Genomic DNA, 71138 nt, shown 5'->3' with positions numbered 1-71138 from the left:
TAGTACCAAGAGAGGTGCCAACTAGGATAGCTGTTGGTGTGGCAAGACCTAGGGCACACGGGCAGGAAACCACCTGTATCAAAAGGAATAAAAAAAAGAAAACAGAAGAAACTTTTCATTATAATCTAACTCATGAAAATTTTCACTATATATCTACAAACCATTTAGTCTATATAAAAAACTCAGATCATACAATGGAAAGGAGAAAGTTACTTTGACTTACCAAAACGTCCACTGCAAGTTTCATGCTCAAAAGCAATGGATCACCATCTGGTCCAGCAATATCGTTGAGCAGAACATCTGGGAATGCTTGACTTCCAACATAGTACCTAAGACACGAATATAAAGCTCAACAAGTGGAATTGAAAAAACAAAATGGGGAACCATAGGTCATCTTCTTCTTTTTCTTTCTTTTCCTTGATATACAAATTACATTGTAAAGTATATACATCTTAGCAACTAAAGCTTCGAATCTCAAAGAAGAAAATGCATACGCCCTAATCCATGTCTCCCATTCAGAACCAAAGAACATATTGAGATTGAAAAATTAGAAATTATTCATAAGTTTTAAATCATAACTACTTTTGTTTTTAAGATATGAACACAAAACTGCCAGGTGAACATGGAAATAGAATGAAGACCTACCAAAATGCAAATGTTGCGGCTGACAAAGTCATTACACTGTATACAAATGGCCCAGCTATTTTATCAGCCAACCGTTGTATTGGTGCTTCATGGCCTTGAGCATCTTCAACCTGAAAATTAAAATGTGGAGTATTGTAACACGGTACAAGCTACAGCATTTGCAAACTATTCTATTCTTGTATACATAAATTTTCAAATGTAGAAAGTCTACTAGAATCAATCCATTCAATGTTTTGTTGTTCAATAGGACTTCATAAATCTCAGTCACCATTTGCATATGTATGATTTGACTACTTACACAATACAAAGAAACGCAATAAGGTCTGAGGTGGGATAGGATTTCTTACTTACAAAATTTTGTACGCATTGTTTTCTTTTCCATCATCAAATGAGTAGAAAATATAAGGTACTCGCTTAGTATGTGTAAGGGTGGTATGGTAACTTAGAAAGGAACAAATTGTGAATTCTTTGGCAAAATATCTGTGAGTTAACTACTTCCAAAGGAAAAAGAAAGTTGTCCTTGATTTACAGATGCAAATACCACTCATTAATCATTATTAGCTTGCATATACTCAAAAAGTCACCGTAAGATGATCAGAAAAATGTAGGTTCACTTCCATCACATTTACATGCTAGACTTTAGTGTCATCAATGAAAGTAGATCACTAACCATGCGGACAATCTTGGATATTGTGGAGTTGGTCCCGGTTGAGGTTGCTTCAATTCTTAAAGGACCATCCTGGAATTCATAAACAATTTCCACTCTTTAAACTTGGCAAAAATATATAAATCAAATTATATATAACTCCTGGGAAAAGATAAAAACTCTTCTTTCATGGAATTTGAATGTAGACTAGCCTCTCCTAAAGCCTAGCAAAGAAAATTGCATGCCACAGTACAATTTTGAACAATCACCCTAATATTTTAGATGTCTCACAACAAAACCAAAATTGGAATGATTATCACTGTTTTCAAATTAAAGCACTTGTGGCTGTATCAGAATTTTATTTGCTTAAATTAGGAAGAAAGAGAACCACGGACATAAAACAACTTATCAAAATTATATTGCACTCTCCAGGATCAAGACAACATAATCATACCCAGTTTATGGTTCCAGCAGATACAGAAAGACCTTCTTCCTTAAATACAGGAAGTGATTCTCCAGTAAGCATGGATTCATCCACAACACTTCTTCCAGCAAGCACCGTTCCCTGTGCAAACAGTAAACAGTGAACAGAAAGCCAATGTCAATAATTTTTTGGTTTCATAAACATAACAATAGTATGGAAAATATATTATTTTCTTAACTGTGAGCATAAAGCTAAATGTGAGCATTCGGACCAACTTTAACAACAATTTCACAAGTATTGCTTACTTCCAAGTTCCCACAATCTATGGCTCACATCATTGATGGCTTAAAGTAACAAATGAAAATATTAATAACAATAAGTAGAAAGTCCATGACTCAAACTTCTTACATCTACGGGAATGGTTTCCCCAGGCAGAACCAATACCGAGTCTCCAACACGAACATCATCAGTTGGGACTTCAACACAAATTGAATCAGAGCAAAGTACATTTTTGGTGGAGGGCTCACTTCCTGAAGAAGTAATTACAAGCCTTGACTGAGTGGATATTAGTGACTGCAAAAATAGCAGGAACAAGCAAACAAATTATTGAGTGACCTGTAACCATAAATTCATCTGCATAATTCACATGTTCGAATCACGGACATGAAAAAGATTAACTTACTAATAGTTCATTCATATCACTTGATGCTTTGATTCTTGCTCTCTCTTCAAGAGAACGTCCTAGGAGAACAAAACCAAGAAGCATGACCTGCATGCTAAAAAAAGGAGTTTATGTGAGAAATGCACCATTAACCCAAAAGACCAAAGTTGCATCTGCTAAATTATGACGGTAAATAAGAGTGAGGCAATCTCATTGACTCAAATGTTTTTAAAATTTTTTTGTTTAGTCTTTCAAACAAAATAATATTTACAATGATAATGCTTGCATGAGAAGAACTGACTTAATTTCTTTCATCATGTCAGACAAGCCAATATTTGATAGGGTGGTTATAAATAAGCCTAGTCAGCCATAAAAGTATTAATGAATTTCTAATATATTATTTTTCTCAAGAGAAAATGGAAAAAGAGAATTCAAAAAAATCACCGGCTCATCAAAGAATGTTGCATTCCACTGGAGCTCGGGATAAAGAAGGGACACCTGCAGCAGCATAGAATTGACGAATAAAACACTAAAGCCAAAAACAAAATAACACAAACAAAGAAATGAAAACAAAAACTCCTTATCATATTCCCTACCGCACTAATGAAAAATGCAGCCAAAGATCCAAATCCCACGAGAGAATTCATGTTCGGGGACCCCTTCCATAATGCCCTTAGACCATCAAAAAGCAGGTCTGAAATGTAATTTAAATTACTTAGATCACAAAGCATATTAGGATTGGTTTTAAGATCATCTAATCATTGTGCTGGAAAGAATGTATCAAAATAGATAAAAATAACCATTTACAAATCTATTTAAATAAAGAACATAAAAGTATAAATATATTTAAACAAGATAAAGCACGTTGAACATATCCAAACGAATCGATAAACCATTCAATGATTATATTCATATCATTGATCATTCCATTAAAAGCATGTTACTAATGAAATAGGCATTGGGGTAAGACCAACATAGGAAAAGGAGTCCAACAAACCTCGTCCAGGTCCCAACAAAGCGCCCAAAGCCAAACCACCCTTCAGATAGGAATTGTGAAGAAGCTCGAAAAACGATCCTGACCCAACAAAGATCAGACAAAGAAAACTTTAACAGATTAGTAATTGGCCATATGCACTGTAGTGAACTTTTGGTTTATTTTATTTCCCCTATTTCTTCTGAAAAGAATGTAAGCTACTAAACAAGCAAATGGGTATTCACATTTAGGAAGTAACTTAATCTCCCAGATTATAATAGCTTTAACTTGCAAAGCTAATTACGAGTCTAACTTTATTTGCAAAACAACCATTATTCATGGTCCTTCAACCGACCATAAATTTACACCGAGTGATATTGGCTCGAAATCAGTGAAGTTATTTTTGCTAAATTTCAAACTTTCATAGTGTTATTTTAGCAAATTACCCGCCATTTAAGGTACTAAACCAGTCATATGTTGAAAAAGATATAAAGAAAACAAGATAAACAAGAACACCATTACCATGGGCTACATGAATTCCAAGCGAATGTAATATGTGCGAGCCGTGCGAGCCGCAGCACAAGGCCACTAAAGTCCAAGCAAAAGCCACCCGATTCCGACTCCGAACAAGCATTTCATCCTTCTTCTTCAACATCTCCTTCCACTTCCTCACATTCTCCGCCACTCCCATTCCCGATTCCCTCCTCTTCGACGAGAATCCACACTCCGTCAACCTCCTCGCCAAGCTCTCCGCCACACTCCCAGCCTCCACCGCAACCTCCGCTTTCAGCTTGATCGCCGCCGTCTCAGTCAACATGTTGACCGCAACCGAGTCGACTCGTTCGTCCGACGAAAGCAACGACCTAACTCGGGATACGCAACCTCCGCACATCATCCCGGACACATCGAGCAGAACCGACGTCTCACCAGAAGGTTCTTGAACGGACACGGCATTCTCAATCTCAACTGGCGTCTGCGCTTGAAGCGAGCTAGAGATAATACCAAAGGCAGGCTTTCCGGTCGCCGGAGGAAAACGAAGCCGTCGATTGAGGTTAAACTCTTTGCGCCGCCGTTGAGGGAGGTGGTGAGGGCCGAAGGCGAAAAATCGATCGACATTGGCGACTTTGTTACTGAGACCAAAGCTATGCTTTGGCTGAGGCAAAGAATGAAGTGTCAGCAAATTAGTAGCCATGGAAAGAGAGATTCGGACATGGAAGTTTCAGATAGAGAGAGAGAGAGAATTAGAGCAAAAGGATAAAACGGTCAACGAATTTTGTGGACATGAATCTCGTCGGAGAAGAAGAGCAGAGAATAATTAAAAATTAAAATAAATAAATAAAATAAAATATAGACACGAAAAAAACATGTGGCAGGTAGTGTTAAAAATTAAATTATCGTCACCCACTGTACACAATTCAATTAATTATAGGATTGGGACTATAACACACTCTTACTATGAGAGAAAAATATTTCACAATTATGGAATTGTGTGGTTACATTCAACAATACAGTTTACTCTATTCATCATTAATTGATTTTGAGATAGAAATTCATAATTCCTACTATGCACCATTTTCCATATTCTAATATGGTATTAAGAGTCAATGAAAACTCTAACGAGTATGTATCCGATCCAAATCCAAAACCGGTCAAAAAAAGAGCCAAGAGAGTCACTTATGATTCGGTGATAGTGAGCCAAAAAAAGAGTGAAAGAGCCACTTCTGATCGAGTCATCCAAGATTGGTGACCAAAAATAGCCACCATCTTGAGGGAGATGTTAGAGAAAAATATCTCACATGGAAAATGTATGGATACATTCAACAATACATAAGAGCATGTGTTACTCCACTCATCACCAATTGGTTTTAAGATGAAACTTCATGCTTCTTACCATGCACCACTTTCCACATTCTAACTGTTACTTTCCAAAGAAAAAAAGTTATAATATATGTTTTTTTAAGGATTTATACATTTTTAGACTCTGATTTGTCTAATTATTTGTTTGGATTTGTGTGTTTAACAAATGATTTTTTGGACTATGTATTTTGTGAATAGTTCAAATAGAACCCTAAACTCGATTTTGGTTAAATTTTTTTTAACTAAAATTACAAATAATTCATCAAACTAACAATTTAAAACAAAAACAAAATTATTTTGCCTAACAACTATGTTGTTATATTCAATTTATCATTTATTAAAATTGGGTTTATGGGTCTATTTGAACCATTTTACAAACACACAGGGTCCAAACAAGAATTTGTCAAAACACAAGGTCCAAATAGGTGTTGCGGATTTTTACTACTGCGCAAGTATACGCAATCGAATAAACAAGTAATAATAGTGGAAATATATTATCGTTCCGTCAGGGAATTGATCTAATAATTACCAATAGCAAACTTTTATTTCTATTTGACTAACGAGATTTTAATGACAATTAACAATGAACAATAAACTAAGAAAGCACAATTTAATTAACGAAATTTAATATAAGCGAAAGATTAGAGTATTCTAATTTCATCACCCTTCAATTCTATTCAATCAATAATACAACTAATATGTTTCTTTGATCTATGGTTATAGCAAGTTTACTAATGACAATTCTATTCTCTCTCAAGATATAAAATATTCAGTTTACCTGTGAATTTTCTACATGTCTGTGATAAATTCGACACATAAACCGCATTAAGAACAAAAACCTAATTGCTACACAAACCAATTTGATACTTTCGTTCTAAATTGAAATCTATGTCTATTGTCTAAAGCTATTCCAATTCTCACTTTTCAGATATTGAATTAAAACCAATAATCATGCAACAGATGGCCAATCAATTACAAGCATTAAACATAAGAACAATAGATAACCATAAATTCAAATAATCATAGAAATTGCATTAAAGACGAATAGAATATCCAGTGACTACATTAAAATACTCTAAATACAAATTTAGTTCATAATATTAAACTTCATCATCCAATCTAAAATTCAAAAACATAAAAATAAACACAAACAAAATAAACGCGGATTCTTCTCTGTTTCTTTCTCTTTGCCGTCAGAATGCCCCCCTCTCTTTTCCTTTCAGATCTTCTTTTTATAAAAATCCAAAAACCTACGAATTTCCATGAAAATTTCCAAAAATGCCCTCGTGCCGATATATCGCCCAAGACAGGCGATATATCGCCTGACGAATGTTCTCGATAAAAACGCAAGTTTCTGATGTCGTTTCTGCAAAGCCAAAACTTAGAATTCCTCCTTATGCCGATATATCGCCCAAGACAGGCGATATATCGCCTGTACCATATTTCTACATATTGGCCAATTTTCGGCTACTAAAACAGACATTTAACCAAATTCTCGAACAAATCAAAATTATAATGACAAACTGCACAAGTTCACCAAACAGGTTAAATAGAAACATTCTCTTGAGAAAAACAACCAAATCAATATGAAAATGTTATAAATAAACGTACATTTTGTACGCTTATCAATAGGTAATGGGAAAAAACACAAGGTCTAAAAATGTATAAAACCTATTTTTGATGACATTGTCTTTTGTAAAATAAATTAACTAGGGTCCTATATCTGATTTTGATCAAAAACATTTTGAACTAAAATTGTAAATAATTTATTAAAGTAACAACTCATAAGAGAAGGACAACCATTCTGACTAATAATTATATTGTTATATTCAATTTTGTGTTCATCAAAATCAGGTTTATGGATCTATTTGAATCATTTTACAAAACGCATGTTCCAAAAAGTAATTTATCAAAACATAGGATCCAAACAGGTAATGAGACAAAATACATAGTCCAAAAAGGTATAAACAAAAAAATGAATGATTTTTCATAGACTGAGACGCAATTTCCTCGTTGGATATACAATAACTAATTGAGTATTGTTAAGGGGTACCAGTAGTGCCCAGCACTACAAAGAGCTGACATATTGTTATTTGTATATTTCAATATCGGATCTAACACATTTCAATTTAATAAGTATTATAACGTATCGCAAATCAATCATAGGGTACCACCTCATGTGGTGTTTGACACTTTAAGGTGCCAAATATCAATTCTCTGACTAATTATGATCCCACAACATACATAGAGACTAATATAGAATATTAAAACATTTATAAGTCTAAGCTTTGCTCATGAAATAGACCACTAAATTTTTCTAACCATATGTAAATTGGCAAAAGTCATATTGCCAAAGTGCAACTACCATACCATTAAAGACACTAGATACAAAACACCACCACGTATAGTGATTTACAATTGCCCTAAAGAAGAAAAAAATAACTAAACAATGAAAATTAAAACTAAATCTAGAACAGTAACAAAAACATAACACAAATCCCAACTTGAAGGATAACTAAGCCACCTTAAGAACCTAACCCACCACGAAACAAACCCTGCAGGACAAGCCCTAACAGCCCCCAAACATCCCACCAGGGATCGAAGAGAGCAACAAACCCCAGATCCCATCCACCACACCCCAGGCTAAGGAAAGCCACCCGCAGAAGGAGCCCTGCCCCCCGAAACTTGCAAAAACCAAAGGTCCTCGCTACAACTATACACACTGCCAACAAAAAAAGACCCATGCACCAACAACCTTGCCACCTTCCATCTCCAGCCACCAAGCTCGATACTAACTGACTTGAGGATAAGAACATTGACATTGATACCACCCCATCATTGGATTGGAGCAAACCCACCAAGAAGGAGAAATGCCATCCTCTCCCGGTCGAGGCACAACTTGAGTTAGCAACACCACCTAGCCAATAAAGAAAACTTAAGGAAACCCAAAAGGCCTCAAGTGGCTTAGAGTTGAAAACCCTAGAAAGGAAAACTGGGTTTTGAAAAATGGAGATTACACTAATTTTATAACTATGAAAGTTTACATTTCAAACAAAAATATGTTTATATATATTTTGACAAAAATAAGATGTATATGATAGTGTCATCTAAAAAAATTCTATATTAGTGAATTATTACTACTTACATATTCAAACTTTAATAATTATCCTAAATACTAAATTATTATGTAAAACAAATTTAGATAAATATTTTATTTCATCTTAAACTTGTCCAAATTGAGGCTAAATTTTGTTATAATTATTCAATATAAAAATTATTTCAATGTAATATAATACTTTACTTCTATTGTGTTTGCTATATTTATGTAATTTTTTTTTAATCTTATTACAATTACTAATTCCATTTATGAACAAACAAGGAAGTCGAGACTATTGACGATATAAATTATAAAAACCAATTTAAAAATAGATTGAAAAACCTTTTTAGTAAATATAAAATATTTTTTGAATAATTAATGAAAATAGATGTCATTTTAATATCTCTTATCACTATTTCTTTTTATAATTATTTGCAAGTTAGCTTTCAAGACATGCTCTTAGTATTTTTTTTATGGTATATTGTAGGTTACTTTACTAAAGAAAAAAAAATTGTATAATTTAGAGAGGAATTCTCCGGAGTTGAAAACTAGGTTTAAAACAAGTTGTTACACGTGTGACTAATTTTTTTATACACGTGGAAGGTAAAATGTTTAAACCTTATTTTCGGTACTGTAATTATTTGGAACTTTCTAAAAATTTACAAGATACTCTAAATAATTACAATGTACACAATCATAAAAAAAAAAATTCATCGAAAATACTTTCTAAGACAAAAAATACTAAGAGGTGCACCAATGTACTTTTTTACGGGAACACCCAAGAATTTGACTAATTTACATATATATAAAAAATAAAAAAAATCTTAAATGACTCCTAATTTAATAGTTTTGTTTAAAAATAAAAAAGGTTTATATTTTTTTTAACCTTGTGTTTTGTCTCATTACCTGTTTGGACCCTGTATTTTGACAAATTACTTTTTGGACCATATGTTTTGTAAAATGATTAAAATAGAACCCTAAACTCAATTTTAATGAAGAAAAGATTAAATATAACAACACAGTTTTTAAGCAGAATGATTTTATTTTTATTCTGAATTGTTAGTTTGGTAAATTATTTGTAATTTTAGTTGAGAAAATATTGACCAAAATCGAGTTTAGGGTTCTATTTTAACCATTTTACAAAACATAGGGTCCAAAAAGTAATTTGTCAAAACACAGGATCCAAACAGTCAATGGAAAAAAACACAAGGTCCAAAAAAGTATAAACCCAAATAAAAAATAGAGCTAAACAAATTTATGGGTGTGAAGGTTGTAGTGACTTTGATGACCGGCAGTTGAAGTTAGCAAAGCTCTGGAGAAGGAGAGGCTCTTATTATATATTTGGGGTGTGGTGTTACGTACTCAGATTGAACTAACCAAATCTCAGATTATCAAATCAAATTTGGTGGCTCATCCTCATTCTATAGTGTCTATCTAACATTAATTTTATTTATTTATTTAATTTTTTTTTTGGGGATAAGACGATTAATTCATGGTGAATATTAAATTATATTTTTATGAATAATATGACCTATATATATGGATAATAGAAGATTAGTTAGATTTGGTTGAAGATTTCTCCCAAATTAATTATTATATAATTCATAGTATTTGACTCCAACTTATTTAGCCCCAAATTATAAGTAAATTTTAGCGTCTTATTTATTTATTTATTTATTTTAGACTAGATGGTATTATTATAAAAATTTAATGGTATAATAGCATGCTTAATCAATTCATGTACTATTTTATAAACAAGATTTTATATTTTTTTGGACTCTGTGTTTTGTCTTATTATTTATTTAGATCTTGTATTTTGATAAATTACTTTTTGGACCCTATGTTTTGTAAAATAATTAAAATAGAACCCTAAACTCAATTTTGATGAAGAAAATTTTGAATATAACAACACAATTTTTAAGCATAATGATTTTATTTTTATTCTGAATTGTTACCTTAGTAAATTATTTGTGATTTTAGTTGAGAAAACATTGACCAAAATCGGGTTTAGGGTTCTATTTTAACAATTTTACAAAACATAGGGTCCAGAAAGTAATTTGTCAAAACACAGGGTCCAAACAAGTAATGGGAAAAAATACAGGTTCCAAAAAAATATAAACCCTATAAAACAATACAAGTAACATGTCAAGAAAATGTTTTGAAAATTTAGACAATAAAACTTAAGGAAGACTTTTAAGTGAATGGTTACCATACATCACTAAACAATATTTTGATAAGAAATTATTATAATAATGATGAAAATAAATAAATAAAATATATAAAATTAATAATTTTAAATTTTTTAGATTAATTAAGCAAAAAACATTAATTGAAAAAATAATGGTCACATTAATTATTCCTATTAATTCCAAAATGATTTTTTCTCGTGAAATAGAAAAAATTAATGAATCAATAATAAAAAAAGAATGAAGAATTAATATTAAATATGATTTTTTTATTATTTAATTAATAAATATGTGTCTGACATGTAATCAGGTAATTTTTTAAAAATTTGAAAAATTAAAAAATATAAATTATTAATATTAATCTAATTATTAATATTAAAGTAAGTATACATAATTATTAACTATTAAAAGAAGTCTTAAAACTTAACTATCATAAAAAGAAACAATGGAAATATACGGAATTGATCCCAACTCAGTCTCGCAAAAAAAATGTAGTAACCACTTGAAAATTAAACTAGATTTAAAATGGTAAAAGACCAAGTTTTCAATCCCGTCCGCTAAAATCGTCAAACCACTTAATAAAGTTTTTTACATAATGTATGCACTTGGATAATAATTTGATTAAATTTTAAATAATTTATAATATATTCTTTAAGTATTAAACATTTTTGGTATTAAAAATAATTTATATATCTATTTATTATAATGCTATAGCTTTAAGTTATTGAAATGTGGTATTAAATAACTTTTATAAATATATATATATATATAATGGTAAAATATTTAAAGTTATTTCAAAGTTTCTAATTATTACTTTTTAAAATAAAAAAGAGTTAAGCTTCTTATTGATCACAATCCAAAACTCAAAGTGATGGCAATATGGTTCACTGTTGCGCAGAACAGGTGGATCGTGATGAAGACGTTTGGCATTGTGTAGAATTTCAACGACTATGTTTCGTCCTCTCCAACGATCTTGAAGTTGATCCAAGATGGATCGTGCTCTAATAGAAGGTAAGAACTCATCTGAGTGTTTTGTTTTGGCAAGAGCGCAATTGTAATTATTGCTAGTAATTGGATGAAGAAGCTCGATCGAAAGATTGAAACACCATGTGCAACCTGTTAAGGAGTTAGTTAGTTAGATAATACTTAAGGTTGTTAATCTTTTTCTTTGTTGTTACTTAAACAACCTTTTGTTTCTTTGCTGTTATTGATTAGTTTTCTCTATTATGTTAAACTCTAACTAACTCATTGTATATAAGGGGCTGGTTCTCTTTAATCAGTAGAGATCAATATACAGATTTTCTTCATTTGATATTCTTTAATTTCTCTGAAACCTAATATGGTACCAGAGCCATTTTTTTGAACCCTACTATTCTTCTTGATCCTTTTTCTCCTTCTTTTCTTGATGGCTCAAGCTTCGAGTACCTCCAACAATGGTGGTTCTTCTTCCCAACTCATGTAATATTCCTTTTAATAATAAAAAGACTTCATATTTGTGTAATGCTTGTTGTCTTGGCAAACACCACAAACTCCATTTCCCATTTCTACTACTATGTACACTACTCCATTACAACTATTGCATTCGGATCTATGGGGTCCTGCTCCAGTTGTATCCTCTAATGGTTATCGGTACTACATTAGCTTTGTTGATGCCTTCTTTAGGCACACTTGGATTTACTTACTCAGAACCAAAGATGAGGCTTTCTCAACTTTTCTTAAGTTTAAAGCACAAGTAGAATTACAACTTGGTTTCTGTTAACTGTGATTTTAGCCAACGACGTAAGGACGTCAAATACGACAAGCCTTCAAGAGAATTATAAACGACAACAGACAGTTTTTATCAATGAAAGTAAATAACACGAGATTTTATAGTGGTTCAGCCCCGATAATCGGTAATAGCCTAATCCACTTAGAGATTTTATTACTGTATTCACACTCAAGATCAGATGAACCAGTGTCAACTGAGTTTCTTCAGTGCAAATATTCCAGAATACAAAAAAGGGTTCTCTCAGGAAAAACAGACTTTCTCTCTCTAGAACACAGATTAACTCTCAATTTGCCAAAAGTCCTTTTACGATCCTCCCAACCCTCTATTTATAGACCTGGGATTCTTAACTGATATCCCCTTTAGATAGGGATATTTTATTATTCACCTTATATTTATATTACAAAATAAATGTTTGAAATACAACTGATCCTAAATTCGAGTGAGGAGTGAGAGATTCCCGGATGCTTAGACCAATTCTCACTGAAATCGTTTCGGGAAGTTTGACGTAGTCTCACATGCATGTTGATTACTCCTTCAAGCTTTTCGTGGGTCAAAGGTGGTATGTGCATGGCTCTCCTCGGACCAAAGGTCATGTAAGTTTAGCTCTCCTCGGACCAAGGTGGTCCGAGGCCACTTCCTTTGCTCCTTACCTCGGGCAAGTCCGAGGTATACTCCTTCATTGTGTCCGATCGGACACAATGGTTTTCTCCTTGGCTTAAGGTGGTTCGAACCACCCTCTTTGGCATCTCACCTCGGTCAAGCCCGGGCCCATTTCCTTCAATCAAGGTCCGATCGGACCTTGTACTCTCCTCCTCGGACCAAGGTGGTCCGAGCCATCTCTTCATGCCATCTCCTCGGACCAAAATGGTCCAAAGGCTCCTCTCCCATGGGCATGTCCGATCGGACATGTTGCCCTTCTCCTCGGACCAAGGTGGTCCGAGCCTCTCTCTTTCAACCAAGGTCCAATCGGACCTTGTACTCTTCTCCTCGGACCAAGGTGGTCCGAGCCTACTTTCCTCCTCCTTCTCACTTCGTTCAAGCCCAAGCCTACCTCTTCCATGGCATACCCGATCGGCCATTATGTGGCTTTCCCCTTGACTAAAACTTAAGCCTTAGTCATTCTCTTTGGACACGTTCGAGCCAAAATATCAAGAGGTCCCCTAAGCTTAGGTCCGATCGGACCTATTGCTTTTATCCCTTGAACCAAAATCCAAATCTCTCCTTCAATCTTCTTGGACTTGGCTTCAAATCAATTATTAGGGTCTTCAAACTGGGGTCTGAGCCAAGCAACCCCCAGACCAAATATTCTATTCGGTCGGGTGTATTTGGCTTGACTATCTGTCCAATTTCTTAACTGATGTATTGGGCCATTGCTAAGCCAGATCACCTCACTAACTCATGCCATGTGCCAATTTTACTGCCACGTCATTCTTTTCAAATTTTTGGGATAACATTTGCCCCCCAAGTTTATTATATGATTCATTCACATAATAAACTTTTTCTCCAGCTGACGTCATTATAAAAAATAATAACTGTTCATCTCCATGCAGCAGACCCACGGTCACTGCAAAAATCCACCCATGATCGTGGAGAGAAAAAATAGTCCCAGAATGCCAAAGGTCCAAAAGTAAATAAAAACCCACTTTTTTCCCTTTAAATATCCCCCCACAACACTCTTTTCTTCACCCATACAAAAATCACTCTAAAAAACCTCTCATCTTCTCTTTTGGCCGAAATCCCCAAGGATCTCTTCTTCTTGCCGATTTCACAAGCTTCAAGGGGGAGCTCTTCATCTTCAAGCAACCTTCAAGCAAACCCAAAGTCCTCCAACCTTGGGTAAGTCTTCTTTTCCATGCCTCTTATATTGTTATATTTTTTTTTTTCAGAAATTTTCTAAAAAAAATTGCCATGGCCGAACCCCATTGCTTTGCATGTTCTTGAAGTTCTTGTGAATGTTTTGTACAATGTGTTTGCTTGTTGTCTTGATGAGGTTTGTGGCATGGGCAACCCGAAATTACCCCTAATTTCATAAGAATTTCAAGACAAATAAGCTATTTTGACATGAATATGAATATGGGTTTTGAGGGTTTTGATAGTGTAATGGGTTTCTAAGAACATGAAGAAAAACCTTTCATTTTTATGCTTTGATCTTGTTTTTTGTATGTGTGAATGAAGGAATGTGTTTAAACTAGGGATTTTAGGGCTTTGCCCATTTGATTTGGATTTGGGGTAAGCAAAGTGTGCAATTAGGGACTTTGTCTACATGATTTTGCCAAAAATTTCTGGGTATACGTGTGGTCCGATCGGACCACACTTTGTCCTCCACGGGGGCTCACGTTCGATCGGAGATGGTGAGCTATGGCTGAAGCTTGAGGCGTGCATCTCTTTTGAATGAGGCGAGTGATCATGTCCGATCAGACATTGAAAATTTTTAGACAAGTGTGTGGTCCGATCGGACAACACTTCCTTCCTTTGCATCTAAGTGCCCAACTCCCTTGACAGCCAATTTTGAACCCCTTTAGACACCCATGCCCGATCGGACATAAAGTGTTGCTGCTGGCTAGGAGTTTCGGAGGCACAAAGCGCTGGACACTCGGACCGTGAGTGCATATCCTCTCCTCGGGCGTGCTACGTCCGATCAGACCTCAGGGGGACTTCACACTGGGCTCGCGCGGAGGCAGGACTGGACGTCTCCTTGGACTCCCACGGCTGTCGAACGCTTCCTGGGTCATGAGTATCCAACCATATCTTGGCATTCGATCGAATGCAATAGGCTAGGTCACCTGTAAGCACACGGTCCGATCGGACCGTCTCCAACTTCCTGTGGCTCGTACGCCCCTTTGGTCATGCCCACTTAGTGAGTCTAGGCATCCGATCGGGGGCATTTAGATAAGACCACCCTTGAGCCCAAAATGTGGTCCGATCGGACCACACTTAATTTCTTAGGCCTTGGCCTTCTTTCCTTCCAAATGCATAACCAACCTCTTAGCATGTTAACTTACACGCAAAAGGCATTTAATTTTATAGGAAAACCTCAAAAGTGCCCCTTTCTATAAACTTTAACAAGTTCAACACCCCAAGTACTTTTTAGGCACTCTTGAGCATTAAAATTATTTTTTCCATATGTGTTATATTTTTATAACTTAGACAAAATTTTCCAAGTATAAAAATAACTCTTATTTTTGATGAATTTTTTCTGTATGGTTACTCACCTCCCCATGTTTTATTCATTTTTGTAGATGAATCGCTCTAACTATAGGGGAGGTGACAATCATACGGACTCCGAAACATCCGCCCTGCAAACAATCGAGACTCCCTTAAATAGCGATTCCTCACCAGACTCGTCTACTGGTTGCACTCCAGAGGACCGTCTTCGCCGCTTCAAGCAGATCCTCCCTCACTCAGCCTTATATCTTCTCCACGAGGAACAGTTCCTTCGACAAGTTTCTCAGTCGACGATGAGGGTGAAGCAATCCAACAGACTCCCTCAGGAACATGATCCACAGGTTGCCCGCAGGGCCGTGCAGAAGGTGGTAAAGTGCAATCATGCTCGTACTACCACGACTTCAAGAAAACCTTCTCAGGAATTTGCCACGGCGATCCAGGATTTGGCTGTCCAGAAGCCACGTAATGAGGATGAAGGAGAACCCTCCTGGTTCATTGTTGATGCTTCAAAACTTAATCCCGCGCTGTTTCAAAAACACATTGAAGCTTTAGGCTTGAGCGGGGCAAACGTGATATGTCCGGGCTCGCATCAGAGAGCCAATAGGCCCGGTGGAAGATACTGCGCTTGGTCCAGGCATCATGTGCACGCTGGAGCAACACTCCCGCTACACATCTATTTCCGGTCTGTAGCAGATTACTTCAACGTCTCCCCGTTCCAGATCGCACCAAATGGGATCCAGGCACTTTCTACGTTATACATCCTTTACTTCCTGCATGGTTGGGACGAGCCCACCCCTCATGAGGTGCACTACCTGTTTGATCTCAGGACCAATCCTTCCCACAACAACTCGGGCTTCTTCCACTTCTACCATAGGCACAAGGGGATTACATATCTCAACGGTATTTCTCACAAATCAAACCCCGGGAAGTATCATAAAGAATACTTCCTTACATTGGACAATGAGGCCAACAATTTGGCCTTTACAAGCTCGGGTCCATTTGAGCGACCGTTGCCTAATAAAGGAATGTTTAAACGGGCCCAGAAGTTGGCTAACATGAGTCTTAAAGAGAAGGATGTGAAAAAATTGGTCACCTTGGACCTTCTTCAGATGGTGGGCCTGGTGCCGTGTGACCAAGATTTGGCTGTGGAGAGTACCACCGGGGAGAACGACACTACCGATCAGTCCAACGCGGGAATGGAGCTAATGACTGATCATCTTTCTCCTGGACCTTCTCCGCTTTCTCGTAGACCTGGCGACTTAGTCATTAGAGAACCCGAACCTCAGCGCAGATCTACTATTCCCGCTCAGCCTGGGAAAGGAAAGGCTATCCAGGTTGAGGGGGAATTTAGCTCATCCTCGGATGACAAGGATGAGTTCCTTGACCGGATCCTCAACGCAGGTAACACATGTCTAGTGAAAATAGGAATATTTTTGATAGCTCGGTAATTAGAGAATAACAAAATTGTAATATACACTTGTACACGTTTCATTATGTTTAAATCTCTAACTACTTTGTGTTTTCTTCTAGTGCGTTGCTTCAAAGAGGAAAACTGGTGATGGAAGTGGCTCTATGCCTCCACAGAAGATTCAGAAGGTAGCACCGCCCAGTCAAGGGAGGCAAACTGAGGGACCGACTACACTTCCGCCATTGACTCCCTCTTCCCTTCCTCCTTCTGCGAGCCTAACTCCTACTCACCAGGGTAGCTCGAGCGAGCTCTTTCGTGCTGTTAGTGACCTGGGCAAGGGACTTCTTGAGGATATCGGCCATGATGCATCAACGCTTCAAAGCCTAGATTCCTACCCTCGACTTAGTGTCGAAGTCGTCTTGAAAAGAGGACTCGCTCAACTGATGAAGGTAAGTATTTTTTCTTAAGACAAATTGTTATTAGTATTTTTGCTTGTAATAACCCTTTGTCTTCCATGCAGTCACTTGTCACCATTGGTCACGCTCAGCTCCGAGCCGTAGACTACAAGGAGTTGATCAAGGTGCTGAACGATCAACTGGTGGAGGCCAAATCCAAGCTGGAGTAAGCAGAGAGAACCGTAGCTGAACGGGATGAGTCTCTCAAGAAGCTTTCTGACGAGAACCAGAAGCAGGCTCAAAACAACGCTTCCTTGACAACTCAATTGGAGAAGCAGTCCCTCGAGAACAAAGAGTTAGCTCGAGACAATGAGAGGTTAATCAGCGAAAATGAAGAGTTGAAACAAGAAAAGGAGCTTGACTTGATTCGCTTCGAGGAGGCCAGTTTCGACTGCTTTTATAAGGTCTGGAAGTTGAACAAACCTCTTAATCTTGATTGTTTCTCCAAGGAGGCTCAGGCAGAGGAGCTTGCCAGATGCGAAGCAAGGGCCGCTGAAGAAGCTGCCAATTCTCCTGCACTCACCCCCGCCTCCTCTGCTTTATCATTCCGAGCGAGAGGGGTAGCTGATGCCGAGGAGGGAGTCGATCAACCCACTAGAGGAGCCCGCCAGTGACTCCCTCTCGTAGTTCATCATAGTTTACTTTACTTTGTATTTTGTTGCTCGAACTAGTGAGCTATTTTGACACTTAGCACTTTACTCTTTCTTTGTCGACAACTTTATACTTTTAAGTTTTTATTGTACATAGCAAAGTTCTTAGATGCCTTTAGTTTCACATGAGTATTTAGTTTTTTAACTTAGAAATTTTTACCATTCCATAAGTCCATACTAAACATACTTCCTCATGCTCTTATTGCTCTAACTTTTTATAAGCATAAATTTTTTATTACACGAATATCCGTTTCTAAGTTACTTAAGCTTTGTAAAACAAGTTAGCTTAATGGCTTTTTTTAGACTTCCAAGCTTACAAGTCAGCCCAAACAAATATATTTGCTCGTGTTCTTATTGCCTGTGTTGAAATACATATCAGTATACCCTATGTGCCCCCCAAGTGATTGAGGGTTGATAAATCCTTGATCACTTGCTACTTGACCGAATTTGTTCGAGTAGTTACTACTCGTGAAACACATAAAATATACTAACTATCTTAGTAGTTGATCACTACAAAAACATTATTTAAACGTTGGTCCTTCATATCATGATATCGACCAGTTGAACACTGTCCGGTATACATTTACACTTAGCTTTTAGAAGACCTGTTTTGTTTAAATCATTATGACAGTTGAACACTGCCAAGCAAAAATAATCAACACATGTGCAAAATTTGTAGCAAGATGCAACCACGCTGCGCGTGGTCTCTTTTATTACTCGTAATAATAAGTGACAAAACGTGTCTAACAACAAGTTCCAAACAAAATAACATTGTTCAAAATAATGTGATTGGGTAGCGAATAACCAGTTCACAAACAAAAAACTTTAAATAACAAGTTAAGCACTTGATACAAAGCTACTAATCTACAAGCAGTATTTATTGATAATATTTTCTCAAGTGCTCGCCATTCCAGTAGTTCCTGATCAGCTCTCCATTCAATCGAGCAAGCTTGTAGGTGTCGGGCGGTAAGACTTGCTCAATTTGATACGGTCCTTCCCAGTTTGGTCATAGCACACCAGCTGCTGGGTCTCTAACAAACACCTTCCTTATGACCAAATCTCCGACCTGGAACTTTCTATCTCGCACTCTGGAATTGAAGTAGCGTGCCACTTTTTGCTGATGAGCTGCTACTCTGAGGCTTGCCTCCTCTCTTCTTTCCTCGAGGAAGTCCAATGATTCTGCTAACAACTGATGGTTCTCCTCTTGTTTGTACATGGTCCTTCTATGAGAGGGTGGGTCTATCTCCACAGGTAACATGGCTTCATACCCATATGCCAAAGAGAATGGAGTATGACCAGTTGCCGTCCGGGCAGTAGTCCTATATGACCAAAGGACCTCTGGTAGCTCTTCTGCCCAAGCACCCTTAGCTTGCTCCAGGCGCTTTTTTAAAGTGTCCTTCAATATCTTGTTCACCGCTTCAACCTGCCCATTGGCTTGAGGATGGGCAACCGAGGAGAAACTTTTGGTGATGCCATGCCGAGTGCAAAAATCGGTAAATATGTCGCTGTCAAACTGGGTGCCATTGTCAGACACTATCTTCTTAGGCAAACCATAGCGACATATTATGTTTTTAACAACAAAATCCAACACTTTCTTCGATGTAATCGTGGCTAATGGCTCGGCCGCAGTCCATTTAGTAAAATAATCTACCGCGACCACTGCAAACTGCACTCCTCCTTTTCCTTTGGGTAACTTCCCGATCAGATCAATGCCCCACACTGCAAAAGGCCACGGACTTTGCATTTGCTTCAAAAGATTTGGGGGCGCTCTGGGCACTTTAGAAAATCTTTGGCATTTGTCACACTTTTTCACATATTCCATAGAGTCCTCGTTCATAGTAGGCCAGAAAAATCCTTGCCTCAAGATCTTTTTAGATAGACTCTGCCCCCCAGCATGATCTCCACAAAACCCCTCATGCACCTCAGCTAATAAGTTCTTTGACTGGTCGGGAGTTATGCACCTGAGTAGAGGTAAAAAGTATCCTCTCCTATACAACACTCCATCCACCATGGTGTATCTAGCAGCTTGCCTCATAACCTTCCTTGCTTCATTACGACCATCTGGGAGGGTCCCTTGCTCAAGGTAGGCAATGATGGGAGTCATCCAGGTGTCGGCTATCGTAATCGGCATGGCCTCTTGTCTATCAATGCTTGGCTCTGCCAAGTATTCTACTGGTACTATATTTAGAGTTTCCGCATCCTTTGCACTAGCAAGCTTTGCTAGAGCATCGGCATTGGAATTCTGCTCCCTTGGTACTAACTTGATGGTATACCCCTCAAGCTGGGCTAGCAAATCCTTGGTTTTGTTTAAGTATGCCACCGTGCGTAGGCCCCTTTCCTGGTACTCCCCCAGTACTTGATAAACCACCAATTGGGAATCACTATTTATCTCCACTGACCGGGCATGTACGTCTCTAGCCAGTCGCAAGCCTGCTAAGAGGGCCTCATACATAATTTTTCTACCGCAAGCGTACGGTGTATTGCAATATAGTTTTTAATTAAAAGATGTCGAACCCACAGGGATTAAATATTAAACTCACTAATTACTATTACTGTTAAGTCTATAATTTTAATTAGAAAATTCAATAAATAAATCAAACAATAAAATAAAGAATATGAAATACAAGATAACCAAATCTTATGCTCTTGAAAAGTGATTAAATAGAAGATAAATGTACTAGAGTAATGATTTCACTATTCAATTATGAACATAGTTTCTTTATTATTCTAATCAATTCTCCTCATTTGTAATTTCTAGAATTATAATATAATGCATTTATCTTTCTCAAGCATATATGCAATTAATCTCAATTAATCAATATGATATCTCTATTCGCTATTAAATAATCAAGACGTCATTAAGCAATAGCTATTCTAAACCAAATTCATAGAGTTCAAGGAATCTCTCAATCTCACAATCACTCTATGTCAAATCTTCTTATGTCCAATCTATGTTTATCTTTCTCAAGCATAAACCCTAGATTTCAATTCACAATAATGATGGCCAAACATTAATATGATAAAAGTAACTCAAGAAGATATGAACAAACGAGAAGAATTTCATAGAAATAATAATAGAAACCGCAATTCAATAATCAAAATAGTTTCATCTAATACTCTAGCACAAAAAGAGTTTAGTTCTCCATTATAAACATAAACATAATAACAATGTATTTGTTCATAATTAAAAAACTAGAATGAAAGGAAGAAGAAATAAACTAGATGTAATGGTGATGATCTTGATGATGTCTAGCCTCCTCTTCTTCTCCGAGCCTCTAATCTCTATCTAATCTCTTCCAAAAACCGTCCTTAGACCCTAATTAAACTTTTCCTTATATATCCCTTGCAAAAAAACCCTCTTTTGCCCTTCAAAAATCTCAATTTACGATTTCCGTACGGCTCCCGGCGCTGCAGCCCCATAAACAGGCGCTGCTGCGCTTCAAATGTGCCAAAAACGAGCCTCTGTTTCAGTCAGGCGCTGCAGCCCTTAAGGATGGCGCTGCAGCCCTAATTCAGCCTCGAAATAGCGATGCAGCCCCTGAATATGGGGCTGCGGCCCTAATTCACGAATTTTGCATTTTTCTTTGTTTCACTCCCGTTTTGTACCAATTTCTCGCCACTTTTCCTTGGACCCTACACAAACAAAACACAAGCATAAAACCAAACAAAAACACCCTAAACACCTACAAATTAGATATAAAATGACACTAATAAGTGAATCTAAAATTCACTTATCATATACCCCTCAAGCTGGGCTAGCAAATCCTTGGTTTTGTTTAAGTATGCCACCGTGCGTAGGCCCCTTTCCTGGTACTCCCCCAGTACTTGATAAACCACCAATTGGGAATCACTATTTATCTCCACTGACCGGGCACGTACGTCTCTAGCCAGTCGCAAGCCTGCTAAGAGGGCCTCATACTCCGCTTCGTTGTTTGAAGCATTAAATCTGAATCTTAGTGCACAATGAATTTGGTGCTTCTCTGGTGTGACTAGTATAATACCAGCTCCTGAATGGTGCTCATTCGACGATCCATCAACGAAAAGTTGCCAAGCAGGAATTTCTTCTTTTAGCCCAGTAACACTCTCCTGCTGATCGGGGACCTCAACGATTCCGGTACATTCAGCGATGAAATCTGCCAAAGCTTGACCTTTAATAGCAGTCCTTGGTTGGTACTTGATTTCAAACTGGCCTAGCTCGACCGCCCATTTAAGTAGCCGACCAGAAGACTCCGGCTTCTGTAAAACTTGGCGAAGAGGTTGGTCAGTAAGGACCTTGATGGGGTGTGCCTGAAAGTACGGCCCCAATTTTCGTAATACTCGCCCTCGAGTAATACTCAAAACAAAAACTAAATAAGAAAAACTAAACACACTCACACAATGCGAATCAATCCAATAATAATAATCAAGCTTCAATTTCCTTAATACCATGCTCACATAAAGCTTCAGAAATATCCCAACAACACAATCCAGAATTTCAATCTCAACTATTGCCATAATCAACTAATTATCATTCACATCCTTTAACTATTTACCATAATGATTAAAACTCAAGTAATTGACATAGTTATGCACATCAAATTCTCACAGTCATACCACAATCCATATTATTCCATAAGTTTGCATTACTCATTATTCTCCACTAATGTAAACAACGCATGCTTAAGAATCAATAGGACTTTAATGGCTTACAATGTATGGCTTAGGTAAGGTAGATAAGAAAGTCATTTAGGCACTAATACCATAAGCATACCAACTTTTCAAATAACCATGTACACATAAATTCCAAACACCCATATTGAACACCCTTGACATGAATGAGAGATATATATATTTTTCTTTCTCAGCTCTGTTTTTTTTTTTTTTTTTTTTTTTAACACTCACTTCCCAAAACTTTGTGTATACAATATATTTCCTTAAGGGAGTGAGGCTCCATGATAAAAATTTTCTCTTTTTTTTTTTTTCTTTTTAGAAGAAACTTTCTCTCATTCATCTTTTCCTCTCTTGAAAACCCAAAATACTTTCCATTACAAAACCCCTTCCCACATTATCTTTGTATGCTTATGATATTAATATGGTTAGGATATTTGATAAGAATTTCGTTAGGTTTCAACAATTTTGGGATTTCAACAAAAATAGGCCTAGGCTCAATTAGGGTGACTAAGGATACAATTTTGTCTCGGGTTGGCTAGAAAGGCTCAAACGGACCAAACAAAATTGCCTACATCTTCTTCTTAAGCACACATTATCTAGGATTTCGTCTCAAATAACAAGTAACACAAATTCTAGATTAATCAACCAAATCTTTCCACAAATCCCAGTTAACATGCATAACACAGGCAATTAGCACGAATTTAACAATCATGGCAAAAAGTTCAATCTTTCCTCATATATTAGTCAATCATGGCAACAGACAAAATCAAGCACACGGATTCAAAGTGGTTTTATTTCTTAACTTTATGTTCATAGCATTCATTACTTAACCTTGACTTTTATTATTGACTTGATTCGAACACGACTCACGACAACCCGACTCTAAACACATATTTACAAAACAAAAGAAAACTTTCGTAAGAAATCCCTCCCCCAAACTTTGAAACAAACATTGTCCCCAATGTGTAACTACAAAGAGAAGGAAAGAAACTTACAAAAAGTCCATGCTTACGGATAAGGAGAAGGTGGTGGTGGATCTTGCATCCCTTGAAACGGAGGGGGATAAGCGAAATAGTTATTCTGTCCTCTGTTCAACGTCCACTGAGCTACCAACAAATTTAGTTGATCCACCTGATTATGCTCATATGTCTCCCGAGCAGCCAAATAGTTATGAGTGATCGTGTTTTGTTGAACAATGTAGCGTAGCATGTCATGCGAGTATTGCATATTACAATCAATTGGACCACCAAGAGCCAAAGGGACATCCACATTCATTGGCCCCTCCACATTCTCCGGAACACTATCATCCTCTTGATTGTCAAGGTCCTCGTCATCACTCTCCCGCCTTCGTCGTTGGCCTTGTCGTCGTGGAGGTGCGGCTGGTGCTACTAAAGATGCATTAGGATAACGTGCAATTCTTGCTTTAGTAAGTTTCCCTTTGACTGGCACCACTATATCAGTTTTTTCCCTTGGTACTTCATACACTACACACATATCGGTGATCAATGACCCAAATGGCAATCCCTCAGTAGTGGTGCCACGAAGAACAAACCTCATACCCTGACGAATAATTCGTCCAACATCGATGGTCATCCCCTTCATGATAGCAAAAACCAACCTCATCCGGTCATTCGTCATATGGCTAACATGACTAGTTGGGATCAATTTGGCTGCCACAAAATAAAACCATGCACGAGCTTCTTGATTAAGTTGCCATAAAAACATCCCATTGGGCTCATCATGAGCATATGCAATTCTAGCTCCTGGGCAACCCACTGTTTCCGCTATAAGAACATGATCATGCTGATCTTGTAGAAACAATTGGTACTCATCATGCTGATTATCAAAGCTCTTAGTATTGAAAAAATCATCGATGGCCTTATAACTCCCCAATGGTAGCCATTTTCCTCTCACAAAACATTCCCCCTTCTCATTCAACTCCGGAAAATTCGCATAAAATTCATACACCCAAGAGATATTCATTTTAATTTCTGGTTGTTTCACAACAGATTCCCACTGCCTACCTTCTATGTTGGCTCTAATTGGCTCAAAGATAGCACACGAACTAGGTTGAGGATCGTATTCAATACCTCTCTCCTTGAGCACCGGTTTCCCCATAAAAGAAGTATATCGATCTTCCGCCTCCTTACTTACGAATTTGGTGGTATCAAATGGTGGTGCCCTAGAGGATGAGGGTCTTGAAGATGATGGTCTTGAACTATTTCTCTTAGGCCCCATGGTGACTCGGAACAACCCGCCAAACAATACCTCACCTCCCAAGTAATCACGTATTAACCCCCCTCACAACTAAACAATCCCACCAAACTTAATTCACAACTTCTTCCTCACTCCAATTGAGCAAAAATCACCAAGAACAGTCACTTAGGCAATTTCTCAAACACTTGGTGGGCATCGATTATTCTCACTCTTTCCTTCCACTTTTCTCTCAATCTTAATTCCCCAAATCACAATAAAACTTCAAAAACTATCCAATAATCATCATCCAACACATCAATTCACAACATTCATCAAAATCAACATTGTCTCTTACATGACATATCCATTCAAAAACTTAAGTGATTCAAAGAGATGAGTGAATGACTTACTTGATGAATATAAATGTCTTGTGATCTTCAATGAACTATTCCCCTCATAGAATTCGGCCAAACACCCTTGAAAAGTAAATAAAAACTTGATCACAATGGAAGTTGATGTGGTATTGATGATTAGGGTAAGGAAAAAAAAAATTGAAGTAAAAATGGGATGAGAGATTTGATGATTTGGGATTAGGAATGGTGATGAGAGGAATAGAATTTGATGATTTGAATTTTAGGAATGAGGAGAGAAAGTAGAGTTAAGGGTATGGGGTATGGATTTTTCGGAGTAGGGAGAAGAAGAAGAAGAAGAATTGGTGGTTAGAGAGAAAGAGGGAAACAAAAAGATTTTAAAAAAAACAAAGATTTTTTTTTTCTGTTCGAAGTGGCGCTGCTGCGCCTAGTTATGGCGCTGCAGCGCCATATGCCCTGATGCTCCAGTATCTTCCCTCGCGAAATGGCGCTGCGGCGCCTAGTAATGGCACTGCGGCGCCTAGGACCCCCCGAAAGACACCTCTCTGTTTGGGTGTAGCGCTGCAGCCCTTAGTGATGGCGCTGCGGCGCTAATTCCTGCCACAATTGCGCTGCAGCGCTATGGAAGTGGCGCTGCAGCCCCTGAACACTGTTTTTCATCATTTTTCATTTTTTTTTTTTTTCACGATTTTCACGGCTCAAAATAAACTTAATAATTACAAAATAAATAAAATAAAGTCTACTAAAATAAAATAAAATAAACTAAATAAAAATAACAATACTAAAACAATGGGTTGCCTCCCATTAAGCGCTTAATTTATCGTCTTTAGCTAGACATTGATGACGCTTCAGTTGCTGTCCTGGAGATACATCGTCTCCACCTTCTTGTGAATTTCACCAAAATAATGTTTCAACCTTTGTTCATTCACTTGAAAAAGTGAACCGTCATTATTCCTTAATTCCACAGAACCAAAAGGAGAAACTTTGGTGATAACGAACGGACCAGACCATCTTGACTTTAGCTTACCGGGAAATAACCTCAAACGAGAATTGAAAAGTAAAACTTGCTGCCCCGGCACAAATTCTCGCTTTAATATCATTTGATCATGATATTTCTTTGTCCTCTCCTTGTAAATACGAGCATTTTCATATGCATCATTCCGGAACTCCTCCATTTCATTCAGCTGCAATAACCTCTTCTCACCCGCTGCTTGGTAATCAAAATTCAGCTTCTTGATCGCCCAGTAAGCCTTGTGCTCCAATTCTACTGGTAAGTGACAAGCTTTGCCAAATACCAGTCGATAAGGAGACATACCGAGAGGAGTCTTGTACGCTGTCCTGTAGGCCCATAAAGAGTCATCAAGCTTTTGAGACCAATCTTTTCTATTCAAATTCACTGTTTTCTCCAAGATAGACTTGATCTCTCGGTTTGATACCTCAGCTTGGCCATTAGACTGGGGGTGATAGGCCAAAGCCACCTTATGTCGAACACCATACTTCATCAAGAGTGGTTTAATAACTTTGTTGCAGAAATGTGTTCCTTCATCGCTTATTATCGCTCTTGGAGTTCCAAAACGATTAAATATGAACTTCTGCAGAAAATAAGAAACCACCTTGGAATCATTTGTAGTAGTGGCTATCGCTTCGACCCACTTTGAAACATAATCAACAGCGAGTAAAATGAACAAGTTCCCGAAAGATGGTGGGAAGGGCCCCATGAAGTCAATGCCCCACACATCGAATAATTCCACCTCTAAAATCACATTCATAGGCATTTCATTTCTTTGCGAGATATTTCCAACTCGTTGACATCTATCACAGGTCTTGACAAAAGTGTAACAATCTTTAAAAATTGAAGGCCAATAAAAACCTGATTGCAAAACTTTCGCTGCTGTACGCGATGGCCCGAAATGCCCACCGTAAGGCGCCGAATGACACTGCTCTACTATTGATTGAGTCTCTTCCATTGGTACACAACGACGAATTATTCGATCCGTACTCATTTTGAACAGGTATGGATCATCAAAGAAGTAGTATTTACAATCATGAATCAATTTCCTCTTTTGATGTGCATTAAAATCAGGAGGTAACTTGCCACTAACCAGATAATTCACGATATCGGCATACCATGGAAGTTCTGTTGATACAGCCAGCAGTAACTCATCCGGAAATAATTCTTTGATCGAGTCTTTACATTCAGCATCTTTATTCTCTAATCGTGACAAATGATCTGCCACAAAGTTCTCTCTCCCCTTCTTATCCACAATCTCAATGTCAAACTCTTGAAGTAACAATACCCAACGTATCAGTCTTGGCTTAGCCTCCTTCTTTGCAAACAAATAACGCAGTGCTGCATGGTCTGTGTATATAATAACTTTGGAACACAAGAGATATGGTCTGAATTTATCGCATGCGAACACCACCGCTAATAGTTATTTTTCAGTGGTTGAGTAATTTCGTTGAGCATCATCAAGAGTCTTGCTCGCATAATAAATAGCTCGAAAAATCTTCTCTCTTCGCTGGCCCAAGACAGCCCCTACCGCATAATCACTCGCATCGCACATAATCTCGAATGCTTGACTCCAATTCGGGACACTCATAATAGGGGCTGAAACCAACTTCTCTTTTATCGACTCAAATGCTTTCCTACACTCTTCATCAAAAATAAAATCAGCATCTTTTTCTAGGAGATTGCATAGTGGCTTGCTGATTTTCGAGAAATCCTTGATAAACCTCCTGTAAAAGCCCGCGTGCCCCAGAAAACTTCTTATCCCCTTGACATTCACCGGTGGAGGAAGCTTCTCAATGATGGCTATCTTGGCTCGATCTACTTCAAGACCTTCCTTTGAAACTCGATGCCCCAAGACAATCCCCTCTTGAACCATGAAGTGACATTTCTCCCAATTCAGCACAAGGTTCTTCTCTTCACACCTACAAAGGACCAATGCCAAGTTGTGCAAGCACTGGTCGAATGACGACCCAAAAACAGAAAAGTCGTCCATAAATACCTCCATGATCTCTTCTACCATATCTGAGAAGATGGCCATCATACACCGCTGAAAAGTGGCAGGTGCATTACAAAGTCCGAAAGGCATCCTCCTGTAAGCAAAAGTGCCGTAAGGACATGTGAAAGTTGTCTTTTCCTGATCTTCAGGAGCGATTGCTATTTGATTATAGCCTGAATAGCCGTCTAAGAAGCAGTAATGTGTATAGCCAGCCAAACGATCGAGCATCTGATCGATAAATGGAAGTGGGAAATGATCCTTTCTAGTCGCCTTGTTCAACTTCTGGTAATCAATACAAACTCTCCACCCCGTCACTGTTCTTGTCGGAATCAATTCATTGGCTTCATTCTTGATCACTGTCATTCCCCCTTTCTTTGGTACAACTTGCACAGGACTAACCCAACTACTATCCGAAATAGCATAAATGATTCCAGCATTCAATAGCTTCAGTACTTCTGCCCTTACTACTTCTTTCATGGCTGGGTTCAATCGCCTTTGATGCTCAATCGAAGGCTTATAATTTTCTTCAAAAAGAATCTTGTGCATACAAACAGTTGGACTTATTCCCTTCAGATCTGAAATTTCCCAACCTATGGCAGATTTATATTTCCTCAAAACTCTTAGCAATTTTTCAGTTTCACATTCTGAGAGTTTTGATGAAATGATCACTGGGTGAGTAAAATTCTCTCCTAGATACTCATAACGCAAATGCTCTGGGAGTTGTTTCAAATCTTTCTTCTCCATCACTTCCTTCTCGACTTCTCCTTCCTTGGCTTGACAAAGAGTTTCTTCCACTTTAATACTACTAGCACAAGGAATAGCACTGAGAGCCATCACACATTCAGCCACTTCGTCACCCACAAACTCACCATTCACCTTTTTCAAATCAGCCTGAGTAATACTAGAATTAAGGCAGTGTTGTAAAGGATCAGCACATAATTCTTTTCTCATCGTCTCTTCTACTACTACCTCAATAGAATCTACACGGTGACATGTGCTCGTGTTGTCATGCTGCTGGAGTGCTTGATAAATGTTGAATTTAACCTCTTCATTGTTAACCCTCAGCGTCAAATGACCACCTTGTACATCAATAAGAGCTCTTCCAGTAGCCAAGAATGGACGACCAAGAATAATGGGGATTTCATGGTCCTCCTCCATATCCAAAACCACGAAATCAGCAGGAAAAATAAATTTGTCCACCTTAACCAACACGTCTTCAATCACTCCCCTAGGATAAGTAAGTGACCGATCTGCCAATTGAAGAGTAATGGTTGTGGGCTTCACCTCTCCTACTCCCAATTTCTTGAAAACTGAAAGTGGCATCAGATTTATACTCGCTCCAATATCACACAAAGCCTTATCAAATGACGACCCTCCAATAGTGCATGGTATAGTAAAGCTACCCGGATCCTTCACCTTTTGAGGCAACTTCTTCTGTAGGATGGCGCTGCATTCTTCTGTTAACTTCACAGTTTCAAAGTCTTCTAATCTTCTTTTCTTAGACATAACTTCTTTCATGAATTTCACATAATTAGGCATTTGCTCAAGAGCATCTGCAAAGGGAATGTTTATGTGAATTCGTTTGAAGATTTCTAGAAACTTTGCAAACTGTTCATCTAATTTCTTCTTCTGAAATCGTTGAGGGTATGGAATGGGAGGTTGATACACTGGAAGGCTATCTTTCTTCATGTCATTCTGGTCACTTCCACTCTGCTTCTTGGCTTTCTCTTCTTTGTCTACCTCTCGTACCACTGGCTCAACTTTCTCCTTTGAACTAGCTTGAACATCACCCTCTTTAAGCACCTTACCACTTCTCAAAGAAACTGCTTGGCATGATTCCTTTGGATTTACCACAGTGTCACTAGGAAAACTTCCCTTCTTATTAGAATTCACCGCATTAGCTAATTGCCCCACTTGAGTCTCAATCTTCTTCATTGAAGCACCCATGTTAGTCATATGGGTTTCTATATTGTCGAGTCTTGCTTCATTTTTTCCGAACCTCTTGTTAGACTCCAAAATAAAAGTGCCCAAAATGTCTTCTAACGACTACTTTTTCTCTTGTTGCGGTTGAGAATTGAATCCCGGAGGTGGTTGCAACACATTTTTATTATTAGCATAAGAGAAATTTTCATGGTTGCGCAATCCTAGATGATAATAATTAGGCATGTTGTTGCTTCTGTAATTATTGGGGAAGGAGCGGTTTGCCATAAATTGGGCTTGTTCTGGACTCATTTCTTGCCCCTGCATTGCAACAGCCGCTGCTACACTCTCCATAACCGTTGGATTATTTTGCGCTGATAGAGCAGCCATTTGGGTTTGTAGAGCAACAATTTGGGCATTCAAGGCTGTCATTTGATCAACTTCATACAACCCAGCAACTTTCCTTGGTCCTGACCTCTCATTAGGCCACTGATAACTGTTGGTGGCCATTTCCTCCATCAAAGTGAAGGCTTCATCCGCTGTCTTGGCTAATAGAGCACCCCCTGCAGCAGCATCAACTATCGTTCGTGTTGGAGCGTTCAACCCTTGATAAAAAATCTGAACTTGCATCCAATTTTGATAACCATGTTGTGGGCAACGTCGTAATAATTCCTTAAACCTCTCCCAAGCCTCATATAATGGTTCTTGATCTAACTGTCGAAATTGTCCAATATCGCTGCGTAACTGGGCTGACTTGGAAGGAGGGAAAAACTTAATCAGAAACTTTCTTGCCATCTCATCCCATGTCGTAATTGTTCCAGGCTGCAAAGATTGCAACCAACTCCTGGCTCTTTCCCTCAAGGAGAAAGGGAAGAGACGCAATCTGATGGCGTCATCAGTAACGCCATTCATCTTCACTGTGGCACATACCTCCAGAAATATGGCCAAGTGAATGTTGGGGTCTTCAGTAGCTAGACCCCCAAACTGATTTTGTTGCACCATGTTGATTAGTGCAGGTTTCAGTTCGAAGTTGTTGGCAGCAATGGCTGGATTTGCTATTCCAGTGAGATTCTCATTCACAATAGGCATGCAAAAATCACGCACTGCCCGCTGCGCTGGATTAAGAGGAGCCCCAGCAGCTGCTGATTGATTGTTATTATTGCCATTGCCACCGTTGTTGTTCACCCCGTTGTTGTCCATATTAAGCTCTTCAGTCCTTTTCTTAGTTCTCAACTGACGGAGTGTGTGCTCAATTTCAGGATTCAGAGGCTCAACAGGTGTAGAACTCCTAGTCCTTCGCATATACTGAGAACACAAGAACAATCTATAACGTTAGTAACAAAATAAATAAAAATCTAATTTAAAATCAAGACTTAAAGTTTCAATATTAGTAAAATTAATTTTAATCCCCGGCAACGGCGCCAAAAACTTGATACAGAATTTTTCTACCGCAAGCGTACAGTGTATTGCAATATAGTTTTTAATTAAAAGATGTCGAACCCACAGGGATTAAATATTAAACTCACTAATTACTATTACTGTTAAGTCTATAATTTTAATTAGAAAATTCAATAAATAAATCAAACAATAAAATAAAGAATATGAAATACAAGATAACCAAATCTTATGCTCTTGAAAAGTGATTAAATAGAAGATAAATGTACTAGAGTAATGATTTCACTATTCAATTATGAACATAGTTTCTTTATTATTCTAATCAATTCTCCTCATTTGTAATTTCTAGAATTATAATATAATGCATTTATCTTTCTCAAGCATATATGCAATTAATCTCAATTAATCAATATGATATCTCTATTCGCTATTAAATAATCAAGACGTCATTAAGCAATAGCTATTCTAAACCAAATTCATAGAGTTCAAGGAATCTCTCAATCTCACAATCACTCTATGTCAAATCTTCTTATGTCCAATCTATGTTTATCTTTCTCAAGCATAAACCCTAGATTTCAATTCACAATAATGATGGCCAAACATTAATATGATAAAAGTAACTCAAGAAGATATGAACAAACGAGAAGAATTTCATAGAAATAATAATAGAAACCGCAATTCAATAATCAAAATAGTTTCATCTAATACTCTAGCACAAAAAGAGTTTAGTTCTCCATTATAAACATAAACATAATAACAATGTATTTGTTCATAATTAAAAAACTAGAATGAAAGGAAGAAGAAATAAACTAGATGTAATGGTGATGATCTTGATGATGTCTAGCCTCCTCTTCTTCTCCGAGCCTCTAATCTCTATCTAATCTCTTCCAAAAACCGTCCTTAGACCCTAATTAAACTTTTCCTTATATATCCCTTGCAAAAAAACCCTCTTTTGCCCTTCAAAAATCTCAATTTACGATTTCCGTACGGCTCCCGGCGCTGCAGCCCCATAAACAGGCGCTGCTGCGCTTCAAATGTGCCAAAAACGAGCCTCTGTTTCAGTCAGGCGCTGCAGCCCTTAAGGATGGCGCTGCAGCCCTAATTCAGCCTGGAAATAGCGATGCAGCCCCTGAATATGGGGCTGCGGCCCTAATTCACGAATTTTGCATTTTTCTTCGTTTCACTCTCGTTTTGTACCAATTTCTCGCCACTTTTCCTTGGACCCTACACAAACAAAACACAAGCATAAAACCAAACAAAAACACCCTAAACACCTACAAATTAGATATAAAATGACACTAATAAGTGAATCTAAAATTCACTTATCATATACCCCTCAAGCTGGGCTAGCAAATCCTTGGTTTTGTTTAAGTATGCCACCGTGCGTAGGCCCCTTTCCTGGTACTCCCCCAGTACTTGATAAACCACCAATTGGGAATCACTATTTATCTCCACTGACCGGGCACGTACGTCTCTAGCCAGTCGCAAGCCTGCTAAGAGGGCCTCATACTCCGCTTCGTTGTTTGAAGCATTAAATCTGAATCTTAGTGCACAATGAATTTGGTGCTTCTCTGGTGTGACTAGTATAATACCAGCTCCTGAATGGTGCTCATTCGACGATCCATCAACGAAAAGTTGCCAAGCAGGAATTTCTTCTTTTAGCCCAGTAACACTCTCCTGCTGATCGGGGACCTCAACGATTCCGGTACATTCAGCGATGAAATCTGCCAAAGCTTGACCTTTAATAGCAGTCCTTGGTTGGTACTTGATTTCAAACTGGCCTAGCTCGACCGCCCATTTAAGTAGCCGACCAGAAGACTCCGGCTTCTGTAAAACTTGGCGAAGAGGTTGGTCAGTAAGGACCTTGATGGGGTGTGCCTGAAAGTACGGCCCCAATTTTCGTGACGCAAGTACCAAGCAGTAAGACAACTTCTCGATCATGGGGTATCGGGACTCCGCTCCTATCAAACGCTTGCTAACGTAATATACCGGGTGCTGCACCTTATCCTCCTCACGTACTAAGGTAGCACTAACAGCGTGTTCCGTGACTGCTAGGTACATAAATAGGTCCTCTCCATCAACTGGCTTAGAAAGAACAGGAGGTTGAGCCAAATGCTCCTTTATCGCCTGGAAAGCTTGCTCACACTCTGCGGTCCACTCAAACTTCTTGCCTCCTTTAAGCAGGTTAAAAAACGGGACGCACTTGCCCGTTGATTTCGAAACGAACCTACTTAGAGCTGCAATCCGCCCAGTCAAACTTTGCACATCTTTTATTCTTGTCGGAAACTTCATCTCTATGAGAGCCTTGATCTTCTCCGGGTTTGCCTCTATTCCTCGGGAGTTAACAATAAACCCAAGGAATTTTCCATAATCCACCCCAAATGAACACTTGAGGGGGTTTAACTTCATTTTATACCTCCTTAATATTGCAAAGCACTCCTCTAAGTCTCCCAGGTGCCCCTCAGCTTCCTTTGACTTCACCAGCATATCATCTACGTACACCTCCATGCTCTTGCCGATTAAGTCACGAAACATGCCATTCACCAAGCGCTGGTAGGTAGCTCCTGCATTCTTCAATCCGAAGGGCATCACTCTATAGCAATACAGCCCTATATCCGTTCGGAAGCTGGTATGCTCTTCATCAGAAGGATGCATGCTGATCTGATTGTACCCCGAATACGCGTCCATGAAGGACAAAGTCTCGTGACCAGAGGTTGCATCTACCAACTGGTCTATTCTTGGTAAAGGAAAGCAATCCTTCGGGCACGCTTTGTTTAGATCAGTAAAATCTACACAAGTCCTCCACTTTCCATTGGGTTTGGGCACCAAGACTGGGTTTGAAACCCAAGCCGGGTAGTATGCCTCTCTAATAAACCCGTTCTCCTTCAATCGCTCTACCTCCTCCTTAAGAGCCTTTGCTCGATCCTTGTCAAGCAACCTCCTCTTTTGCTGTATCGCTGGATATCTTTCATCCACGTTGAGCACGTGGCTGATCACAGTTGGTGAGATACCCACCATATCCTTGTGAGACCAGGCGAAGACATCTTGATTTCTTCGCAAGAATTCTATGAGCTGTACTCTCACCTCAGCTTTGAACTTCTTCCCAATCTTGACCCCTCTTGTCGGGTCATTCTCATCTATAAGGACCTCCTCTAACTCCTCGGACGGTCCCACATCACTCTCATAATCCCCAAAGCGAGGATCAATATCTCTTCCCTCGCTTTGGGCAACGCCCTATTTGGTAACTTCATCACTTGATGGGGTCTTCTGCTCTTTTAAACTAGGAGTGCTCTCCTGGCCACACTCCTCCAACATCTCTTCATCGTTCACTACTACAAGATTATGGTCTACATCCATCTCATCCACCTCCTCTCTTTCAACACATACAATCATGTTGTTCTCCTTGGCACCTTTCTTCGCCTTAGTTATCGAGGCATTATAGCACTCTCTAGCTTCCCTTTGGTCTCCTTGGACACAGCCTATGCCAGCGCTGGTCGGGAATTTCATAGATAGGTGCCAAATTGAAACTACTGCATGCAAGTTGGTGAGTAGTGGTCGACCAATAACCACATTGTAGGCAGACGGGCAGTCAACAATCAAAAACTCAGTCATCACGGTTTCATGCTTGGGGGCTTCCCCCGTGGTGACTGGTAACTTTATTGTCCCAGCTGGTGACAGTCCCTCTCCAGTAAACCCATAAATGGCGTGAGAGCATGGCTTCAAGTCATTGATGGATAGCTTCATTTTTTCAAAAGAAGACTTATAAATAATGTTTACGGAGCTTCCCGTCTCAACCAGACATCTTTTCACCTTCATATTAGCTATTTGGACTGTCACAACAAGGGGGTCATTGTGAGGATACCTCACGTGTTTAGCATCTTCTTTAGTGAAAGTGAGGGACTCACTTTCATTCCTTGGGTTCTTGGATGGTCGCTCCTCCACTGTCATGACCTCGGAGGTGGATGCCACACCCAACTCATGACGAAGGGTGCGAGCATACCTCTCTCTCGCCTTGTTGCTATCCCCAGCAAGATGCGGTCCTCCACATATTGTATCTAGTGTGAAGTCCACAGGTTCAGGTTGTAAAGGTGGGGACCGTTGCCGCTTGAACCCAGGATTATTGCTGCTCCCCTCTCCCTGGGTCTTCTCTGCCTTATACTTTTTTAACTTCCCCGACCGGAGGAGAAACTCTATCTCATCCTTAAGGTGATTACACTCATTCGTGTCGTGACCATAGTCTCCATGGAAACGACAGAACTTGTTCTTATCCCTCTTACTCATTTCCTTCTTGATTGGTGGGGGTCTCCGGTAAGGGACCTCCTGATGGCTGGCTAGATAGATCTCCGCTCGGGTTGCCGAAAGAGTGGTGTAGTTGGTGAATCGAGGTTCATACTTCGTAGGCTTGTCATTCGATCCCGACTTAGCTTTTTTCTCATTGTGGCGGTCAGACCCGTTATTCCCACGTTTCTTACTACCGCCTTGATCGCTTCCGCTATCCTTCGGAGTTTCATCTGATCCACTTTGGTTGTTCAACCCGTTCTCTCCTTTCTCAATGGCGTCATCCAACTTCATGTACTTATCTGCCCGGTCTAAAAACTGCTGTAAAGTTGAAATTGGATGGCGGTGGATGCTGTCCCACAAAGGACTTCGATAAATAATACCGGAGGAGATTGCAACCATTTTCCCTTCATCTCCAACCGCGGTAGCCCGATTGGCTTCTCTCATAAACCTTTGAATGTAATTCTTGAGAGACTCATCTTTACCCTGCCTAATGTCCACCAAGTGGTTGGCATAAACAGGAGGGGTTCGGGCAGTACTGAACTGCCTGCAGAACTCCTTCCTAAAGCTCTCCCAAGAGGTGATGGAGTCGAGTTTGAACTTCCAGTACCACTCCTGGGCAGTGTCTGACAAGGTGGTGGGGAAGACTCTACAGCGGTAGTCATCACTCACCCCAAGCAGCTCCATCTGATCTTCGAACTTCCCAACGTGTCTCACCGGGTCTGCCTTTTCTGTATAAACTGGCAATACCGGTGCTTTGTATTTCCTTGGTGGTTGGGCCGCTCTTATTCTAGCACAAAAAGGGCTACCACTTCTGTGGTCTACTGGATCAATAACTGGTTATTTTGACAAACTTTGGACTGCCGCCGTTAAAGCATCAAGCTGGGCTTGAATGCCCGGGGCCACTGCTGGGGACGCACTCTCGGGACCGTTTGGTCGGGCACTCCTATCCGGCGTATCAACATCGAGTATTTCTACTCGACTGGTAGGACGGATTGGCTCCTGCCCTTCGACCGGAACGGTCCTCCTTCTGTCATCAATGACGTCCCTTAAGTCCTTCTGAGCAGTGTTCTTTCCCAATCGGTCGAACACCGTACTCCGAGTCTTCTCAGAAGGTCTACTAGGTGGAGCGTGCTCTTTGCCATTACGCTGGTTGGGATGCCGTGGTGGCTTCCCCGTTTGAGCCGGTTGATCCTCTCCTCCTCGTCGATTATTATTCTTCTCCTTCGACTGGTTGGTGTGGTGACTGTCAGCTTCATCACGCCCATGTCCATCTTTGAAGTGGGAAGTCTCCTTTCCACGAGGAGCTTTGTTGTGCCCCTGCTCAGAAGGTGTTTTCTTGCTGCCTGACTTATGACTTCCTGACCTGGAAGTCTCTGATCTGGGGCTCCTTGAGGGGGTCTTGGAGTTCCCCCTCTGGGTTGAGGCAGTGCGCGATCAGACTCCCTCTTCCTCATGACCAGGTGGGTTACCACCATTCCTGCCTGGCCTATCAGTTTTCTTATGACCAGCTTCTGTGGTCCTTGCCTCTGGGGTGGGTGTCACCCCAGGCACAGCTTGAGCATTGGCTCGGGTCAATTGCGTAGCTGCCTCCAGAGCAAGTGCAGCTTCGCGATGTCGCCTGTCGGCCTCCTCCTGCTGTCGACGGATCTCCTCGCTCCTAGCGTCCATCTCTCGTCTCTACTTGGCCATTTCCTCAGCAAAGGCCTCCTGCCTAGCATTGAACTGGGCCAACTCCTCCTGGAACGCGCTCATGGTCTCCTGGAGCTCCTCAACTTCAGGAGCTACATCCTCAAGCACGACCCTGGGCTCATTCTCACGATCTTGAACGCTGGGACCTTCTAATCTGGCATGTTCCCTGGAGGTGCTTGCCTTCTTGGAGGCCGCGGTGGTGTTCTTAGGCTCCATATTGCTTCAGGGACTGTCTGTCTTCTCTTCAGGCTCTCAATGAAAGCACCAAAATGTTGACTGTGATTTTAGCCAACGATGTAAGGACGTCAAATACGACAAGCCTTCAAGAGAATTATAAACGACAACAGACAGTTTTTATCAATGAAAGTAAATAACACGAGATTTTATAGTGGTTCAGCCCCGATAATCGGTAATAGCCTAATCCACTTAGAGATTTTATTACTGTATTCACACTCAAGATCAGATGAACCAGTGTCAACTGAGTTTCTTCAGTGCAAATATTCCAGAATACAAAAAAGGGTTCTCTCAGGAAAAACACACTTTCTCTCTCTAGAACACAGATTAACTCTCAATTTGCCAAAAGTCCTTTTACGATCCTCCCAACCCTCTATTTATAGACCTGGGATTCTTAACTGATATCCCCTTTAGATAGGGATATTTTATTATTCACCTTATATTTATATTACAAAATAAATGTTTGAAATACAACTGATCCTAAATTCGAGTGAGGAGTGAGAGATTCCCGGATGCTTAGACCAATTCTCACTGAAATCGTTTCGGGAAGTTTGAAGTAGTCTCACATGCATGTTGATTACTCCTTCAAGCTTTTCATGGGTCAAAGGTGGTATGTGCATGGCTCTCCTCGGACCAAAGGTCATGTAAGTTTAGCTCTCCTCGGACCAAGGTGGTCCGAGGCCACTTCCTTTGCTCCTTACCTCGGGCAAGTCCGAGGTATACTCCTTCATTGTGTCCGATCGGACACAATGGTTTTCTCCTTGGCTTAAGGTGGTTCGAACCACCCTCTTTGGCATCTCACCTCGGTCAAGCCCGAGCCCATTTCCTTCAATCAAGGTCCGATCGGACCTTGTACTCTCCTCCTCGGACCAAGGTGGTCCGAGCCATCTCTTCATGCCATCTCCTCGGACCAAAATGGTCCAAAGGCTCCTCTCCCATGGGCATGTCCGATCGGACATGCTGCCCTTCTCCTCGGACCAAGGTGGTCCGAGCCTCTCTCTTTCAACCAAGGTTCGATCGGACCTTGTACTCTTCTCCTCGGACCAAGGTGGTCCGAGCCTACTTTCCTCCTCCTTCTCACTTCGTTCAAGCCCAAGCCTACCTCTTCCATGGCATACCCGATCGGCCATTATGTGGCTTTCCCCTTGACTAAAACGTAAGCCTTAGCCATTCTCTTTGGACACGTTCGAGCCAAAATATCAAGAGGTCCCCTAAGCTTAGGTCCGATCGGACCTATTGCTTTTATCCCTTGAACCAAAATCCAAATCTCTCCTTCAATCTTCTTGGACTTGGCTTCAAATCAATTATTAGGGTCTTCAAACTGGGGTCTGAGCCAAGCAACCCCCAGACCAAATATTCTATTCGGTCGGGTGTATTTGGCTTGACTATCTGTCCAATTTCTTAACTGATGTATTGGGCCATTGCTAAGCCAGATCACCTCACTAACTCATGCTATGTGCCAATTTTACTGCCACGTCATTCTTTTCAAATTTTTGGGATAACAGTTTCCAAATCAAAGCACTACAATCGGATTGGGGGGTGAGTACCGATCATTTACTAATTTTTTAGACACACAGGACATTCTCCATATAGTTTCTTGTCCTCACACACATGAGCAAAATGGCATTGCCGAGTGAAAACATAGGCACATAGTTAAGAGTGGTCTAACCTTGTTAGCTCAATCTTCTTTGCCATTAAAATTTTGGGATGAAGCATTTAGAACTGCAGTATTTTTTATTAATAGAATGCCAACTTCTGTACTCACTAATGTGTCTCCCATTGAAGTCTTATTTCAAGTCAAACTGGATTACACCATGCTGAAAGTGTTCGGCTGTTTATGCTTCCCAAATTTGAGGCCTTACAATAGAAACAAACTAACCTATATGTCCACTCCCTGCACTTTTCTTGGGTATAGTTTGTCTCACAAAGGTTTCAAGTGCCTCTCTAAGGGGGGTCGTTTATATCTTTCCCGAGATGTTCTCTTTCAGGAAAATGAGTTTCCTTATGCCTCTACACCATCTGCTTCATCCTCATCCACTCAAGCCCCACATCCAAAATTGCCATTAGCAAAACCACCTACTGTTCAGAATTTTCCCACTCATATACAATCTTCTTCTTCTCCTGTCTTGTCAACAAATACCTCTCCTACTCCCTCTGTCCATGTGTCTATTCCTTCTCCTACTGTGTCTCTTCCTTCTCCGTCACTGTCCATATCTCATATTACAAATGTTACCCCTTCTCCCACACCTAATCCTACTTCTCTCCCTCCTATTGATGTTGCCCAACATCATAATGTTTCCAATACTATTACTGCCACTACTGTTTCTGTCCAAACTAACCCGGTTGTTGCAGGAACAAATACTCATCAAATGGTCACTAGAGCTAAAGCTGGCATTCACAAACCTAAAGTCTATCTTGCTTCCGCTGAACCAAAGAGTGTTAAGGATGCCTTACAAACTACTCATTAGAAAGATGCAATGACAGTTGAGTTCAAAGCTTTACAAGAAAATTCCACTTGGTCCTTGGTTGATCTCCCAGCTGGCCGATTACCCATTGGTTGCAAATGGGTTTTTAAAGTCAAAGAGAATCCTGATGGGTCCATTCATAAGTACAAAGCACGACTTGTGGCAAAAGGGTTTCACCAACAACATGGTTTTAATTATAATGAGACGTTTAGTCCTGTGGTGAAACCGGTTACAATTCGCATTCTCTTGACAGTTGCTATCTCAAAAGGTTGGTGCATTCGTCAATTAGATGTTAACAACACATTCCTCAATGGTGACTTGAAAGAGGAAGTGTACATGGTCCAACCTCCCGGGTTTGAAGATAGCTTACATCCTACAAAAGTTTGTCGCCTTCACAAAGCCCTCTATGGTCTCAAACAAGCACCAAGGGCTTGGTTTGACAAGCTGTCTATTGCGTTGTTCAGCTACGTGTTTGTCTCTACTAAAGCTGATTCTTCAATATTTGTGCGTGTAACTTCAGCTTATTGCATCTATGTGGATGATATTTTGATCATAGGCAACTCTACCCCAGTTATAACTTAGCTAGTTTCTGATCTTCACTCATCTTTTGCTCTCAAGGATTTGGGTGAAGCTTTTTTTTTTCTTGGGATTCATGTCACTCATACCACTGCTGCGATTCATTTGTCCCAGAAAAAATATATTCAGGACCTTATTTGTCATGCTCATATGCAAAATGCCAAGCCTATTGGGACTCCTATGAATGCTGGTTTGAAACTCTCCAATTATGGCAGTAATCCTGTCCAAGATGCCACCCAATTATGGAAATTATGGCACTAGACTCGAGATTGCATACTCTGTCAATAAGGTAGCCCAATTTATGCATAATCCTCTTGCTTCTCACTGGGTTGCTGTCAAGAGGATTCTTCGTTACCTTGTTGGCACTTTAGACCATGGCATTCATCTTCGTCCATCAGCTGCTTTACATCTTGAAGCTTTTAGTGACGCTGACTGGGCTTCGAATCCTGATGATCGCAGGTCCACAATAGGTTTCTGCATATACTTTGGTGGTAATCTCATTGCTCGGCAGTCCAAAAAGCAGAACACAATTTCGCGTTCTTCCACTGAGGCTGAGTTTCGGAGTTTAGCAAGTGTTGTCACTGAGATCTCATGGATTCAGTCCTTGCTTAAGGAACTTCGTCTACCTCTTGGTGTGCCTCCAACAGTGTGGTGTGATAACCTCAGCTTTGTAATGCTTGTTGCAAATCCTGTCCTTCATGCACGCACAAAACATATTGTTTGTGACAAAGTGTTGCAACATCAGCTTTGTGTCAAGCATGTCCCAACTCTCGATCAATTGCTGACTGTCTCACCAAGCCTGTTTCCAGCACTATATTTTATGATCTCAAGGACAAACTCAGTGTTGTGTTATTATCCACACTGAGTTTGAGGAGGGATATTAAGGAGTTTGTTAGTTAGATAATACTTAAGGCTGTTAATCTGTTTCTCTGATGTTACTTAAACAACATTTTGTTTCTTTGCTGTTACTGATTAGCTTTTTCTATTCTGTTAACTATAACTAATACATTGTATATAAGGGGTTGGTTCTAGGGGTGATAATTTGACCCACAAAACCCGAACCCCGAGAACCCGAATTTTCGGAAAACCCGCTCATTTCGGGCTTAATCCGACCCGAACCCGAAATATGTCGGGTCGGGTTCGGGTTACACCCGAAATCGATCGAAATTAAAAAAAAATATGAAAAAAATGGTATTTTTGCAAAATTGGGTTTTTCGGCCCAAAACCCAACAGGCCCAGCTCAACCCGAAACCCAACCCGAAAAAATTCGGATCGGTTTCGATACCATTTTTCTCCATCCGAAACCTGCAAAACTCGAACCTGATGAATCCGAAACCCGAAAATCCGACCCGTGTGCACCCCTAGCTTGTTCCTCTTTAATCAGTAGAGATCAATATATAGATTTTCTTCATTTGATATTCATTAATTTCTCTGAAACCTAATACAACCACAACAAAATTTCAACCTATGTGATCCAAGTAGGGGTATGCATATAGTGGTGGGCAAGCGGTGAAAAAGGTAAAAAAATTCACCAACTTGCGAAGTACGATTAAGTGAAAATCTAAATCACAAGGTTAATTTTATTTATATTAACTGCAAATCACAATGCACCAACTTGTGGAGCTAAATGATGTGGTTAGCCGTAGTTAAATCATTAATGTATATATTAAAAAATACTAAATTTCCAATGTATATTATTTTTGTATAAAATTAGTTTATCTATTTTTTTATTATATATATGCGGTGGAGAGCAGATATTGTAGTTTTTTACAATTCATTCCACTTAACTGCATTGCACCACGACATCAGAAGAAATTAGATCCCCAACCCACATCACAAATAAAATAAACCACATCGCATCGCATCGCGTAGTGTCTGAGTAGCGAATTTTGCAATTAAGTGGATAATTTGTTCACCCATGGATCCAAGAGCTATGCTCATATAGGTAAGAGGAATACGGTTGTGGAACGCATATCATTGAGAATCGTTAGACAATGGAGCAATCATTGTTGGCCGTGATGGAGGACATAGATTTATGGTATGTTGTGACTCGTGATAGTTGTTGACTAACTTTTTCGTCAGCTACCAAATTAAGATAAAAGCTTAAAAAAGAATAATAAGAACACGAGATTTTACGTGGTTTAGGTTATTAATTAACCATAATTCACAAGTCACTTGTATTTAGGAAGAAGAACTTGCAAAGCTCGAGTTCTCTTGATATTCAGACAACGTATATGCTCACTATGAATGCTGGGATCAAATCCTTTTACAAGTTGTGTCCTAGCCCTATTTATAGGAAGATTAAACTCATTAATTAAAGCTAGTTACAATTATAAATATTTTAATGAGTTTTGTTATTACATAAATGAAAACATTCAGTATAATAAGATTTGAGCCCCAACATATCTCAAGTAGGTCCAATACGAGGAGACTCAGCCCACTACTCTATTGGAAAAGTGTCCCTGACAGTGTCAAGGGATAGCTGCACGTATCCCCATGTCAGGCGACATCATGAGACATCCATTTTGCTGCTTGTATGGAATCGACAACACGATCTCTGTGACCATTGGGTGTCAGACCTCTTTTTGTGGTCCAGAATACCTCCCTAGCTGACACATGGCAACTATTATTGTCATCTGGAGGAGGTTCTCTAACACTTGGGTGACTTGGATGTGGCTTGATAGTCCTTGGGAGAATTACTTCCTGACTAGGTTCTCGGGAAATGATGATCTTGGATGATACACTCCTCCCATGGTGGTGATGACGACAAGAAACTGGACTTAAGCTCCCGAGGAGCCTTAAACAACCTCTTAATTTATGTCACGTGTCGACTGGTGAAAACACAGACAACAATAGTGAAAGAAAAAAGTTAGGATAATACTATATTTTTCAAAATATATTAATTTCCCACATTTCTTTTAAACCAAACCACTAATGATGTTTTGTAAAAATAGAAAACCAAACCAAATCATTAAAAAGAAAAAATCATACCATTCGTTTGCTATATGTACAAGTATTTTGAATCTTTTTTATAGAAGAGAGATTTTTTTTACCAATATCGTGAGACTTTATAATTAATTATATTTTTTTAGCCTTTGAAACTTGTGCGTGTATTAAATATTATTAAAAACAAAATATTAATAATAAGTGTATTAAATATTATTAAAAACATAATATTAATAAATAAAGTCCCTGGCTTGGATGATTAAACAAATTTTCTACACTAACTTAAGTGTAAGAGTCAAATCCTTTTACTCTCATATCTAAAGTTTTATTTTTAGAAAAATCAATAGTTCAATTGGCCTTGAAAATTTTTGACACATGACAAAATTTTTTATAGCTCGATTAAACCAAATCCTTGAATGATTGTAGTTTCTTACAGTCTAATGCAATTGGGTGCCAAACTGCAATTTAGGGTTAAATGAAAATCACGTTATGGGAGTTTGATTTAGTAAGAATGAGAATGTTAAATGTGACACATGTTTGATAAATTTATTTTTAATAGATTAAGAATTTGTGTTTTCAAGTAAGTCTGCTTGATTTGATGGAAATTTTAACTATTTTAAATATTTAAATTTCACATTCTTTTAATCTTAACTATAGTACCGCAAATCCAAATCCCATACCAAAAACCCCCCAATTGATATGATTTCATGCAAAATTCCCAATTTTTTAACACATTCCAAATAAGAGCAGTCATGTAAATTGAATTTTCAAAAGTAAAAGAAAAAATTATATAGTAAAACGTCGTCGTAATGGGAGGAGTGGAGAGAGCCACGGAACTTGCTTTTACTGATCCAAGCGTTACTCGAAATCGTTATCCTATTCAGCTACGGTGTTCCACCTCAGTCTTTATGCACTGACAGTTAGCGAGTGAGTGACTCAGTGAGTTAAAATGGCTCCGATTCCGAACGAGTTATCCTCTTCATCAATGGCGGAGACTTCAAAACCCAACTTCGTCCCCAACTGCGGCACATTGCTATTATCTTTCCCCAAATTCGCGCCATTTCTCAAAGCTTCTTCTCCATCGGCAACTTCATCATCTTCCAGAAAGCCCAATTTCATTCCTCCAGACATTTTCGCCATTGCTCAAAATCTTCACACCTCAGTTCTCTCCGCTGCTCATAACTCTCTCCGAAACCTCCATTCATTCGCTTCTCAGAACCCTCTTCTCAACAAATTGCTCTCTCTAAACTCCTTCCATCAGGTCACCAATTACACACATTTGATTATATGTATAGATATTGTTTTGTTGTTATGCTTCGAAGTTCAGTGAATTGATTTTGTTGTTTTGTTGTTGTTTCAGATTCGTGGTAGAAGAAACTATCGCTGTGTTAATTCGATCTCTGCACACAATTTCGCCGCCGTTCTGCCCGGAGATTCGGTGGCCGGACTCGTGGTGGCCAATGGTTTATCCAACTTCCTTAATCTCTACAACACGGTGTTGATTGTGAGACTCGTCTTGACATGGTTCCCCAACGCTCCTCCCGCCATTGTTAGCCCTCTCAGGTAAACCTCCCTTCTCTGCAAAGATTTCTCGGAATCCTTATTGGTGAAAGTGAAACCCTATAAGAGTTCCAGTGAGAATATTAATATAAGATTGGTTCACTCCATTGACAATTAGTTTTGAGTTGAAAAAAAAAAGAATCTTTATATGAGTATTCAGTGAGCTAATACTGATACATAATTACTCTACTTATTGCAAATTAATTTTGAATTGGAACCAAAATTTTAACAAAATCTCTATTATAATGAATCTTTATTGATAAATTTCAGCACCATATGCGATCCTTACTTGAACATATTCCGGGGAATCATCCCTCCACTTGGGGGTACACTGGACCTGTCTCCCATTCTAGCATTCCTGGTTTTGAACGCCTTTACCAGCACGGCCGCTGCTCTTCCGGCTGAGCTACCGGCAACCGAGCTGCCAAACCAGGAGAGCTCTTCTTCTCCGGCGAGATATTCCCATGTCACTACTACCTCGCACAAGAAATGGTTGAGGAGGGTTCAGGGTCATGGCAGTGGAATCAGAACGAAGAGTTCTAGCGATTCCCATTAGCTTACAAGTCCTTTAATGGGGTTTGCTTTTTCATCTGTTCACTGTTTAATTTCTAGTTATCTTTGCCCAATTTGTTTTGGTATGAAATATTAATGGCTTCTATTTCTTTAAATTATACAAGAGCATCACTACTTTTCCTGTTACATTATTGTATTTATATACATATGTATATGCATGCTTTTTATGGATATGTAAGAATTTTGAAAAATCATGCACAGAATCTGATTCCAAACAGTTATGAAACAATGGTCAGTATATAACATCAACTTATATTCTTGCTTAATGGAGAATAGTCTGACTCTGTGCCTAGAAAAAACTAGTTCATATCTATTATTTCACTCTGAAACTTCAAGTTTAAGATTGCATAGTCCTACCCCTATTGTCAAATAACATTATCTCGTCGTCTCTGGAATGATTCCTTTGACAGTATAAAGTAATAAGCTCTCTATTTTTCCTATCCTTACGAAATCTTACTAAGATAAACTTTTGGTTCCAAATTCTTGTTCAAGTTGATTTGGTTACATTATACCTATGAGTATCATTTCATATTCCTTATGGGCATCATAGCAAAATTGGGTTCCCACTTCTTATGTTTATGGTGGAACAAAGTTAAACAACAAAGAGTCTAGGTTTTGTTTGGTTTCTCCAGGAGGTGTGGTCTGAATGGATCTGGGAGCTACATGGAGGAGAAGTAGGTCTTCTTCATGTGAGAGGTTGGTGGTCATAGTCATGGGGCTTCTTGCTGTGATTTCGCCTCTCTATATCGACCGAAGAGAGGTCATCGATCCAGAGCTAGAAGAGACTGCCATAGATTTCGAATCTTGGTTGCCTCTTTTGCTATTAATCTTGATCTTAGCCATTGCCTTGTCCCTGTTCTTGGATAGATGCTTAATCAAGTCTGATCCCTATTGGATTCACAGGGTTGGTGGTTCTTCTGGTGGGATTCTGGTTATTCTCTTGATTCTGGCTTTGGTTTTGAAGTGTAAAGCATCTTTGGGAAACTGGGAGGCTTGAGACTTTAGGTGAGGAAAGAACCAGCTTTTGTAGGAAAAAAAATACCTCTTAAGCCTTGTTTCTCTATGGCTTGTTGACATGTTTCTCACTTCTCAGTTTTGCATATCATAGTTCTTGTATCTTTTATTAGAGAATAGTAAGCAGTTAATATTATTAACTTAAATGTTTGCTAACCGGCTTATGTTTTATATATCTATCAAGTAACATTCCCTCCATGGAAAAAAATTAGGATTCTGATTTTATGTTGAATCTTCCTCTACCTTTTCTTCTAAATATTTTGAAAGTTCACAACCTGCATAGTTATCATCTTCCCTGAGGTGTTTGGTATGGGCTAAGGTAAATGTGGGAATGAGAATCTAAAACCTTTCTTATGTTTGGTTCAAATTTTAAGGGGTAAAGTTAATAATTTGTGTGAGCTCCACATATATTTTAAGGGGTGTTTGGTATGAGGTTTGAGTTTGGGGGAGTAGAGTTAGAGGGGATTTAGATTAAGGGAATGTGAAACTCAAGTGTTTAAAATGGCTAAGATTACCCTCAAATCAAGCTAAAAAATGAGACACACTTGGAAACACAAACCCCTAAGCCATTAAAAATAAATTTACCAAACATGGATTAAATTTGACACTCCCATTCCCACCAAACCAAACACCCTCTAAAGGTAAAGTGAACTCTTTTGTACACAAGAGTTTAATGTTACCTCTATCGTAAGTGCATCTACACTTTCCAAAGCAACTCAACTACTTAAAACAAACACCCCCTTATATCAAGATGGTTCGGTAGCTCAAATGATCAGGCATGTAGTTTGTAAGGTTAGGCTGAGAAAACAAATTGCTTAAAGCCCGCGATAGGAACGGAACCATGGAAAGTATACAGAAAAGACGGTTCTTTTTTATTATATTAGTATTAGTTAGTGATTTGAGAGCTCAGTGAGTCTTTGCTGGTCTTTTCTTTTACATCATTTTTGTTGAAGGTGAGTGTATATATATAGCATTGTTCCTGTGTAACATGTTTAACCAAGAACTCATCAACCTTAGTGAAACCAAGTCTCATAATTTTACACCGTGAAAGAAAAGTAAAAAATGAATGGCTCTCTACATCCAATTGCAATGAGAAACAACAAACAATCAAAGCAAGAGCAAAAAACAGAAGCCACCCAAGTTAATGGAAAGCAGTTTAAATTCTTACAACACATTGATCACAATCCAAAGGCATAGGCCGCCGCCACCAAAGTTGTAGCCACAAATGTCAACAAATGAGTATTACCAGCTCGATCGTTGGCGCCACTGCAAGCGTCGTTGGCGCCACTAAAGCACCCGGGTTTGGTTACCTTAGCAACACCCCCATCCAAAGCAAAGCTACTGTTCTTTTTGCCACTGCTAAACAAAACACACCAGAAATAGGGACCCCCTCCATCAGAGCCAGCCACGGCAGCACCCACTTCGGTGTGGTTCTTACTATAGAGAATGTCTAAGCTCTTTTGGTTTTCCATAAGAATTTCTGAGAACGCTTTAGGAGGTTCGACATAGGCAGACTGGCAGCCAAGTAAACGACCTGTAATTGGAGAAAGGGTTGAGACTTGAACACCACAGTTGGGTGCAAAAGTTTCGGCGAATTTGGTGTCGAACGGCTTCTTGGCGTTTGGCCCTCCTACTGCCTTACAGTCACCTTGATAGGCTTTTATGTACTGGAGAGCAATGCAGCCCAGACCTTGGTTGCTGTAGAGGGATGGAGACTTGTTTGCAGTTCTGTTAGTGTTGATAACTGCTACTAACTCGTCCGCGGGGTTATCAGTAACTTTCACTGCAATGTTTATGGAAAAAAATGCCTTGAAATCTAATGCATTATGAGATAATCAGTACCTAAAGCATGAATTAAAAAACGCAGATGAATAAAAGGTCTTGTAATTGTTTGTTGGAACATAACACAAACAGTTTGAGAGCATATAAAGGATTGAAAACTGAAGCTGAATCAAAGAATGCAAAGGCATTACTTGTTTAGGGGACTGTTCTCTCAATAGAAACAAATTTATACATACAACTGAAATTTGATAGTTGACTATACAGCTGTTTTATTTTGCTATGTTCAACTATCTATTACCCTATATAGAGTTAATTTGTACAAACATTACAAATATGAAGTCTAATAAAAACATATACCTTCCAACCCAGAAAAAAGTCTAAAGGCCAGACCAAAGCTTCAATCTTAGATGGTTCTATAGCCAATACCCAGATTCACACACCACAAGGAAAGAACATATCTTTCAACCAAAATTGCAAATTCAAATCTCATTCAGGTAATTTTCTACACCCAAAATTTTATATAAAATTATACATGTAAATTCACACATAGCTAATATAACTTTAAACTAGTTGTGAATAAATATATTATCATGAATATAATGCAATATTTGAAACTATTATTACTGAAAGAAAGCATAACTAATCTCAAAATCACTAACATTATTATTATTATTATTAATTTGGCATTAAAAACAACAAGTTGTGTTCAACCAAAAAAACAGAGATCTTAATCAAATAGATCAAGATATACTAGCAAAAATGTCATTAAAATGAAAAGAAACAGAGGATCCTTAAGAGTTGTCAATTAGATCTATTTATTATTAGTACAATTGCTTCACTGATTGGTTCCAAATCCATTACTTAAACACATTATCAACTTCCACATTTCCCAAACAAAAAATGTGTAAATGAACCTTTCAAGGAAGAAAATGAAGAGATTACATACTTTGGGTATCAGCAGTAGCTAAGAGGAAGAAAAGCGGAACCAGAAGAAACGACGCCGTTTTCGCCATTGTTGATTTTGAGAGAGAGAGAGAGAGATCAGAGTTCGGAGATGAAGAAAGAAGAGTGAGTGGTTAATCTAGTTCAATCAAACAACAGCTGTTTATTCTGTATATATATATGGTGGTGCCACCGACCGGGTCGACCCGAATACGACCCGAGACATAGATTCGGACTTCGGACCAGCAACGGCTTTGTCTCTTCTCGGTATTTCGCAAGGGCAAATTCGTAATTTCGTCACTATGGTACGACAGCTACAAACGGATAAGATTTTTTTTGGCCTTATTAGTCCTTCAACTACACCTTATATTGTCATTTGGTCCTCAAAGTTTTAATTTGGACAAGGAAACTTTCTAATTTCTAATTTTTTAGCCATTAATTAATTATATATATTTTTTTTTGTTAAAAAGACATTATCACTTTTATGATTGAGATGAAAAAATATGATAAAAAAAATGTGATTTTATTATTATTGCTATCCATATGAGAAGAGATATACAAAATTAGACAATAGAAAAAATAATATCAACCAAATGATTTTGGTAAACAAATTAATGTTTATAGCCAAAACTAGAGAAAAGGAATTTTGATTAAACAATTAGAACTAATAGACCAAAAGCTTGAACCTAATTAAATCTTTTTATAATAACTAAATGTGGTAGTTATTCTATTGGCGACTTATCTACTTCTAGTTATTGGCGCTTTATTCTCATTGGTCAAATCTCTAACCGCCTTTTCTTATTGGTCAACACAGGTAAGTCGGCTACAAGTCTATTAGCTATAAATAAGTGTTACGAGAGTCATTTTGTAAGCTTTAGAGAGACATTGAGAGCTTTGTATTCGGTTTTATCCTTCAAGAAAGAAAGAGAACGGGTTTAGTTGTAAGTGAGAGAAAGCTTCAAGAAAGTTTGGTCAAGTTTAGTGTACAATGAATTTTGTACGATCACCTATTGTGTATTCTTCTCAATTGTGAATAATGAAGATTGTACAAAGCTATTTGAAGTTTGAACATAGGTCAGTAAAGCATGTGGTGGTTAAGGCTATACATTAGTTGGTTTAGCCGGGTTATAGCATATTTTAAGTAACCCAATATAAATATTGGGTTGCAAACATCAAATTATAACCCGCCCAAATAAGAAAAAAAAAGTTTGACCCGCCAAATAATGTTGGCAGTTTGGCTGGGTTAATCCGTTTAAACCAATCTTTAATATTTTTTTTAGTTTTCAAATAATCAAATTCAATAAATTAAAAATATAGTATACATCTTTCAACTTTAAAAATATTATATTCTTTTTACTTTTTTAAAAAGATAATTTATTTAATATTATATACTATATATATGTATAAAAAAACTCTTAATTGGTGGAATATTTTTCAACCTGCCTAATTATTAGATTGGGTGGTTTGAATTTTTCGTTGGGTTATCTGAGTTGCATTTTTTACTAGTTTATTCATTTATCTGGGTTGCGTTTTTTTCTAGTTTATTCGGTTTGGACGGTTTGCGAAAATTCTTAAACAACCCTAGTGGTAGTGCTCAACTGAACATATGACAAATTGTTCGAACTAGTACAAATATCGACATCTTTCTTTTCTATTCGCATATTGTGCTATTTTTGGTTCTCACGGTTTAATACTCATAGTTCCTAGTAGCGTATTTTTTTCTGTTCTTTCTTGAATTTTTCAGGTAAATCTTGATTGTTACAATTTTATAGCCAACACTAAAGCTAAAAAAAATTGCAAAAAAAAAAATCTCATCCATTAGCATCTGAATGGAAAAAAAAATTAGATTCGTCATTTTTATAAATTTATCTATATGATTTAGTAAGAATTTTCTTCTATTGGTAAAAAAAAAGTACTTAATTGTTAAGAAATAAAAAATTTAGAGATTTAATTGATAAAATAAAACTATAAGGACTAAACTGTAATATCATGAATTTTATTTTTTAACTGTAATCTAACTAATCCAATGGCGGTCAGGTCAGGGAAAGAAAGAGAAGGAGCTTCGTTCAGTGATGTTGGCAATGGCGCGCGTAGGCAGCACTCTCTTCACTTCCACAGCTTTGGCCCCAAATCTCGCCGTGAAACAACCCAAGCGGAGTCCGCCACCAGTGAGGTGCTCGTCGTTCTCGCCGCCGTCCACTTGGCGGGAGAGTCGACGATTGGTCTCCATCTCCATTCTTCTCTCTCCCTTGCTCCTTATCCCTAATCGTACGCTTCTCTCTCTCTCATTAGTCATTTGTTTGGTTAGCGAGAAAATTTTACTTTACTAGGATAACGATAGGCGAATTGAAATAGCTTTTTGAAAAATTATGATAAAGTGAAAATAATTCTAGCGAGAGTACACCGAACTTGATTATGAAATCTAATTATTACAGTAAAACTTCTGATATTTATATTGAAATAATTTCTATATAATCGTAATAAACTTTAGTTCTAATTAGGTTAAATTTGTTTGAGACAGAAAGAATTTATTTATTTTCAAGAATTATTGTTAGATAATAACTTGCTAATACGAACACATTCTTGTTAATTTTTTACAAAGTTATGATATATTCATAATAGTAAAATTAGTCTGATCCCAATGATTTTATTGTATCTATTATGATTATAAATGTAGTTTATGTGTTTGATAAAAATAAATGTGGGCTTATGGAGAAGAATTAAAGCAAATTTATATCTGTTATGGGCTGTTTGGTTAGTGTAATTAGTCTCATTAAAGCAAGAAAAACACAGTTGTTTTATGAGTGTTATGTTGTGTTTATATTTTACAGACGCCATTGCAGCTAGCTTTATGGATAAATATGTGAAAAGGTAATGGCTGAAATTGATTGGTTTTGAGTATTGACATGACAATTGGTCTGTTTTTTTAAAGCACTCATACTGTGAACTGAAAATGTTGTACCTTATAATCAGGAAAAAGCTTGATCCTTTGGAGGCTTATGTACCAGCTGTTATATTGAGCCAATTTCAAATCAGGGACTTGGGTAATAATGGTTTTCTTCTGATTTTTTATTTTGTGTTTCTCTAATTGATCCTAGTCTTTGGGGAATTTCCAATTTAGTTGGATGTGAAAAATTTCTATGGACAGTACAGATACTTAGCTACCTTATCAAGATTTCAAGGGGAAAAGAAAAAGACTTGACTGATTTCTTTGCTTATTTCGAATAAATGTTCCTCTTAACAAAGCATGATTGTCCTTAAAATTTAACATACTGCAGAAAAAACATTGGAAGCAGATGAACCTCAGTATGATTCTTGTCGATCTCTACTTCGTTCTGGCCCTGCTGGGTCGCTTCGCATAAATATTCGTGCGGTAACTAGTTCTTGTGTTTTCTTTCATGTTTCAATCATATTTAGTAATGCAAGTTGCTAATTCTTGTGTCCATGAAGATTTTCCCAATGCATTGCTTGGAGGCTAAGTTGCTTAAATACCTACATACATACTCTAAAAGAAAAGGACCCAAGTTTAATGTGTGTGTGAAATCACTGAAATGTTACATTATACATTTGTTGCACTAATTTATGGCAATATTTAAAACACATGCTATTATGCTAACACTCTTGTCAGTTGTCATCATGTGATCATCTGGGGCACTGCTTTAATTGTCATTATAAGATCAGCATCATTCTTCTTTCTCATTCAACCTTCTTTATGACAATTTTTGTATATTTGACTGAGTTCCTAAGAGCTTTGGCAATTTTCTTTGGAACTTTAGGTAGCACAATATGCTTCAGAAAGTGGAAATGGTAAAACTGCTTCTGACGACGTTGATCAATGTCTCAGGTACCGCTGTCACTCTTAAGACATACCTATAGACAACATTACTATATGCTCGGTCATGTTTGAAATGTATGATTGGATTTTTATCGTATAATTTGATTTTGTAATTAGACAAGATATTGAAAATTTTGAGAAAATGGGTTTATAACTTTTTAGAGTATGTATTTTTCTCATTAATTGTTTGGACCTGTGTTTTGACAAATTATTTTTTGGACAATGTATTATGTAAAATAGTTCAAATAGGTCCCTAAACCTGATTTTGATGAACACAAAATTGAGTATAACAACACAGTTCTTAGGCAGAATGATTGTATTTTTGTTCTGAGTTGTTAGTTTGATGAATTATTTGTGATTTTAATTCAAAAAACTTTGATCAAAATTAGGTTTAGGGGTCTATTTGAACTATTTTAAAATACATAGGGTCCAAAAAGTAATTTGTCAAAATATAAGGTCTAAAAATATATAAACCCATAATTTTATGTTCTCTTATATTTTTTATTCCGATGCTATCTGATTCAAACCTACTTCCCAGACTTGGCCTATAACTACACTATGCTATGTTATAGGAAAAGCACAAATATTTCTTATTACCATACGAATTAGAATTAGAATTACAATTGAAAACTAGAGTGGACAACTAAACTAGAAAAATTGCCTGTACTCGACTTCAAACAAGAGTATCCACAATTGTAACAATCAATCACCCAACTTTAGGTGAAGATTTTGAATGAGTGAAATTTGTTGACATCAGCTAGTAAGTAAGAGTCAGTGATAAATATGTGTGTTTTGAAGGGCATTGGAGGAACTCGACTCCTTACTTCTGCACGCCTCAAGAAAAGACCCAGGAGCTTCAGTCAAGTCAATGAAGGCACAGATTATCGTTGCTCTTGATTCACTGGAAGGGTAATGCTGCTTTGCTTTGCTTTGCTTTGTTGTTGGTTGATGCTCTCGATTACAACACCCCATTATGTTCTTCTTTCACAGTGCTAGTTCTTTAAACATATGTGACAACACACAAGTTTAGGAAAGAAAATTAATCTAAAAATGGTTTACAACATTACAGGCTCCTCAAAACTGTGCCTCCAGATGTGTTGGATAAAGGGAAAGCCATTGCAGATTCTTATAGGAACTTAGATGAAGAACCAGATAGTCAGGTCATCGACCCGGAATTGAAGCAGCTCGAATCAATTTTGTGAATTTGTAAGTGAAGATTGACCTATTGTACATGAAATACAGTCTTTAATATCTGTTCAAAACCAAACTACCTATGGCTCGTGAGAGTTTTTTTCCTATAAATATATATATATATATATATATTTGTATTGTATTATGCATGCATTTTCCCAAGCTGTTACATTCTACCCAACACTCTCTCTGTGTACATATAGTTATAATTTATAGATGAATTTTCCACGTGTTTTTTGTCTTATGCTAAATTTTACTCGTGTATAACAATTTCATTTAATTGATTGTTACATGTCTGTCTTTTACCAAATATTTTTTTTAAAAATTTTAAACTCAATTTTGGTTAAAATTTTATTAACTGAAATCATAAATAATTTACCAAACTAACAATTCAAAACAAAAATAAAATTATTCTGCTTTTAGAAACCTATTTAAATAATTTTACAAAATATACAGTGTCCAAAGATGTATAAACTCATATATGCCAAATCAAAACAAAAATTTAGTCGAGATTAGTGTTTCCTCTACTTATGAGTGTATTATTTTATGTTCTCTTTTAATTTATTTGATTAATAGTGTGGAGAAATTTTGAATATGAAAAAAAAACAATAAATCTCTAATTATAAAACACAAGATTAAGGACAAGGATTGATTAAAATAATGAAAAACAAAAATAGCATAAACCCAAAAATTTACATGAGTTAATAATAACACAACTGAAACTTGTAAATATTAAAAAGTTATATATAACCTATGATACAAATTTATTCGTTCATAGGAGGGGAAATAAAAAACAAGACTCAGATGCCCAAAACACCGAAAGATAAGAAAATACGCAGAAGATTGTATTGTAAAAGTAGTTATGAAATCATCTCTTCAAAAAAAAAAAAAAAAAAAAAGACAAACTGATTTTTATTGTAACATATTACATATAGAGAAAGCTACATCATTATCATCATCAAATACCTTATATATACTCAAACAAATAACAAAATACATTACATTTACAAATACAGGTGACCCCATCATCAATGAATTAGCCAAGCCACTTCGCCGCATTTTTAACATTAAATATAAAAACAAAAAAAAATAATTAAAAAAAGAAAAACAAAAAAAGAGGAGACAATTCTCACTAAATTTACGAATGTGACAAGCTGCTGAAAATTCTCTTCAAACTCAGGCATGCAGCACGTAACTTTCCCATGCTCATTGCGCATATCTGATATAGTTTTGTGACATATATAACCCATAAGACAAAGTTGCTCTTTCTGTATTTTTAAAGATTTGAGAGAGAGAGAGAGAGAGGGAGAGAGAGAGAGTTCTGTTCTGACCTTTGGACAAAAGCGGACGTCGAGAGTCTCGAGCATGCTGCATTTCGATATAGCCACTTCGACTGCTTCTTCATCAATGTTGCAGTTCTAAAAGAACAACATTTAGAAAGAAAAAAAAAGTAACAGATGCTAGAATTTAATGGGCAATATTCCATGTGAGCGAAAAAACAGATTTTTAAGTCGGGTCACGAGTCTAGGCTATTTCATTTCAAGTCTGATTGTTATCCGAATGAAGTGTGGTGATAAAAAATTCCATTTTGGTTCAAAGGCTTATGAAGAATGAAAGCAAAATGCATACCTGAAGAAATAGACTAGTTAATCTAGGACAATCGAGCTTCAACACCTCCAAAGAGTTGCAGTTGCTGAAAAAGAGAGCACAAAAGTTGATAACAAAAAAAAAAGGCATCAAAAAGTTATGTAGTGACTCAACTTGTACTTACCTCAAATTAAGAAAGCAGAGATTGAAACAAGCAAGATCAACTTCCTTTAGATAACAAGAGAGAGATAGGTTTAGTGATGATAAATGGCAACGTGCCGCTGGGGGAATATGAACTCTTTTAATACTTTGACAACCAACACAGTTGAGGTTCTGCAGTAAGCGATTTGGCAGCTGAACAGATTCGCCCTCGATCTCGGGTGAAAACATGCTAGATGTGACAGAAGTACTGGGTAATTCAGAAAGCTGGCCACCAGCACTGCAATCCCAGTTCAGGTCATGCATATTCACACAGCCATTCAAGCTCACGTGAGTAAGGTGAGTACAGCAAGAAAGAAGCTCCTCTATTGCAGACTGACAGAGGGTTCCGTAAGACAAATCCAGTTCTTGGAGGGATGGTAGGGCGTCTTCCTTGTAAAGAGGTTCCAGTGATGAATCGGTCAAATACTTGCATGCTTGTAATTTTAACACCTAGAAGAAATGGAAAAGGCAAAATTGAGAATCGCAACCGAAATAACAGTTGAGAAAAGCTCTTACAAAAATCAGAATGTGTGTGCTGCCCAGTTCACGGCATGAAACCTTACCTTGAGTTTTACACATGACTCGTAGACTGGTTGCAAATTTGTCAAGAAAGTGTAGGATAAATCGAGCACAGTCAAATGCTGAAGGCAGCTTAATGAGTAGAGTCCGTCAGAACCGATGGAGGGGCATGACATCAATATTAATTTAACAATCTTTGAACAAGAAGCAGTTGTCGCAGACAAACAGTCATCCTTGAGTTGGCTGGCCCAAAAGAAAAAAAAAGTATATGAGCTTGAGCTGCAAGCAGAGAAACGGGGAGAGGCAGATTTATAACTTTGGTCCAAAGAAAGCATAAGAATTAAAAATAACCTGCAAAAGGATGCATCCAAAGATGTTAAGAGTGGACAATTAATGGAGGCTTCGGACAGCACACCGCATCCTTTTAACTCAAGCTCCTCCATATTGGGTGCTTCAATACCAAGTACATTCAGTTTCGGACATATTCCCAGATTGAGTGACCGAAGACCAACCTGAAGAAAGAAAAGAGGCATTTTACTTAGAATAAAACCAAGAGCTCTCTCGTTTTTTGTCAAGCATATTAAATGCAGAGAGAAGTGCCATCTGGACAATGATATAAGAACTCATTAAAAGGAAATTGGTTATCAAAGGGGCAATAATATTAGTTGGACTGAAAATTTTAACCGTACAACAATCATTCATATTGTGTGTAATTTACTTTGGATGCTTGGAAGATAAAAATCTCTTCCATTCCAATCTTACTTCTGTTTTCAATGTACAAATGCGAGACGCTAAAATAAAGGAACTGAAAATATTAATTTATTAATTATAATATTATAATAAATCAAACAGTCTCTACATAAGCAAACTAATTGATAACCACTCTCACTTACAGGGCAAAATTCTGCTCTTTCAAGGTGATCACAACCATCCAAAGAAACTTTCTCGAGATACGGACATTTGAGCTGAAGAGAAGTAATTGCCCGGCAACCATCTAGCAAAAGACTGGTTAAAGAAGTACTAGAGAATTGCACTGCTGTCAAGCTCTGGAAAAGGGATAACAAAATCACAACATTCAGTTAAAAAGGGAATTAAGATACAATTGTAATAAACTACTTACTATAGATTATCAGTACATGAACTATCAACAATCAGCATAGCAATATGGCACAATGGAATTTGAAATAACATTTCAAAGAATTTCCAGAAGATGCCTGCTAGCTACACCCCCTTCCCTCGGGTGTGTCCCCAGCCATGCCAAAAATGACATTAAAAAGACAAAAGACGACTTCCATAAGTCTCCACAATGCATCAAAATGTCAGAATATCAATCACTTCTTTCCTAATATAAGCAGGGTTATTAGCACTAATTCTACTTAAATCCCTCTAAAAGTTGTCTTTCAAAAAGCATTTTAAATAGTAGCTTTAATAGCGCATTTAATTGCCCAAATATCAACATCAGCTTACAATCATTACTAAGTCTTTCAAGTGGATTGGTTCAGCATGAATAAAAATAGCAACATCTTTATATATATATATATGTATAACTGCATAGTATATCACCAAGGTCCAATACAACAAATTGGTGAGTATCAAAGAAATTAATTCATCAAATAAAAAGGGAGACATTCACGAACCTCACAATTAGCGAGAATTAAAGATTTAAGCATAGGACATCCACCACCATCACTGAAGACATCACATATAGAATTTGTCAGAGATTCACAATCTGTAAGGTCCACTTCTAGCAAAGATTGGCATTGCAATGCTAATTGATTTAAGCTCTCTTGCTTCTGTAATGATAGTTTCTGCAATACAAAAAAATCACTCCTTAGAATTTTATCCCTTGAATGGAGGTCCCTAAAATCCAAAGGGGGATATAAATTTTTTCAAAGCATACTTCAAGTGTATTTGAAGTTATGTTGATGCGCTGGAGAAGAGGGCAATTAGAGACCATAATTGATGACAGCACGATACTCCGTAAATTAAGCTCAACAAATCTGAAGGAAATTAACATAAATATAAGGGAAGGAAAACAAATAATAAATCTTTTTATTTGAGTGAACGACTGTGTTTATGAGAGGGACCATAAAAACATACTTGCGACAATGTACTAGTCTTATATTCTGCAACCGTGGAAGATCCAAGGACACAGATGTCAACAAGCCACAATTGTCTAACTCCAAAGCCTGCAAACGGCGATGTTAGATTAAACTCGTCAAAACCATTCCCAATCATGCATAGAACAAACATCAGAAAAAAGATGGTTCAAACCTCCAACATATAACTGTGAGATATTGCAGCCATTGAAGCTGAAGTGATCCCCTCACAGTTGTCAAGCTTGAGAATTGTCAACATGGGTAGTCTTACAGACTTCAAAAGAAAAAAAAAAACAAGAAGTATATCAGCTGAAGATGCTTCCAATGGTTGCTGAAACAATGGTAAAAAAAATATCTAAAATCTAACCTCTAAAGATATATTTGGGCAATAGGAAGCATCAAGAACACGGAGATTGGCACAAGTAAGAGCTATTTCACGTAGTGTTTCATCACTCACGCACGAACAATTTGACATGTCTAAAGATTCTAGTTGAGGACAAGAAATAGCTGCCGAACGAATTGCAGCATCTGAAAGCTTATGGCAAGCACCTATATCAAGTTCATGCAAAAGAGGGCAATTGAGCACTGCCTGTGCCATTGTACTGCGCTTCAAGGACAATGTTTCAAGTTGTGGACACCTGCACGAGATAAAATTTAGCTTGAAAGTTCGAAAGCATAAAGTCACTGGTTAATTAATGAGACCTATTTCACCTTATTGATATACGCATCATTCGACATTTTGTCAGTTGAAGATGACGCAATCTGTCATGGTTCACAGGTATCTCCTGAATACCATTACCAAGTGTAGCATCATTGACATTCAATTTCTTCAACACATGACAGTCTGCCAAGGAGTGGAAAAAGATTTCGCCTAGTACTCCTTTCCCAATAGATAAAACCTCAAGATTTCTAGGAATAAAGTAGAAGAAAGTATATTAGGAGCAGTGAAAGGACTATGTAACCATAATACCAAGAATTATCGGAATTTACCTCAATGAATAAACTGCTTTCATAACAAGCAACTGGATAGCAGGAGTACCAGAGACATTCACATCTGTGGCATTAGGATACCGCCGACACATATCCTCAACTAAAATTGTAAGTTTACATAAGTTTTAGCACCAAATATTCATCTAAAACAAAGTTCAGACATAAAAAATAAAACACCAGATTAGACATGTATAGACTTCTCCTGAGACCAGCACAGCACATTGTAGCAAGATATCACACAACCAAGTTCTAATACATATTGTTCGGATTAGGGAGTCATCCATTTGGACATTACATTTGGTAGGAAAGATTTCTGAGGGTAGAAAATGAGAGTGATAGAAAGAAACATGCCTCTTATGTTTGGTTTGTAGGAAGGGAAGAAAATCAGACTAAGAAATTACAATTTTAGGAAATTTAAATATATTATTCTGCTTTAACATTAAGGGGTAAATAAGTAAATTCATTATCACAGCAAGTTTATATTTTTTTCAAAAAATGAAATCTGTTGGAGGAATCTAATACAACAACATAGTGAATTGGAAGTGGAATATCCTTCAATGAAATGCGGTTATCATTTAGTCCTACATCTAATTAGGCTAAACCGTGTGCAGCTTTATTTGTCGAACATAATCGCCCCATCTACACTTTTTCGTTCTCTTTTCCTCTTCCCTGCCTATTTCTTTCCAACCTAATAACCCACTTTTCACTTCCTTCCTACCTTTTCCTTTCTCTCACTTGCTCGCTCTACCAAGCATAGTTAACAAGTCCCCTCCTCGCCCCAAAATAAATAAATAAATAACGAAAAAAGAAATTCAAACACTTTGATCCTTGCATTGATTTGGTAGCGAATGAATAATCCCACAAAAGAAAAGAATATGCATTTATAATTTGTGCTTATAGTCCATAGTTGCCCTTTGAAAACTAATATCATGATTGTTAAACGGAAATCCCATTAAGATCCTTAAAGTATGATAGAAACTTTCTACTACATTTACTATGATCAGATTCACAGTAAGTGCTCCCAAATCAAAAGTCAATTGTGTCCATTTGGAAAGTTGTATGTGATTATAATAAATGCATTGTCCCTAATGTTTGTGTCTAATCTCTGCATGCATAGCATGTCCATGTCATGAGACATAAAGTAACCTTTATTTCTTTTTTCCAGGGAAGATCACGTTTTTCAGATTTTTTTAGGATAAAAACAAGAAGAGGGATAACAAATGCAAAAAGAATGATGCTATAATAAAGTAAATAAAAATGCACTCACATTGTTCAACAGAAATGTTCCGGTTCTCAAAATTCAAACTCCTCCAGAAATCCTCATGAGCACTAGCAGCTCTCCATTGCCTACAAACTATAGCAGCTCGGCAAAGATTTAGATGGTCCAAGAAAGAAAAAACCTGATCACAAAAAGAAGAAAAAGGTAAATAAAATATATAAAAAAATCCAAATTTTGAAGCAGCGATGACAAATACCTCCCGTTGGAAGGTGGAATCCAAGACAAAACATACCATATGCAATAAGTCATCTGTAAGATCCATCCGAACTTCTAAATCTTCTGTTTTTGAAGGGCCGCTAGTATCTCCTTCATTGTCTTTCCCACCACTAGAATCAAATTGATTCTCTTCACCAACATTATTCAGCATAAAAGTGTGATAAAAGATCTCATTTTTGGAGGCAACATAAGAGCCATGAGTAATATCATAATGCCTGTCTCCAGATGAACTAGAATTTCCAGCAACTGAAGAAATTGCAGATGAATAACAGCACTCACTGAAAGAAATTAGAGCAGGTTAAATAGATAAGAGAAAATATTGTAGTTACACTCCCTACCCAGCTTCACAATCAAAATAAATACAGTTGTACCACTGCAAAGCAACAGACAGTCTTAACTTCTTAGCAAAGCTTCGTAGATGTAAATTTTTTACCACCATATCAAATGAAAAAGAGGAATTTAGTTACTTCAAAAAAATTCCTTAAGCTTCCAATTAACAGAGAATGTGACTCTATTGTTCAAAACATAGAACAAAATTTGCAAGCAGAAGCCAAAGTTATTAATTTAGGACAGTTCATACATTATTTTTCAAAATGAAAACAAGTGCTTCAGATATATTTGTATCTAATTCTAACTGCATTACCATATGATTTAGATACATGCCCAGTGTCGCTTCTTAACGACAAAACCCTTTGGTGGGAGGTCAAGTTACCAAACTAATGACTGCTTGCAAAGACACAGTATGTGAATACACAAAGAAACAGTGTAAGTCCGGATCTTCATTGCCGCAAAAATTATAACCAATATGCTCTTCTAGTACAGACATAACCTTTATATGTTTCTCCACATACTACTGTATAAATCCCATAATACCTAACTGAATTATCCTAATTTCAAGTTTCTATAAAACAATGTACATTATTTTTTATTTATTAATTTTATTTTGTCGACCCTCCATGTTTGATCAACAAGAAACTATAGCAATTGCTACGTAGATACCCCGAGGGAGTCGAACCTCAGACCAGGCAAAAAAACATAAAAATCTAAAATCCTCACTAAGCAACAAAAGCACCATCAATGTTGAAACTTTATTAGGCCAAAGACGTTTTCGAAATCTTAATCTTAAAAAAGTTCCATCAATCCGCAATACAGCTAACTCTATAGCCATTAAGACAGAGCTAACTATTAATTGAAAATCAAAACACGGGTGAAGATTGGCATAGTGACAAGAAACTCACTGAAAATCGGAGTGAACTTTGGCTCTCTTATGGTGGGAGTCGTGATCACAATCTTCGGAAGCAACCGCAGAAGAAGCCGAGCTACTCTCGCCTTTAGAACGGCGAGAGGTTCTCATCGAAGCTTTCAACGAGGCAAGCGCACCAACGCTGACGGAGTCGTCCCAATGGACACCAGCACCAACGCGCACAGCTTGGACCATCCCTTCAAACAATCTCAAATGGTCGTCCTGGTCTGGCTCACGTTCTTCAGGGTCAAGCCCATCAGCACCACCAGCAGCAGCAACAGCAACTAGCTCCATACCCGGAACATCCCCGTTCTCACCGTCATTTCCAATAATGATCTCGAAATTACCCTCATTTTCGAAATCGACCTCTTCCATGGCTTCCGCTTTATTATCTTCTTCCCCTCCAGACTCGTCTTCTTCGCTGAAGCATAGGCAGCACCAAATCTTCATGCACTCTAGGGTTAAAAGCTCAAGATTTTCTCCAACCCTAGCTAAGCTCTCTCGATCGGACACATCTCGAATCCCCCACTCCTCCTCCTATATTACAAAATCAAAACCCTAAATTTGCGATGGCGACATATCAAAAATGAAAAATCTTGAATACAAAACCCTAGAATTGAAAATGTCCAAACTCAATGGGAAAATTGGAAATCGCAAATTGACTCCAATATATATATATACACAGATAGATATAATAGACATACACAGAGAGGAGAGAGAGAGAAGATAGAGAACGATGAGATAGAGAGAGAGAGAGAGTTTTAACGGATCTGATCGGATCCCGTGAGTTGCTTTGCCGTTGATGGTTTTTTTTTTTTTTTTGGTGTGTTATAGTATTGTACACTTGTACTCCAACGGAAATTTCAATATAGATTAACTCATTGTCTATAATAATTTTCAATATCAGACTAAAACACTCTAAAACGACATTGTTTTAGTTAATATATTCCCAAATTTTTTTTATATGAAATTATACATTATAGCTATTTAGAACATCTTATAAATTTTCAAGAAATTTCGAATAAATTATGGTACCGAAACAGAGTCTAAACTATCTATTGCACGCGTAACTATTTTTTTGTGTATGCGTATAAAATTTGACAGTTTAAACTCTGTTTTCGGCTTCGTAAACTATTCAGAATTTTCAGGATATTCTAAATACCTACAATGTACACCGTCATATAATTTTTTTGAGATTATATCTATCCAGGTGCCAAAAATAAAAAATGATGCACCATTATTGCAAAAAAAAAGATACCTTGTATTTGTTCCTATATTTATATTCTTAGCAAATTTTTACAATTTTATATTGAGGAAATTACAATTACTATGATTTCTTGTAATGCTTTTCATATGCAATTATTTAGGGGGTTTTTAATTGAATTTATGAGATAATATTATTATTTTTTTTAGTTATATTTGTTAAGAAATGGAATTTTCATATATTTAATTAAAATAGAAGATTTTTTTTTCTATAATTTCTAATATGAAAAACATGGTTTCTATATATTTCAACAATAATGTTTTTTTTTTAAATTCTTTACTTTATTGTTTCATTTTGATCCTGTATTTGAAAAGAATTACATTATATGACACTGAAATTTTATAGAGGCACTCAATTTTATTATAAATAAAATAAAAATAATTTTTTTATTTTTAGAAAAGCATAATTATTTAAAGTATAAAACTAATCAAAAATAATTTTTAATACCTAGTGTATTCATCTGTATCTTACAACTTCCATTTTTCCTAAAGTTTTTTTTTCTTTTTAAGTCATAAAAAAGTAGTAATTAAATTAGAAAATTAATAAGTCAATAAGTTAAAAAAAATACAAAATAAGGAAAAAAGGCTTGTAACCAATATATTCCTAAATAAGAAATAAATATTTAGAATTTGATTTTGATAGTTTTTGTTTTTCTAGATATCATAAATGAAAGAAGCAAATTTTTCTTTTGGGTTGGTGTGCAATATTTTCTATTTTTAAATAAATTTTCAAATTTAAGAGCTTTGTAATGTTGTATAAAAAAAATTAAACAAAAAAAAAAGAGCTTTGTGATGTGTTTGGATCATACAAATATGTAAAATTTGCTTAAAACAGTTTAAAGGTATCTTTCTACACATAGTAATCAATTTTGTTTTTTTCCTAATGAAAGTGCAAAAAATATATAATTAAATATTATATTATTTTAAAATAAAAATATAATATTAGAAATATGAATATTTTAAATAAAAAAAGAAACATTCAATATATAAAATAATTATACTAATTTTTTCATTGGGAAATAGATTATTTAGAAGCAAAAAATGAAATATTAATTTGAAAATAAAAATGTATTTTATTTTTAAATTTTTTATGGGTTAGTTGCTAAACACCTACTCACACTCTTTTAACATGTAAATTTTTGTTAAAGGTGCTATTACTATTAAATTGTTTTATCATAACCACCCCTTTATTTATATTTAATTACCTATCAAATTTCACATTGTTCACTCATGAAATAAAAAATTTGTAGAGAATTACTTATTCGTCCTTAATTAAAATATATAAAAATATTATTTGACAAAATTGAACTTGTAAATACAAAAATAAATACTTTTTTTCTTAACAAATTTCCATAAAGTGTAATATTTGCCTGTTAATAAAAAAATCTCACATTTATACTTTAATATTCATTACTTTTATTACAAATATCAAATAATGTTAAAACTAAAAAATATTATTGTATTGAATTAGATTTATAATCTTCAATCCACAATTTGTTCAAATATCTACAAATTAATTCCCTAATTTTATTGAAATGTTATACTAAAAAGATGGGGTGGGCTAACAGATTAGAAATAGCTAGGCTTTTGTTGTTTATAATTTTGAATATATTTATATTAAGAGTCATTTGGCAAAATAATCTATTTTTAATGTCATTTTGCAATATAATCTAGTTTTAATAATTATTTGTAAAATTATCTCTCATAATTTAGACAGGTAGTCAAAAATTTAGATAGATGGTCGAAAAATTCAAATAGTCGGTCGAAAATTTCAGATAGCTGGTCGAAAAATTTAGACAACTGGTCGAATTTTAGACAGAGATTATTTTACAAAAAATTATCAAAAGTAGACCATAGTACAAAATTATTTAATAAAATAAGTCATTTTCATAAATTTCCCTTATATTAATTTGTACAATATCTTTGTAAATAACTAACCAATTAAAAAAGTAAGAAGATACTAAATTAATTATATTTGTAACCACCCAAAATTTAAATTCATTTAATTCCAACCATAGAGGGAGACACAGTTAAACTAAATGAGTTGTTGTAATAAAAGAATCTTATTGAACTTTTTTATTAAAAATACAAAGCTTTCTATTAAAATTGAACCAAAGCAAAAATTTATTGAGAAAAAAAAATCTTAATGAACATAATAACGTTGTCATATAATTGACATAACTAATAATTTAATTTAATTTATATATAAAAAAACAAAGAAAGAATTAGAAGAGTGCATGGATTCATAATTCATAATTATCAATTCAACTTATCATGAACTACTTTAACTTTAATAGAAATGGGTTAAAATAAAGTTAAAATAAATATCTTTTTGATTTTTTTTATTAGGCAATTTAATTTCTAAAAAAAAATAACAATCAATTCCTTAAGTTTTAAAAACAATAACAAATAAATTTTTATAGTTAATTTTTTAACAAAATAAAAAGTTTTCTATAAACAAAATTTTTATATATATATCATAGAAATTATATTATTTTTACTTTTGCATCGATTTACACTCCTATAATTTAATTTTTTCCAAAGTAATATCTTCTATTTTTAAAATCAATATTAAGCTATACTTCAAACACAAATTTAATTACAAAAATATATTTATTTAATTACAATATACATATATATAATAATAAATGAATAAATTTTATAATTAAATTTCTACAATAAAGGAGTTACTAAAGTGGGCTTAGGTGTAGCAATGAAAGGGCCCACTATGGAAAGAGTCCAGCCCAATATAGCTTTTCCAAACTCCTCGTACCATTGATTAGAAGTGGGTCCATCCACAATTTAAGCAAACAAATACACAAAAGTTACAAAGGCTTTATTTGCCTCTTGGCTCTTAAAAATTAATAATAATAATCTATTAAAAAAAATTAATGATAATAAATAAAAATAATTATTATTTTTAATGATCTTACTCAACTTATTGTGATTATTAGAAAACAGTCTAAATTGTCTTGTAGTGATTAGACTCAATGCACACACAAATCAAACCCCATTTCAAATTTTTTCTCAAACCCCTTTATTTATTCAATCAATATAATAATTAACCTATTCTTTTTATTAAATATTTTTGTGTATATTTATATACAAAAAAAAATTAAAAAAAGTCTGTGAGTCCACTTGGTTTTGAATATTGATAGATTAAACAAATTTAGTGTGTAGAGTCTAGTATTGCTATTCCAATTAATTCATATAAAAATATCTAAAAATTAAAAAAAAAACTTTTTTCTTTAATTTTTATTGAAACTTTCTTTATGATAGTGCGCCACAGCCATTCCAACCAAAGTGCTTAAAAACCAATTTTCTTTAACACTTCACAATAAAGGGAACAAAGCACTATTCTCTCACTCTCACTTTCAATATTTTTCTTTTTTTTTTTTGAAAAAAACCCAAAAAAATGAAAAGGGCTTAGAGAGAGTTAACCCTAGAGTTTTGGTAAACAAAAATGATTAGGGAAAATCAAGACAAAGTAACAAGGGAACATTTAGTGGAGCCCATAAGAACCCTAATCAATGGTTGAAAACAAAGGGTGTTGATTGATCGGACGGTCCACAAAGCTCTAAACTTGCTCAACCAAACCAACCATGCCTTGGAATAGTCACTCACACCCTAAAATCTAAAATGGCCGACAATTGACTATATATTGTATATAATATGTATCCCAATTAGGCATTCATTTACCAAAAGCATAATACTATATTATGATGACTTAGGGGGACTACTTTATTACTTGCCTCATCAATGGATGGCAATGCAACTATCAACTTTCTTTTTTTTCACTAATATCTTGCAAACAAATCTAGGGGATTAGATAGAAACTTAATAAATATCCAATTCGCGATTGAATTGGCTGGATTTATTTATGGGTTTATATTATTTTAGACCCATAAATTTTTGCTAAATATCATACATAGTCTTATGTTTTTAAAAAATTCGTAATACACTATGTGATTACTAAAATATAAAAAAGATAAACTTTGATTTTATTGTACTCAACTTAAGTCCCGTTTGAGAGGGCTTCTCAAAGTTAAATTTTGGATTTTAGTTTTTGATTAGTTTCTCAAAATTTGAATTTTTACTTTAAGAAAGCTTAAGCTAGCGCAACCTGCCCCTAGTAATAAGATTTTTATGAAATTCATGGTATACTCTTATTTAATTGTATTAATTATTTTTTTTAATAAAAAGTTAAATTAAAATTTTCAAATATAATTGCATAATATCATTTAGTTATAACTCAATTAAAAGGTTATTCCGGATTTTAATAAAAGTTTATCAAAAAATTTGACTAGAATTAAGTCCTAAGTTATCTCGGGTTCGTTTTGAGTATCACAAAAATTGGTTATTGGATTTTTAAAAATATAGGGTTATATGTAGTATTTAGCTAAAATTTAGTGGTATCCAATGGTATAAACTCTTTATTTAAACTACTAAGTTTTTACCCAATTTTTTTTTAAATATTTACCTAATTATCATTCTCACATATATAAAAAATTCTATCATATTCATACAAAAACAATAACAAAATTTGAATGTTAATGAAATGAAAAAGAGAAATTTCACTTAAAATAATACCAAAAGAGTTAGAATTTAAATCAAGTTGAGAGTATAATAAGAATGTTGAACAAGAAAATGAGTATTTTTTGAACATTTTTAGTAAGGGATATTCTTCAATGATAAACTCTAAAAAAATTTGCTTTAGATGCAATTTCCACAAAATTATAAAAAGCAAAGCTGGTCCACATTCCATAAAGCTTGAAAATTCTTTAATTTGTAGAGCACACATCACATTGGGCCTCACATAGGCCCATATTGTTTTGCATCTATGTCGTACTGTGTGGTCAAATGGGCCCTTTAGTAAATTGTTATGGTTTTGTTCATAGCAATCTTTCATGGAATTTTTTTAGTGCAAATATAGTTAGTTTGGACTTATTATTGATTTTGTGTACTGTGAGTTTGAAACACAATACTTCATGTCATGTATGTCTGTCCTATGTAAGGTTAATTGGTGAAAATACAATCAAAGTTTCAAATTTCACCAATTCAGCTAAAGTTTTAGCAACACAACCAAGTTAAAACTCAATATTAATGGTTGTATTTGAATTTTTTAAACACAAAAATTGAAATATTATTTTTATTTTTATTTCTTTATTTTTAAAAAATAAAAAATAATAAACGCGTTTGATAACTTTTATTTTTATTTTTTGTTTAACAATATGAGGTGTTGATTTGAAGAAGAGAAGAAAAAAAAGTAAAAATCATGTAACGCCCCACGTCACTATGGCTGCTTCCTAGAATGACGAATGGCCCTACAAACCAACACAAGTCTTTCCAGCGTGCTTTGCCCTCAATCGCACGTTTCCTGGGAAAACTTCCCAGGAGGTCACCCATCTTGAGATTACTCTAGGTCAAGCACACTTAACTTTGGAGTTCTCAAGTGGTGGGCTACTGAAAAGAAAATGCATCATGTTGGCATAGGTAGTACCCATCAATTCTTTTAAGTCATCTTCAACTGTGTAGTCTCATACCTACATAGTCTTAGAATCATCAAACTTGACATTCCCCACGCGATGTGGGATTGCACAGCTTTTTACCCGGTCTTTCCCCCTACGGATCAAGGGATTTTGACTGTCACAAAACAGTTTGAAAAAAATTTGAAAATAAAAAAAAAATTATTTTCAAAATTTAATAAATTTTAATTAAAATTTTAAAAAATATTAAATAAAAATAGAGTTACCAAACACATTTTATGTTTAATTATCAAATTTTTAATTAATTAAATAAAAAATTATTTTTTTAAGTGTTGCCAAATGCAACCAATGTTTCTACATGATTAAATAAATGAGATTTCAGAAATAAAGCAAAAGTTTACCAAGATAACCAAACTTTATGCAATCTATTAGGACCACAACTTCATATGCTAAATTAAATGACAAAACTAAACGATATATCAAAACTATTCGAAACCGTACCCACTTAAGAATGTGGTACAACGCGTTTTGAACTACGATTAAAAATATTCAAAACTACATTATGTAGTTTGGAATAAGTGTGTTGCTATTTGACATCTTAAAATATTCAATATCACACGATGTGACACCCTATAGCTGGTTAGTGATACCCTACAATACTTATTAAATTAAAATGTATGCGGCCCGATATTTGATTGAACTATTAAATGTATGTCATTTTTTTGTAGTGTTGGGCATAACTGATGTCCTTTAGCAATACTCTTAGAAAAATATAACTTACACCGCACCACAAAAAGATTGAAAATTGCGTGGTGCAGTGTGAGCAATTTATGTAGATTGGTGTCGTTTGTGAACACCCTTAGTCATTACATCAATACTCGTCAACATCTATATCTATATATGTTGACGCCGTTTTTCGTCAACAGTGAATATAGAGCACGTAAACAATAATTAGTTATGGCCAAAAAAATATAATAACACAAACAAGATTTTTTATGTGGTTCAGTAGTTAACTCTGCCTAGTCACGAGTCTTTGTTATTAGAACTTAAGATGATTTATGGAAATTCTTCAAGAATGAATTCTCCAGAGTTTCTCTCAAGATTACAAAATTTCGGTCCTCTTCAAGGGTACAGGATTCTTTATTTATAGAGGAAGTCTCAGGATACTATCCCACACGTTTCTGGGAAGTTATCTTTTACATTAATAAACTTAATGGCTTTAACACCTGTAACTCCTATATACAAGGAAACGTCCCCTGAAGACCAGGGGGCGTGTAACTGACTAACAAATATCCCTTTATTATAGGGAAGTTACAACAACAATATTTCTTGAATGTATGGACTGGGTCTCTTTAAGTGATCTATTAAGCGACTCGAGATCAACGATTGGCATCATGCTTGTCTAAGTCTCTGAATGAAGTACGAGTTGCCTTACTTTCTCAAGATGAACTCGGAAAGGGTGAATATCACCGAGGCTGCCTTTCCCCGAGCTCACACTCATACCCAAGCTCGGGCCAATTGATCCGAGGTCACCCCCGAAAACGGACGCCTTCCGATGTCAGTCTTTCGAGCTTATAAGAACTTCGAGGTTACCTTTCTTCGTGGTTGCCACCATTATGAAGACTCGGTGCCTAGGCTGGGAACACGTATTCTAAATATTGCGAGCTCACACCTGACGAATCCAGCTTTCGAGAT

The 71138-nt window shown here is 36.7% G+C and overlaps 7 protein-coding genes and 1 non-coding gene across 8 annotated transcripts in view; 4 read left to right on the top strand and 4 right to left on the bottom strand.

Annotated features, from left to right (window-relative positions):
• Positions 1-4663, bottom strand: part of LOC133804958 (copper-transporting ATPase PAA2, chloroplastic) — a 7907-nt gene extending 3244 nt beyond the window's left edge. Inside the window, exons 1-11 of the mRNA XM_062243061.1 lie at positions 3872-4663; positions 3374-3451; positions 2973-3070; positions 2821-2874; positions 2398-2484; positions 2124-2288; positions 1746-1856; positions 1316-1384; positions 646-755; positions 224-329; positions 7-73 (exon numbers count right to left, since the gene is read on the bottom strand). Coding sequence (XP_062099045.1) covers positions 7-73; positions 224-329; positions 646-755; positions 1316-1384; positions 1746-1856; positions 2124-2288; positions 2398-2484; positions 2821-2874; positions 2973-3070; positions 3374-3451; positions 3872-4541 — 1615 coding nt within the window. The 5' untranslated portion in view covers positions 4542-4663. The remainder of the gene's footprint in view (positions 1-6; positions 74-223; positions 330-645; positions 756-1315; positions 1385-1745; positions 1857-2123; positions 2289-2397; positions 2485-2820; positions 2875-2972; positions 3071-3373; positions 3452-3871) is intronic.
• A 25540-nt stretch (positions 4664-30203) lies between these two features.
• Positions 30204-31379, bottom strand: LOC133804534 (uncharacterized). The gene has a single exon (XM_062242687.1). It carries the CDS (start codon positions 31377-31379, stop codon positions 30204-30206), a length of 1176 nt encoding a protein of 391 aa, XP_062098671.1.
• Positions 30718-30821, top strand: LOC133807878 (small nucleolar RNA R71). The gene has a single exon (XR_009879764.1). It is a non-coding gene; the product is annotated as a small nucleolar RNA R71 (small nucleolar RNA).
• A 13139-nt stretch (positions 31380-44518) lies between the features above and the next one.
• Positions 44519-45990, top strand: LOC133803274 (ylmG homolog protein 2, chloroplastic). The gene is made up of 3 exons (XM_062241248.1): positions 44519-44924; positions 45024-45226; positions 45494-45990. Exons 1-3 carry the CDS (start codon positions 44613-44615, stop codon positions 45777-45779), a joined length of 801 nt encoding a protein of 266 aa, XP_062097232.1. The 5' UTR covers positions 44519-44612; the 3' UTR covers positions 45780-45990.
• Positions 45991-46123: 133 nt separating this feature from the next.
• On the top strand, positions 46124-47027 carry LOC133803276 (uncharacterized). Its single transcript, XM_062241249.1, has one exon. The coding sequence runs from the start codon at positions 46443-46445 to the stop codon at positions 46791-46793; it is 351 nt and encodes a 116-aa protein (XP_062097233.1). The 5' UTR covers positions 46124-46442; the 3' UTR covers positions 46794-47027.
• A 796-nt stretch (positions 47028-47823) lies between these two features.
• LOC133804473 (uncharacterized) lies at positions 47824-49772 on the bottom strand. The gene is made up of 2 exons (XM_062242625.1): positions 49539-49772; positions 47824-48593 (listed from the first exon to the last, which is right to left on the bottom strand). The coding sequence occupies exons 1-2, from the start codon at positions 49603-49605 to the stop codon at positions 47989-47991; spliced, it is 672 nt and encodes a 223-aa protein (XP_062098609.1). The 5' UTR covers positions 49606-49772; the 3' UTR covers positions 47824-47988.
• Positions 49773-51567: 1795 nt separating this feature from the next.
• Positions 51568-54804, top strand: LOC133804254 (uncharacterized). Its single transcript, XM_062242400.1, has 7 exons — positions 51568-51802; positions 52366-52405; positions 52508-52578; positions 52813-52907; positions 53311-53378; positions 54168-54278; positions 54439-54804. The coding sequence occupies exons 1-7, from the start codon at positions 51607-51609 to the stop codon at positions 54569-54571; spliced, it is 714 nt and encodes a 237-aa protein (XP_062098384.1). The 5' UTR covers positions 51568-51606; the 3' UTR covers positions 54572-54804.
• Positions 54805-55469: 665 nt separating this feature from the next.
• On the bottom strand, positions 55470-63532 carry LOC133804252 (F-box/LRR-repeat protein 15). Its single transcript, XM_062242399.1, has 18 exons — positions 63399-63532; positions 62690-63231; positions 61468-61729; positions 61224-61356; positions 59957-60056; positions 59678-59875; positions 59334-59604; positions 59142-59240; positions 58968-59056; positions 58768-58867; positions 58505-58675; positions 57761-57913; positions 57219-57379; positions 56912-57110; positions 56332-56798; positions 56190-56253; positions 55892-55978; positions 55470-55779 (listed from the first exon to the last, which is right to left on the bottom strand). Exons 2-18 carry the CDS (start codon positions 63142-63144, stop codon positions 55699-55701), a joined length of 3090 nt encoding a protein of 1029 aa, XP_062098383.1. The 5' UTR covers positions 63145-63231; positions 63399-63532; the 3' UTR covers positions 55470-55698.
• Positions 63533-71138: the final 7606 nt, after the last annotated feature.

This window comes from Humulus lupulus, chromosome X (assembly GCF_963169125.1).
Source record: "Humulus lupulus chromosome X, drHumLupu1.1, whole genome shotgun sequence".
NCBI classification, from domain to species: Eukaryota; Viridiplantae; Streptophyta; class Magnoliopsida; order Rosales; family Cannabaceae; genus Humulus; species Humulus lupulus.
Note: the sequence above shows the minus strand (reverse complement) of the source record. Positions and strands in the feature narration are given on the sequence as shown.

Coding starts and splice junctions, on each gene's coding strand:
- LOC133803274 (XM_062241248.1), top strand. CDS start 44,613: ATGGCTCCGATTCCGAACGAGTTATCCTCTTCATCAATGGCGGAGACT. Junction 44,925..45,023: donor CTCTAAACTCCTTCCATCAG/GTCACCAATTAC, acceptor TTGTTGTTTCAG/ATTCGTGGTAGAAGAAACTA. Junction 45,227..45,493: donor GCCATTGTTAGCCCTCTCAG/GTAAACCTCCCT, acceptor GATAAATTTCAG/CACCATATGCGATCCTTACT.
- LOC133803276 (XM_062241249.1), top strand. CDS start 46,443: ATGGATCTGGGAGCTACATGGAGGAGAAGTAGGTCTTCTTCATGTGAG.
- LOC133804252 (XM_062242399.1), bottom strand. CDS start 63,144: ATGAAGATTTGGTGCTGCCTATGCTTCAGCGAAGAAGACGAGTCTGGA. Junction 61,730..62,689: donor AAAGTTCACTCCGATTTTCA/GTGAGTTTCTTG, acceptor AATTTCTTTCAG/TGAGTGCTGTTATTCATCTG. Junction 58,868..58,967: donor AGACTAGTACATTGTCGCAA/GTATGTTTTTAT, acceptor AATTTCCTTCAG/ATTTGTTGAGCTTAATTTAC.
- LOC133804254 (XM_062242400.1), top strand. CDS start 51,607: ATGTTGGCAATGGCGCGCGTAGGCAGCACTCTCTTCACTTCCACAGCT. Junction 52,579..52,812: donor ATTTCAAATCAGGGACTTGG/GTAATAATGGTT, acceptor AACATACTGCAG/AAAAAACATTGGAAGCAGAT. Junction 52,908..53,310: donor TTCGCATAAATATTCGTGCG/GTAACTAGTTCT, acceptor TTGGAACTTTAG/GTAGCACAATATGCTTCAGA.
- LOC133804473 (XM_062242625.1), bottom strand. CDS start 49,605: ATGGCGAAAACGGCGTCGTTTCTTCTGGTTCCGCTTTTCTTCCTCTTA. Junction 48,594..49,538: donor AGCTACTGCTGATACCCAAA/GTATGTAATCTC, acceptor TAAACATTGCAG/TGAAAGTTACTGATAACCCC.
- LOC133804534 (XM_062242687.1), bottom strand. CDS start 31,379: ATGCGAAGGACTAGGAGTTCTACACCTGTTGAGCCTCTGAATCCTGAA.